The sequence below is a fragment of the Peromyscus maniculatus genome, chromosome 3, assembly GCF_049852395.1.
Source record: "Peromyscus maniculatus bairdii isolate BWxNUB_F1_BW_parent chromosome 3, HU_Pman_BW_mat_3.1, whole genome shotgun sequence".
NCBI lineage: Eukaryota > Metazoa > Chordata > Mammalia > Rodentia > Cricetidae > Peromyscus > Peromyscus maniculatus.
Genome location: NC_134854.1, coordinates 153980455 through 154052543, shown reverse-complemented (window position 1 = coordinate 154052543; position 72089 = coordinate 153980455). Strand labels below are relative to the sequence as shown.

Genomic DNA, 72089 nt, shown 5'->3' with positions numbered 1-72089 from the left:
GACTATGCTACACCTTTTCCAGACCCTGTTACTTATCCCTTCACTTGTGAGTTACCCCCACAAAATAAACCTCCCTTTTAACTACGTGGAGTGGCTTTAATAATTTCACCAATATCTGGTGCTCACATGGGACAAATTCCAAAGGCCTGGGTGGCTTCTACCCTCAGCTTCCTCCTTGGCTGGCAGGCACTTGAAACTGCAGGGTACCACCTGCAGAGCTCCGTAAAACCAGGAAAAATCTACACAGTTTCATTCTTGAAAGGGAGCTAGTCTGGTCTCAGTTCCACAGCAAGTTTAGCCCGGACACCATTGAAAGAACTGTGAGCGAGGCATTCCCTCTCCTCCTTGAGTGCAGGATCCCCTCCCTAGCCCGAGGCTTTCACAGTTTCACCTATTTAAAATAGACAGGGCACCATCCCCCGGCACCAACCTACTTAGGCACAGAGAGGGCTTGGAGCTGTGCCTGCTGGCAGACCTATTCTTTGTAGAGGCAGAGAGGGGCTTAAAGTGGCCTGGAACTCTCCACACCCTGAAGCTCCAGGGAGTCACAGTAAGAACTGCCTACTGCCTGTGCTCACTCCAGCCAAGGCATTCAACAGGACTTGCTTTGGAGCTATACCAATGCCTCCTGCTGGCTGAAAAGTGCTACTACACCCCACAAAACCATGGAAAGGTAAGATAGGTAAACCAGTGTCTTATTTCAAGCAAAAGTACTTGATAATTTTACACCTTAAAACTGACTAACAAATTTTGAGTAATTTTTGTAATATGGTCATCAACATTACCTCACAAGAATTTAAAACCCCTTTTCTCTGTATGATGAATGACATTTTCCTGGAAATATATGACTTTCCTAAGGCATATCTGGCCTGTATCATTTTGGTATTCATTGTAATAATTCACATAGTGTTCAAACACTGGCTTAATAATAAGAACAAAGATGAGTCATTATTGGGACTGATACAAGCTTTACAAGATAGCAACGAAGGCTTACAGAAAAAGATTCTCTCTCTGGAATCTGCTAACCAGGATTTACAAGCTTTAAAAGATAGCAATGAAGGCTTACATAAAAAGATTCTCTCCTGGAATCTGCTAACCAGGATTTACAGGCTTTAAAAGATAGCAGTGAAGGCTTACAAAAAAGGATTCTTTTTCTAGAATCTGCTAACCAGGACTTACAGGCTTTCAAAGATAGCAATGAAGGCTTACATAAAAATATTCTTTCTCTGGAATCTGCTAATCAGGATTTACAAAACAGGCTTGTACCCAAAATTGATTTTATTGATAATAAATATGAATATTTAAAGGATAGAACACTAACTCTCCAGAGTGAAGTTGTGGATACTCAGACACTATATAAGGAAGAAAGATTATCATTAATTGATAAGATAAGGTCCATGGAATCATGTGTTTCTGAAGAACATGAAAACTTCCATGATTCCATGAGAAATCTGAGATCCCTTTCAAGAGAGGAGGTTCACTCCCTAGAACAGACCCTAGGTGCTCGTCTGCAAGTCCTGGAAGAAACTCTCAGTAAACATGACAAGGGACCTAATAAGCAGAAGGGCAAGACCATATAGGTTGTAACATCTCCAAATGGCTCTTACACAATGGATAATCCTGTCATTATCCATGAAAAGTCAGCAGATGATACATACTCTCAGCCATATATGACATATACATTACAACCAATTTCAACAAGGGACTTTAAAAATATAAAGGAAGCAGTAGTTACATATTGGATACACTCCACATATGTAAGACAGATGTTAAACTCATGGTCTACCTCACATAAAATCATTCCAGATGACTGGCATCAGTTAATTTCAGCTGTTCTAGAATGTAGCCAGCAGTTACAGTGGAAAAGCTGGTTGAGAGAAGAGGCAAGAAATTTAGAATAACAAGGTAAACTCAGAGGTTTTGTGATCTCCCAAGATCAAATACTTGGTGAGGGATGTTTCACTGACAGGAATGTACAAGCCACTTATGATGAGCATACAATATCTCTATGCTGTACAGCAGCTCTAAATGCTTGGGGAAAAAACCCAGAACCTGGAAAACCAACTGAGATATACACAAAGATATTTCAGGGACCATACGAACCCTTCACTGATTTTTTACAAGGGCTGAACACAGCTATAACAAAAGCTGTATCAGATAAATAATTAAGAAAAGTATTAACTGAGTCCTTGGTGGTTGACAATGCTAATGCAGAATGCAAAAGAATACTCATTCCATTAAAGGTCAGATCAGCTCCTTTGGAAGAATGGACTCAATATACTAATGGTGTTGAATCTCTTAACTACAGTAATGAGGCTTGGGTAGGAGAGACAAATCCCAGAGGTGAAAGAAGGCCCCATGGTACCAAATGTTTCAAATGTGGTACACCAGGTCAAATAAGTAAACACTGTACATGGGGTGCTCTTAGAGGTAATACTACTTCTAGAAATAGCCCAAACGGGATACCCCAATCTCCTGGATTAGGTAGAAGATGTGGCAAAGGCCGACATTGGACCAGTGAGTGCAGATCAAAAATAGATATACAAGGCAGCCCTTTACTGGCAGAAAACATCAAATGTGGTATAAATATTTCCAGCCACTGTGGAAGAAATTCCTCTCCAGGACAACTGAATAAACCAATGCCTAATGTAAACCCGATACTGCAATGGATGATAAAATAGCTCTGATAGATGTATCACAATTTCCAAAGAATACAATAAAACAAATATTTTGGCAGACTATCATAAATGAACAAAGACCAAAGCTTAGAATTTGAATTAATGACCTGGTTCTGGAGGGCCTGGTAGACACAGGGGTGGATGCGACTTTAATTACACCAAAATCATGGCATCCGAATTAGCCTCTTCAAGAGGTAGATGTCCAACTTCTAAGGATTGGAACCCTCTCTCAGATAAAACAGAGTTCAAGATGGGTTGAATGCATAGGGTCAGAAGGACAGAGAGGAAGGTTGAAGCCATCTATAGCAAATGTAGCAGTAAATCTTTGGGGCTGAGATCTGTAACAACAGTTACAGATTAAAATTCCTACAATCTCAGAAAAGGAATACAGATCAACACATGTTTCTAGGAATAATATCATAACATGCTATAAAAAACAGTCACCAATCATTCAGGCTGTACACAAACAGAGCACAACTGCTGTTGAACTCTCAGAAATACCAACTGCCTTACTTTTAAAATGGCCAACTAATAAACCTGTCTGCATCAGACAATGGCCTTTGACAAAAGAGAAGCTACAAGCTTTTGAACAGCTGGTTCAAGAGCAATTAAATGTTCAACACATTGAAGAATCTACCAGCCCTTGGAATTCTCCTGTATTTGTTATTAAAAAAAAGTCTGGTAATTGGAGAATGCTGACAGATATGAGAGCTATTAATAAAGTAATTCAGCCAATGGGCTCTCTACAGACTGGGATGCCCTTGCCCTCTCTGCTCCCCAAAGAATGGCCTATAATAGTTATTGACTTAAAAGACTGTTTCTTTACCATACCCTTACAAGAAAATGATAGAGAAAAATTTGCCTTCACAGTACCTAATTATAACAATTCCCACCCAGTCAAGAGGTCCTCCCACAGGGAATGTTAAACAGCCCTACCCTGTGCCAATACTTTGTGCAAAAACCATTGGAGATAATTCATGTAAAGTTTCCATAATCCATAATTTATCACTATATGGATAATATCCTGTTAGCTAATCCAAAGTTAGTCTCATTAGAAAGCATGTTTGGAGAAGTAAAAAAAAGTTTTGCCTCACTGGTGACTGCAAATTGCTCCTGAAAAAAAAAAAAACAAAGAGCAGATTCTATTATTTACTTAGGATATAAAATAGAGCTGCAAAAATTTAGACCCCACAAGGTACAACTAAGGACAGATCGATTGAAGACTCTTAATGATTTTCAAAAGTTTTTAGGAAGCATTTCCAACTTACTGAGTATCATGGGAATACCCAAAGATGGACTATAAAATTTGACTAATACTCTAGAAGGGGATACAGAATTAAATAGTCCAAGAGAATTATCAGCCGAAGCTGAGAAGGAATTGGCTCTAGTAGAAAAGGCAAGTCGAGAAGCAACTGTGGATTGTGTGGATACAGAACTTAAATGCATTCTTGTTATATTCCCATCCAGACATTCCCTCACAGGTATGTTGATGCATAGGGAAGATATTATATTGGAATGGATATTCCTACCGTGTAAACCAACTAAGAAATTAAAGACTTTTATAGGAAAGAGCTCTGATTTGATTCAAAAAGGTAAATTAAGACTTCGCCAGTTGACAGAAATGGACCCAGCAGAAATTGTAGTACCTTTAACTAATGAGGAAATTTCATCACTATGGAAAGATAATAAATGCTGGCAGAGAGCCTGCAGTAACTTTTTTGGCAGAGATTAATAACCATTATCCCAAAAGCAAGAGAACAGAATTCATAAAGAAGACTGAATGGGTCCTTCCTCATATTGTATGACAAAAGCCAATTTCTGGAGTCCTCACATTCTATTCTGATGCAAATAAATCAGGGAAAGTAGGATACAAATCAGAAGACTTAAGTAAAGTAGTACAAATTCCATACAACCCTGTACAAAAGGCAGAACTGTATGCCATTCTTATGGTACTGATGGAGTTCACAGAACCCCTCAATACAGTCACTGACTCTCAATATGCAGAGAGAGAGAGAGAGAGAGAGAGAGAGAGAGAGAGAGAGAGTTGTTTTACATATTGTAACTGCTGAATTTATTCGTGATAATACAGAATTAACTTCATTATTCATACAACTGCAGGAAATCATCAGAAAAAGGGAATATCCTATATGTATATAGCACATATCAGATCCCATACAGGTCTGCCAGGATCTCTAGCACAAGGTAATGATGACATTGATCAGTTACTAGTAGGTAATATGCTAGAAGCCTCAGAATTTTATAAGAAACACCATGTAAATACCAAAGGTTTGAAGAAGGATTTTTCCATCACTTGGCAACAAGCTAAGGATATTGTGAAAAAATGCCCTACTTGTTCCTTCTATAACCAAACTCCATTACCTGCAGAGAGCAATCCAAAAGGTATACAAAGAAATGAAAATTGGCAGATGGATGTGTTTCACATTGCAGAATTTGGAAGATTAAAGTATGTACACCATACCATTGACACCTATTCAAGTTTTCAATAGGCAACTCCTATGAGTTCTGAAAAAGCTCATTCTGTGATTACAGAAGTTATGGCCATCATGGGAATACCTGTACAAATTAAGACTGACAATGCCCCAGCATGTGTCTCCAATAAAATGAGACAGTTGTTTGCTCTTTACAATATAAAGCATGTTACAGGTATACCACACAATCCCACAGGCCAAGCAGTCATAGAGAGATCCAATCGAACTTTAAAGGATATGCTAAATAAACAGCAACAGGTAACAATGACTCCTAGAAATAGATTGCATAGTGCTTTATTAACCTTGAATTTTCTCAATGCTGATAAGAAAGTAATAACAGCTGCGGAGAGACATTGGATGACAGACAAAATTCCTGAGCTACACCAACTGGTTTATTTCAGAGATGTGTTCACCTCAGAATGGAAACCTGGATATGTCCTACATTGGGGAAGGGGTTTTGTTTTTGTTTCTGCAGGAGAAGAAAAGCTATGGATACCAACAAATTAATAAAAATTTGATTCGAACACGAGAAACCCCTTGATAAAAAGAAGTAAAAGATCATCCACCAATGTGACATCTCTACAAGTTGTAAGAAAAATTTAACAAACAAAGGTTGGGGTAGGGTTCTGTTTTTGTCTTTCCAAGATAATGGAAATACCCATCTTCCAGAAATCATAAGACCTTAGATATCCAGATGTTTACAGCTGAAAGAAAGAATCTATTGGTATCAATCTACAAAGGGTAAAATCTCACTGTCTAACATCTATAATCTCTATCAATCTAGAAAAATGTGGTTCCAATTTAATTTTAAACCAAGCTGGCTTTGGAGATGGAATTGGCTCACTCCTTCTCTAAACCCAAACATATTGACAAAAGAAAAACTTGAGAGATTTTTTTCAGTCCCATATCAGAAGAGCCCTCTGGTGTGAGACAGAAGGAAACCAATAAAAAGGGACCATTGTCTTCAAGATTCTAATTCTCTCCATGCTTACTCTTGATTTCTCAGAATCTTTTCTTACATGTCATGCCATCTTTAAATCTAAAATTTCCAAGAGAGAACAAGATGGCGGAGACAAGCAGACGCAGGTAGGCCTGTGGCAGCAGCCCGTGGAGGTAGACGGGTCCGGCGGCAGCAGCCGACAGGGACATTTAGGCCCGACGGTAGCTGGCGGAGACATTCAGGCCCAGCGGCGGCCCACAGAGGTGGACTGGCCCTGTGCCGGAGATAAGCAGACGGAGGTGGACGGGCCCGGCAGCGGCGGCGGCTGACAGAGACATTCAGGCCCGGCGGTGGCGGCCCACAGAAGTAGACAGGCCACGGGGCGGAGACTGGCAGACGCAGGTCCGCAACCTGCGGAGGTGGAGGGGCCCGGTGGCAGCGGCCTACAGGGACATACAGGCAAAGCAGCAGCCGGCAGGGACATACAGGCCTGGTGGCAGTTTGCAGAGGTGGATGGGCCTGGCAGCAGTGACAAGCAGAGGTAGGCAGGCCCCCGGTAGCAGCTGGCAGAGATATACAGGCCCGTTGGCGGCCCGCAGAGGCAGACAGACCCAGCGGCAGCTGACAGGGACATACAGGCCCTGCGGCGGAGACAAGTAGACGCAGGTGGGCCTGTGGTGGCGGGCCACGGGGGTGGACAGGCCCGGGGACGGAGACGGGCGTACGCAGCTTGGAACAGGGACGCCCCTGGCCCCAACACCTGGGGAAGAGGCTATCTCCGTGGGTCAGAACCAGGGCGAGTCTGGGCACTTCATCTGGGGACAACCCAGGGCCCAACTGCTGATCCTGTGAAACCCAACAACTTGGAGGTGTTGGTGAGACTACCCTGCTCAGCTGAAACCCATCTGGGAGAGGATTCAGATGCCTACAGTTTGAAGTCTGAAGAAACAAGATCAGCTGAAGAGTTGACAAATGAATAAAACGTGACCTGGGAACACAGAAGAAGGCACTACCCAGCCACTAAACCAGATCACCAGAATCATAAGTACATAATTCACCGACTAAAATCAGCTGTCCCTGAAGAAACAGCCCAATAGCACCAATTTAACCAAGAACCCCTACTAAACCAAGACTAAAAATTAGAACAAGAGAGGCACTCTCAGACACAGACACCACCTGCACCGTACAGAGGAAAAGATGAGTAGACGCCAGTGCAAAAATACAGGCAACAACATAAAGACCTATATGGCAACATCAGAACTTAGTGATTCTACACCTGCAAGACCTAAACATACCATGACAGAAGAAACAGAAGAGATCAACCCTAAAAATGACTTTAAGAAGATGATAGAGGCCCTTAAAGAAGAAATAAAACATTCCCTCAATGAGGAAATAAATCTAAAATTTCCATTTTGATAAAAAATAAGTTTTTACAATAGCAATCTCAGAAGTCTCCAGAAGGAAGATGGGGCCCCAACAACAACAAATCTACCCAATCCAGAATGATGCCATGGTAATAATCATCATACTACACTTCTTGCCAGAATTTTAGACAATCTTACCCATTACTCTGAGACTTGCTGCAAAATCTACAGTTAGTCTAACTGAGATTTAACTATCTGAGCTTTCTCACAGTACCCAACAGAGATACCATCACCCCCTAAACAGCAGGATGCAATTATAAGAAAACGATGCCCCTTTTCCCTAAGGTTTCATATTTCTCAGGGTTATGAATGATGGTTATAGAGTTGGGGAGGAAGAAAATATTAAACTCAGTATTCTTCTTAAAAGAAAAAGTGTCTCAAAAAAGGGGAAAAGAAGAAATGGAATGGATAGGTATAAGATATTATGGTAGATTATTGTATATACTAGTAAACAATTTTAGTAAAATAGCAGCCTTAGGTAATTTGCACTGTATTGGATTCTTATATGTTGATACAAATGTAAACTATTTTTATATTCCTGTTTAAGATAATTTGTATATTGATACAATTACAGAACTATATTTGTTATAATGTACATATATTTCTACTCTTATTTGAAATAATTGTATATTGATGCAAATGTAAATTTATATCTGTCATACTTTATGTATGTTCTACTTCTGTTTAGGATATTCTGTATATTGATATATATTTAAGATTATTGTCATATTGCATATTGCACTATACATTTCTACCTCTGTTATATATATCTTGTGTATTGTCACAATTTTGAAGTCATCATCTTTACCATACATTTGCTTATAGACTGTTTACCTTGTTTACATGAAGCCTTAGTCCTTAGGTTATTTAGGTAGATAAGATTTATAGATTTATAGTCACCTATGCTTATCATTTCTATAGTTATGTTAGTTAGGTTATCCAGATTTATAGACAAATAGGTTGGATGGACAGGTAATCTTCAAACACTTCATAGACCTAGAGAAAATGGCATTTAAATAACTTAGAATTCTGTTGGTGTGAGACACTTGCTCCTGACATCAACAATTTGATCCCAAGAGAACGTTGTGCTTCTAAGACATTTCCATTTGGAGGCTTGTCTTTTTGGCACAAAATGGCCTATTGGGCAAAGAACTGCCCTTGCCTGAACTGCTGACAATACAAGTGCTGTCCTTCTGGACAAGCAGGACACAAGGAAAAGTGACTTCTGAACTCTGCCAAGACAGGGTAAGATGGTCTTTCAGAATTCCTGCTTCTGAAAATGGTCTGTCAGATACTCTAGGCCTGTAGCCAATTTGAATGCACCAACAATGCTGAGAAATATTAGGTGACTGTCCAGGCTGACAGCTGTCTCTGTCTACTCTTGCAAGATTCCTGAAAGTTGCTTGCATCCATCTTTGATTTCTCAGGTACCATTGTATTCCTTCTCAGGTCTTTGATGGGATTGAAGACTAGCACTTCTAGTTACAATTTAGTATATATATATATATATATATATATATATATATATATATATATATATATATATATATATTCACATATATCTTAAATAGAACATATTAAGTACTAGATTCAGGTTCTTTAGGATAGGACACCTTTTGGAATGATCTTTGTAACATGACATTTACTTACACTCTTGACTTCTCTGGATTTTAGTATGTGTTTCTTGCTTGATATTGTTCAAATTGATTGTAGTTCCATCCTATCTAGGTCACCATTCCTCATTACTCCTGGAAGAGATGCCAGCAAACTGCCTAAGGAGCAACATGTAATGGGATGCAGGTAAAGCCACGGAACATGTGGTGATATATAGATTAATTGTTATGGGCTAACTTAAGATACAAAAGCTAGTTAGCAAATGGCTTGAGCCATGTCAATACAGTTTTAATTAATATAAGCCTCTGTGTGTTTATTTGGATCAGAACATCTTTGGATTGGGTGGCACACAGGAAAACATTTAGCTACAGCCAGATTTAATTTTTAATTGAATTGGAACTACAAAAAGACCATTTATGTTAAGTGTCTGTAGAGAATAGCAGAAACAAACATTTTGGAAGACATGAAATTTTATATGTGATATACCAGTAGGCCAATTTACTCTTTTACTTGGGACATTTTTTTCTGGATGATTTGTCCATTTTCTTCAGATGTCTCATCTGTCCAGTGTTCTTGAAATTCCTTAACCTTCATTCTCCTAAAAGACAAAAGCAAAAATTCTTACCCTAGCCTAACTTTTGGGATGTTCCCTTTTGGCAAGTCATATCTGATTAAATGAAAAGCATTTGTTAGTTCTGTAAGCTAATTGAAATTGGTTGATCATGCTGGTCAATGAACTGTCACCTCTTCTAATTAAGAGGTCTTTCTTGTTCAAACTGAACCTTTATCAATGTTGATGGTATCCATAGCTTTTCTTCTCCTGTAGAAACAAAAGCAAAACCTCATCCCCAATGTAACAAATATCCTGGTTTCCATTCTGAGGTCAGCACATTTTTAAAGTATATAGGCTGATTCAACTCTGTATTTTTTTCCTATTATCCAATGTCTCCCTGCAGCTGTTGTTACTTTCTCATTAGCATTGAGAAAATTCAAAGTCAATTGAGCATTATGTAATCTATTTCTGGGAGTTTTTGTTACCCCTTTCTGTTTATTTAGCATATCCTTTAGAGTTCTATTTGATCTTTCTATATCTGCTTGACCTGTAGGATTATGTGTTATATCTGTAATATGCTTTTTATTGTAATAAGGAAAAAACTGTTTCATTTTACCAGAGACATATGTTAGAGCATTTTCAGTTTTAAAATGTGCAAATATACACATGATGGCCATAACTTCTTGAAAATGTGTGATTATAGAATCAGCCTTTTCAGAAGGCACAGCAGTTGCCCATTGAAATTTTGAATATGTATTAATGGTGTGTTGTACATATTTCAGTTTTCCAAATTCTCCAAAGTAAAACACATTCATCTGCCAGATTTTATTCCCCTGAGTACCCTTTGGGTTACATTTTGCTGGTAGTGGAGTCTGATTGTAAAAAGAACAAGTAGGACATTTCCTTATAATTTCCTTGGTTTGTTGCCAGGTTATGGAAAAATCCTTTTTTAAGCCCTTACTATTGACATGATCTTTTAAAATTAAAATTCTGAGGCCTCCAGCACATTTCCTACCAATAATTTATCAATCTTATCATTACCTTGTGCTGGAGGGCCTTGCAGACCCATAGGAATCAGATGTGATATATATATATATATATATATATATATATATACATATATATATATGTATATATATATATATATATATGATAATTCCTATTTCTGATTATATCTTGTAATTAAATAAGTAGCAAAATTAATTCTGACTCATCAGGGATAAAAATTCTGCACTCTCAATATGTAAGACCACTCTTTCAGTATACTGAGAGTCAGTAACTATGTTGAGAGGTTACAAAAAATCCATTAATACCATCAGAATAGCATACAGTTCATATTTTTGAACCAAATTATAAGGAATTTGAATCACTTTACTTAAATTTTCTGATTTGTAACCTGACTTTCCTTGTTTGTTTGCATCTGTATAAAATGTATGGGCTCCAGATATTGGAGTTTCCCATACAATAGGAGGCAGGATCCCATCAGCTCTCTTTATAAGTTGAATTCTATCACTTTTGGGATATTTGTTGTTAATGTCTTCCAAAAAATTACTGCAAGCTCTTTGCCAAGGTTCACTTTCTGCTCATAATTTGTCAATGTCATCCTTATCTGAATCTATTTCTGCTAAATGATGAAGTCTCACTTTTCCTTTTAAAATCAAGTCAGAGATGTTTTCCACATGTTTTTAATTTTTTACTGTTTATTTGGTAGAAATATCCATTACAATATAATATCTTCCCTCTGCATTACAATTTCTGTAGGAGAATGCTTAGAGGGTAAAATAACCAAAATGCAGTCAAGCTTTGGATGCACTATCCATATGTGCATCCTGTATTTTCTTTTCTTCCAAAGTCAATTCTCTCTCAGCTTCAGCTGATAATTCTCTTGGACTGTTTAAGTCCTTGTCACCTTCTAAGGCTTTGAACAAATTACTAATCTTTTTTTTTTACCACAATAACAGTTTGTAGATGGGAAATATCTCTGAATAATCTTTGAAATTAATTAAGAGTCTGTAACCAATCTCTCCTAATTTGTACCTTTTGGAGTCTAATTTTTTTTGTAGACCTATTTTATATCCTAAATAATTAATAGAATCTCCTCTATTAATAGAATCAGGAGCAATTTGTAATCTCCTACAAGGCAAAATTTTCTTTACTTCTTCAAACATTCTTTCTAAAGTATCTGCATTTGAATCAACTAGTAAAATATCGTCCACATAATGATAAATTATAGATTTAGGAAATTGTTTATGTATTGCTTCCAACAGCAATCATACAAAATATTGCACAGGGTTGGGCTATTTAACATTTCCTATGGGAGAATCCTCCATTGATATCTCTTAACTGGCTGAGGATTATTATATGTAGGCATTCCGAATAATCTTTCTCTGTCTTTTTCTTGTAAGAGTATTGAGAAGAAACAGTCTTTCAAATAAATAACTATAAAAGGCCATTCTTTAGGCAACAGAGTAGGCAAAGGAATTTGTAGCAGGAATCTTAAAAAGTTCTTATTAATAAAATCAAACCTAAGGCCAGTTATTGGGGTGAATGCTGGAAGATCAGAGAAGCAGAACAAGCCACATCTACCTCAACTCGCCAATTCTTCAGCTGATCCTGTTTCCTCAGACTGGATGCCTCTGAGTCCTCATCCAGAATGGGTCTCAGCTGAACTTCTGTTGGAAAGCCTGAAAGCTTAACCAGACAAACGCTTGTAGTTTCTGGTCCTCACGCCTTATATATCTTTCTGCCATCACTCCCTGGGATTAAAGGCTCACTTTCTGGGATTAAAGGAGTGAGTCACCATACCTGGCTGTTTCCAATGTGGCTTTGAATTCACAGAGATACAGAGGGATTTCTGCCTCTGGAATGCTAGGATTAAAGGTGTGTGCTACCACTGCCTATCCTCTGATGTTTAATATTGTGGCTGTTCTGTTCTCTGACCCCAGATAGTTTATTAGAGTACACAATATTTTGGGGCTGGTTGATTCTTCAATATGCTGAGCATTTAACTGCTCTTGTACCAGCTCTTTTAAAAACTGCAGTTTCTCTGTTGTTAAAATGCCATTGCTGAACCCATACAGGCTTGTCTGTTAACCATTTTAAAAATAGAGCTGTTGGTGTCTTTGAAAGATCAGCAGTTGTTGGGTCCTGCTCTTGTACAATCTGGATGGTCAATGACTGTTCTTTATAAAACCTGCTAATATTTCTATCAGAAACATGTATTAGTTTATGGTTTGTTTCTGAGGTCGGAGGAATGCCAGTCTGCATATTCCATGGTATTAATAGATCACAGCCCCCTAAATTCTTAGCTATATTAGCCACATATGGCTTTAATTTTCTTCTCGTCCTTCTGGTCCTATATATTCAACCCCTCTTGTACTCTGTTTCACTTGAGATAATGTTCCAATCCTTAACAGCTGAACATTTACCTCCTAAAGAGGCCAATTTGGGTTACAAAATTCTGGTGCGATTATTATGATGTCCACATTTGTGTCTAGAAGACCTTCCAAAAGAATGTCATTTATTTGTATTTTTAATTTTGGTCTTTGTCCATTTATAGTAGTTTGCCAAAAAAATCACTTTATGGTTTCTTCTGAATTTTCTATTCTCTCTGCTGTAGCTGTTCTATCACCATGAGCAGTATGGTATTTTTTGCAACAGGCATTTGGTTATTTAATTGCTCTGAGAAGGAGTTTCTTCTATGATGCAGGAAAGGACTGAACTGAATTTGCCATGGGGGCCTGAGAGAGACCCCTCATGGAGTTTCCTGATGGCAGAGACAAAGGATTATCTTGTCGATCTACATTCATTAGTCCAATGTTTTCCTTTACCACACCTTCTACACAATCCAGAGGGGAGGGACATTCTGTTGCCAATGTTCCTTGAAGAAATATTGTTTCTAGAAATGTACTGTTTGCAGTCCTTTTTTTGTTGACCTTGTTTACTGCAATTAAAGCATCTGACATTATTATATTTCCACAGAGCTCTTGATATCACCTTCCCTATCCACCATATCATCATGGTCACGAGACTCAATATTAATTGTGTCCCTGATCCAATCCTCCAAGTGTGCTGATTTGCCCTTTAACAGCCTGATTACCCTCTTGCATGCTGCATTAGCATTCTCAAAAGCCAAAGATTCAATTATTATCTGTCTAGATCCTAAATTTGGTATCATTCTACTTACTGCTGAAGACAGCCTTTGTAAGAAATCTGTGAAGGATTCTTTTGGGCCCTGTATAACTTTGAAAATGATTCAGTTTTCTTTTCTGCTTCTTCAATTCTATCCCACACATTCATGGCTGCCATGTGGCATAGAATTAAGGTTTGGTTATCATATAAACACTGTCTTTTATATCAGCATAATCACATTCTCCAAGAAGTTGATTCTGAGAAATTTCCACACCTCTAGTCCTACATCATTGTTCTATAGTTTTACCCTCCTCTTTCCACCATATTCTTCGCTGTGACTGTGGTCCTGCCTCTAGCACTGCTTTAACTAGTTCTTCCCAGTTCTGAGGAATAATTCTATTACAAGTTGACCAGGAGTTTAACATCTGCTTTGCAAATGGAGAATGCATGCCATATGATACTATAGCTTCTTTAAATCTCCTTAAATCTAATTTTCCACTGGAGTCCAGGTAGCTCGAACATACCCTTGAGCATTTGGCAGTTCCTGTAAGGTTGCTGAGTAGATTAATATTTGCTGTCTGATTACCTGAGGCTGTTTCTTTGTGACTGCATAATTCAATCCTGAGATTGAATCCTTTCAATTCTTCTGTCTGGGTCTGGATTTCTCTTTAGTTCATTTTAAAAGTTTTTTCTAAAGCTTATATCTTGGTACTCAAATTGACCAATCTTTTTAATGCTAAAATAAAAATAACCAAACAAATAATATTCATCATTGATGTTATGCACCTCCCATTAACATTAATTGTCTTCTCATTTAATTGTTCCATTTTCAGTCTGCCTAATGTGTTATCAAACAAAGACCAAATTCCTTCCATTGTAAAAGTGTTTCACATTTTTTTTCAATGTGGGAATTTTTTTAAACTAATTTCTCTCTTTAAGATGTATTAATTGACATACCAAGTCTGTTGATTATGTAAAACAGGAGTCCAAGGGAATTTCAAAGAAGCTACCCACTGTGGTGGCAGTCCAAGATGGGAATCCAGAGAGAGCCCACCACCCACCAGGAGAAAAAAAAGCCAAAGAGATTCTGGTAATGTGCAGCTCCAGCCTGAGCCATGCAGCTGTGGCCTGATATGGGGGTCTTTGTAAGGCCATAAGCAGCTTTTTAGTGAATTCTTGCTACAATCATTGGAGTGCCAATTGTAGATGTATCTTAAAGGTCTTATTAAATAAAAAACAAGGAGCCAGATATAGGGGTGAAAACTTGAGAGATCAGGGAAATAAAAAAATCCACAGGCTAACCTCACCTCACTGACACCTCAGTCACCAAAAAACTTACTTCCTGTATACCCATGCCTATATGCCTTTCTGTTCTGCTATCTCATTTGCTTTCTGTCTAGCTACATTACTTCCTCTTTCTGCCCAGTTCAGTCACTTTCTGTCTGTCTGTATGGACCTCCATACTTCCATGGTTAACTAGTAAGGAGATTTAAAGCATGTGCCACCACACCTGGTTCTGTTCCCATTGTGGCCTTGAACTCACAGAGATCCAGACAGATCCCTGCCTCCTGAATGACAGGATTAAAGGCATGTGCTACCATTGCCTGACTTTTATGTTTAATATAGTGGCTGGCTTGTTCCTCTGATCACAGTAAATTGAGGGACACAATATGTCATCACAGTTCTGACCTTCCACCTTATCTGAGACTTGTTATTTCTGCTTCAGTGCTGTCTACTGCAGCCTGTGCGGCCCACGAGCTTCCATACTGTCCTAAAGTCTCTTATGGTCACCTTCCTCTAGGAGTGCTGAGATCATAGCTGCTTGAGTGTGAATACAGCTTTTGTGTGATTGAATTCAGGCTGACAGGGTTGTATGGAAAGTTCTTTCACATACTGAGACATCTCTCCAGTTCCTGGACATTGTTAATCCTTTTTATCTTTATAATTTTATTCATTCACTTATCATAAATAATATGCTTGGTTTTGCTTGACTTCTATCTCAGAGATGTTGAAGACCACACCAGATTTATTATTCCATGCAAAGGCTATACTTGGTGTCAATTTGACTACAGCTGGAATTAATTAAACCCAAGCAGCAGAGCAAAAACCTGTGAGGGATTTTTCTGAATTAAATCACTTGTTCTGTGAAGACCTACTTTTAATCTGGATTTGAGTTGGGAAGATATATTTTAATTGGGATATATTGAGGTAGGTAGATTCACTTTTAATCTGGGCCACACCTTCTGGGGGAAGCATTTTTATAAAGAACACGGAAGAAGGAAGCTTTCTTTCTTTGTATGCTTGTCCTCACTTTTAGGGGCAAGTAATTACTTCACTGTTATTGGAGCTTACTTCTTCAGGATTCAAGAATATACTGAAGACCAGCCAAGACATCCAGACTTGTGGACTGTACAGCTACTGGATTCTCATACTTTTTGTAAACAGTCATTGCTGGACTAGCAGAACCATGGCCTGTATACTAATAAATCCCCTTTCTAGATAGATAGATAGATGATAGATTCATCCTTTTATTCATCCATTCATTCAATTCAATAAATTCTGTTCCTTTAGAAAACCCTGACAGATACATTTCCCACCACTCAAATAATGATTTAAAGGATAGAAACAATATAATTAGAACAAAAATAAATAGGAAAAAATGTAATCTAAGCCAATCAATGACTGCTTGAGTTAATGATAATATGAGTCTGTGTCAACAGCTAAATTCTGCTAAAGTTCTTTTTTTTCTGCTAAAGTTCTTAATGTTCATTAAACATCTCCATAACAATTAAAAGGGTTTCAGTTTTAAATTCCACATCTCCATTTGTATACTGTTACTTGCATTTATGTTTTCAGAGCTGACTGTTTGGTGTTGGATATCCAATTGGTACCATCATACAGACTCATAAGGTTATATTTAGGAATATATGCATAAGTATATAATATGTATATGTAGCAGCAATTAATAAAAAAATTGGCCATAAATTTGAAAGAGTACAAGGCAGCCTGTATAGAAGGGTATGGAGCAGTGGTTTTTCAGCTTGTAGGTTATGACGCCTTTTATGGTTGAATGACCCCTTTCCAGGGGTGCTACCAAGGAACGCAGCCCCCAGCAGATCAGTGAAATTGGAAAGGAGATATTATGGTGGTGTTCTATTTGTAATGAAATGTGATTTTAATTGTATGTTAATAAATAAAGTTGCCTGGGGATCAGAGCTATTAGAGCCATAGAAAGAGCATGGCGGTGGTGGTGCACGCCTTTAATCCCATAGATCTCTGTGTGTTCAGGGATACAGCCAGCATTGGAGACATGCACCTTTAAGACCTAGAAGGCTGTACTTACATGCAGTGAGGAGGCAGTCATGTGTTTGGGTTTACAACCAATGAGAAGGCAGAACAGAAAGACTATTTAAAGACATACACCCAGGAAATAGCTCTCTTTTGGGAAGCTAGGAGCACCACAGGAGGAAGGGTAAGATTTTAGCTCTGAGCTCTGACCTCTCAGCTTTCTCGTTTACATTGGTTCTGTGTTTCTTATTTAATATGACGGTTGGTTACATCTACATCTGGTGCCCAACGTGACAAGAACCTATTAAAAACCAGTTGGCTTGGCAGTAGGTCCGATTTCCCACTAGGGCGGCTGGCTCCCTAGCCTGGGCAGTCAGCTTCCTAGTCTGAGTGGTCGGCTCCCTAGCCTGGGCCTAGGTCTGCTTGGCCTCAGGCCGGACTAACCGTGAGCTGCTTGCTTAAAGCCAGTGCTACAAACAACTCAGGCCTGCCTTGCCGAACAGGGCTCCTGCCTGTAAAGCTAATACTTGTGGTCAGAGCTTAAGGAAGCCAGAGCCAAGCCTTGACTCGGCTCAAGAGGGAACACGTGGCTGGATTTAAGCTTTAGCCAGCTTCTCTCTCTCTCTCTCTCTCTCTCTCTCTCTCTCTCTCTCTCTCTCTCTCTGGATTCACATGTCAGACACTAGGTGGCTGTTTTGAAATTTCCTCGGATTTCCACTGTTCTACACAGATTTGGTAAGGCATAATATATCAGATATTTTAAAGGAAACTATTTAAAAGAAAATTTTTCCACATTAAAAAAAATGGGTTTTATGTGTACATTGGAAGAAAATTGGGTTTTGTTTGAAATTTTAGGCAGTATGACAATGAAACAACTCTATAAGAAGATTAGTATTGTTGGAATTATGCAGTTTATCACTATGCTTATCCTCGTTTTACAATTTAAAAAGATAGTCAATTTAAGTGCCAGGATGACAGCTATAGAAAAACTTGTTAAACCTGTAAAAATTCAGACAGAAGAAATTAACAGTGAAGTGAAGAAATTAACAGTGAAGTTGTTTCAAGTTTGAATCATAAGGTTACAGAAAGAAAGCCTGTTTTCACATAGTCACCCTTAATTTATCCTGTAACTGTAAAGCAGTTGCCTGATCAAATGACTACACAAAATATTTGGGCTCCAATTGAAATGTTGGATTTAAAAATGTTTAAGGAGGCAATAGTATCTTATGGCATGCATTCCCCATATGCCCCATATGTAAAGCAAATGTTAAACTCTTGGTCAACATATAATAGGATTGTACCACAGGACTGGCAGGAGCTGGCACAAGCTGTTCTTGAGCCCAGCCAGAGGCTTCAATTTTTAACTTGGTTTAAGGATGAAGCTAAAAACATAGAAAAACAATGGAGGGATAAATGAATACAAGTTTGCCAGGATCAGGTTATTGGAGAAGGCCAATATGCCTTAGTACAAACACAATGATTATATGATGTCCAAAGCCTAATTTTATGTCAAATGGCAGCCTTGAATGCAAGGGACAGAGTTGAGGAAACAGGAAAAAAACCTGAGTCATTTACAAAGGTTATGCAAGGCCCAAAAGAATCTTTCACAGATTTTTTTTTTCTTTTTTTACAAAGACTGGCTTCAGCAGTAAAGAGAATGGTCTCGATTCAGAAGCTAGTAAGATAATAATTGAATCTTTGGCCTTTCAGAATGTGAATGCCACATGCAAAAGAATAATCAGGCCATTTAAGGCAAGATCTGCACCTTTGGAAGATTGGATTAGAGACACGGTTAATGTTGAGGCTCATGAGCAGGATGATATGTGGGTAAGAGAAGCAATTTCAAAAGGTTTGAGGAATGTTAGATGTTTTGGATGTGGAAAGCAAGGACATTTGAAAAGGGACTGTAAACAGGTCATCCCGAGAAACAATGTTTCTTCAAGGAACAATAGCAACAGAATGCCCCTTCCTTCTGAAGTATGCAGAAGGTGTGGTAAGGGAAAACACTGGACCAACGAATGTAGATCAACAAAGGACAGACAGGGTAATCCTTTGCCTCAGTCTTCAGGAAACTCCAAGAGGGGCCTCATGCAGGCCCCCATAGCAAATCCAGTTCAAACTTTTCCTGTAGCCATAGAGGAAATCCCTGCTCTGAGCAATTAAATAACCAAATGCCTATTGGAATAAATCATGCTGGTCAGGATGATGAAACAGAGAGAATAGAAAATTCAGGAGAAAACATAAAGAAAAATTTTTGGCAAACTTCTATTAATGAACAAAGACCAAAATTAATGATAAAAATAAATGGTATTTTGTTGTCTGGTCTGGTAGACACAGGTGTGGAACTTATATAATTGTACCATAATTTTGGCATCCAACTTGGCCTCTTCAGAAGGTAAACGTTCAACTGTTAGGAATTGGGACATTATCTCAGGTGAAATAGATTGCAAGATGGCTCGAATGTATAGGTCCAGAAGGATAGAGAGGAAAATTAAAACCATATGTGGCTAACATAGCTATGAACCTGTGGGGTCAAGACTTGTTGCAACAATGGGATACTCAGATTAACATCCCTCCAATCTCAGAAACAAATCATAAACTAGCACATGTTTCTGAGAGAAATATTAGTAGATATTATTCTAATGAGTAGTCACTAGCCATCCATATTATATAAGAACAGGGCACAACAACTGATGATCTTCCAAAGACACCAACAGCTCTACCTTTAAAATGGTTAACAGACAAGCCTGCACGGGTTCAGCAATGGCCCTTAACAACAGAGAAACTCCAGGATTTAGAAGAGCTGGTAGAAGAACAGTTAAATGCTGAGCATATTGAAGAATCAACCAGCCCTTGGAATTCTCCTGTATTTGTTATTAAAAAGAAATCTGGTAAATGGAGAATGGTAACAGACCTTAGAGCAATTAACAAAGTAATTCAGCCAATAGGCTCTCTACAATCTGGGATGCCTTTGCCTACTCTGTTACCAAAAGGATGGCGTCTCATAGTTATTGATTTAAAAGACTGTTTCTTTTTAATACCCTTACAAGAAAAAGACAGAGAAAGATTTGATTTCACAGTGCCTACTTATAATAATTCTCAACCGGTTAAAAGATTTCAATGGAAGGTCCTCCCACAGGGAATGTTGAAAAGCCCAACTCTGTGCCAATATTTTGTACAGCAGTCATTGGAAATGATACGTAAAAAATTTCCTAAATCTATAATTTATCATTATATGGATGATATTTTACTAGCTGACTCAAATGCAGATACCTTAGAAAGAATGTTTGAAGAAGTAAAGAAAATTTTGCCTTCCTGGGGATTACAAATTGCTCCTGAAAAGATACAAAGAGGAAATTCTATTAATTATTTAGGATATAAAATAGAGCTACAAAAAAATTAGACCCCAAAAGGTGCAAATTAGGAGAGACAGACTACAAACTCTTAATGACTTTCAAAGATTATTTGAAGATATTTCTCATCTACGAACTATTGTTGGGGTAAAAAATGATGAACTGAATAATTTGTTCAAAACCTTAGAAGGTGACAAAGACTTAAATAGTCCAAGAGAATTATCACCTGAGGCTGAGAAAGAATTGGCCTTGGTAGAAAAGAAAGTACACAAAGGGCACATGGATCGTATTGATCCAAAGCTGGATTGCATTTTGGTTATTTTACCTTCTAAGTATTCTCCTACTGGAATATTAATGCAGAGGCAAGATATTATATTGGAATGGATATTTTTACCAAATAAACCAAATAAAAAATTAAAAACTTATGGGAAAAAATCTCTGACTTGATTTGGAAGGGAAAATTGAGACTTTGTCAATTAGCAGGAATAGACCCAGCATAAATTGTCGTACCTTTAACTAAGGAGGACATTGAAAAATTATGGACAGAAAGTGAGTCTTGACAAAGAGCTTGAAGTATTTTTTCGGGAGATATTAACAGCAAATATCCCCAAAGCGATAGAATTGATCTTATAAAGAGAGAGGATTGGCTCTTGCCTTGAATTATACAGGAAAAACCCATACCTGGAGTTCGTACATTTTATACAGATGCCAACAAACAAGGAAAGGCAGGTTACAAATCAGAAAATTTAAGTAAAGTGGTTCAAAGTCCTTATAATTCAGTTTAAAAATCAGAATTGTATGCTATTCTGTTGGTATTAATGGATTTTTCAGAACCTCTCAACATAGTAACGGACTCTCAGTATGTTGAATGAGTGGTATTACATATTGAGACCACAGAATTTGTCCCTGATGCTTCAGAATTAACTTCACTATTCATTCAATTACAAGATACAATCAGGAAAAGGAGTCATCCTTTATATATAACTCACATCTGATCCCATACTGGTCTGCCAGGCCCTCTAGCCCAAGGAAATGATGAGATTGATAAGTTATTGATAGGAAATGTGCTGGAGGCCTCAGAATTTCATAAAAACATCATGTCAATAGTAAAGGTTTAAAAAAGGATTTTTCTATAACCTGGCAACAAGCCAAAGAAATAGTAAAGAAATGTCCTACTTGTTCCTTCTACAATCAAACACCATTACCAGCAGGATGTAACCCAAATGGTACTTATAGGAAAGAAATCTGGCAGATGGATGCTGTGGGATGGTCTGTATGTCAAATTGCCCTGATTGGTCAATAAATAAAAAACTGTTGGCCAGTGGTCAGGCAGGAGGTAGGTGGGACAAGGAGAGAGGAGAATTCTGGGAAGCGGAAGGCAGAGGCAGAGAGACACTGCCAGCTGCTGCCATGACCAGCAGCATGTGAAGACGCCGGTAAGCCACCAGCCACGTGGCAAGGTATAGATTTATGGAAATGGATTAATTTAAGCTGTAAGAACAGTTAGCAAGAAGCCTGCCACGGCCATACAGTTTGTAAGCAATATAAGTCTCTGTGTTTACTTGCTCAGGTCTGAGCGGCTGTGGGACTGGCGGGTGACAAAGATTTGCCCTGACAGTGGGCAAGGCAGGAAACCTCTAGCTACAGATGGATGTATTTCACTTTGCAGAATTTGGAAAATTGAAATATGTACACCACACCATCCATACTTATTCAGGATTTCAATGGGCAACTGCTTTGAATTCTGAAAAAGCTGATTCTGTAATCACTCATTTGCTAGAAGTTATGGCCATCATGGGTATACCTACACAAATCAAAACTGATAATGCTCCATCATATGTCTCTGTTAAAATGAGACAGTTTTTGCTTATTACAATGTAAAGCATATTACAGGCATACCACATAATCCTACAGGTCAAGCAGTTATAGAAAGATCAAACAGAACTCTAAAGGATATGCTAAATAAACAGAAAGGGGTAACAAAACCCCCCAGAAATAGACTGCAAAATGCTCTATTAACTTTGAATTTTTTCAATGCCAATGAGAAAGGAACTACAGCTGTAGAGAGACATTGGATAATAGAAAAAACTACAGAATTAAATCAGCCTATATACTTTAAGGATGTGCTGACCTCAGAATGGAAACCAGGGTATGTATTACGTTGGGGACGATGTTTTTCTTTTGTTTCTACAGGAGAAGATAAGCTGTGGGTACCATCAAAATTGATAAAGGTTCGATTTGAACAAGAGAGACTTCTTAATTAGAGGAGGTGATAGTTCATCAACCAGCATGAACATCCAATTTAAACTAACTTGTACCAGTAACACATGCCTTTTCATTTAATCAGATAATAACTTGCCAAAAAGGAACATCCCAAAAATTAGTCTTGGGGAAAGGTTTTTGTTTTTGTCTTTTAGGAGAATGAAGGTTAAGGAATCTGAAGAACACTGGACAAATGAGACAACTGAAGAAAGGGGACAAATCTTCTATTCCAGGAAACAGCGTGTAACGGCATATGGGTATATATTATCTAAAAAATTTTATGTCTTCCTAAATATTTGCTTCTGCTTTTCTCTAAAGATTTAACACTATTGGTCTTCTAATAGTCCCAGTTCAAATAAAATTTAAAGCTGACTTTGGAGTTGGAGAATGGCTCTCTCCTTCTTTAAAATCAAGCATGTTGTTAAAAGGAAAATGCAAACTCCCTGTATCATGCCAGAAGAAAAGAGCCATCTTCTGCTATGGGACAGGACAAAAGCCAAATTAATTAAGGAACTATTCTATTACTAATCTCAACTCTTTGATTCTATTCTGATTCTTTAAACTTTTTTTAAAGTATGAATTTTATATCAAAATTTACAAGATTAATATATATAGGTATATATATATTTTAAAGTTTGTTAAGATATGAATGGTCATATAGAGTACTAACTAATTCTAGAAAAAAGGCTTCAATTAGCTGCATATATATGTCTTTGTGTTCTAGTCTCTTATCAGTTTTCTGCAGGAAATCACAGCCAGGCCTAACATCAACTGAAGTCTCCAGGAAGAAGATGGGGCCCCACAACAACAATTCCACCTAGACAATAATATCACTAAGCTGACAAACATCATCTACAGATCAACTTTGAGCTACAAGGTGCTCAGCGCAATTTTGAGATGACTAGCTGAGATGATCCAGTCTCAAAGACTACTTGAATAAGGACTTAAGATAAACCCTGAACTTTGGCATTATACACAGACCAGATAATGATGGATATAGTTACCTTTCCAACAATTTGACAACTAACCTAAAATTTTCTTTCAGGATAAAGATAACTTCACCCGTACCCAGCAGGAAGCAATTTTAAGAATATGATGCCCACATTCCCAAAGAGGTGGTGTGGGCAGGGTGGTTTTTTTGGTTCTTTTAATGGGTTTTGGGTCTGGGATAATTTTCATTGTTTAGGGGGTTGGTTACAAGTTGTTGTCAAGGGTTAGGAAAAAGGCTAAGCAAAGGAGATTAGATTTAAGGTTCTTGTTTAAAAAAAAAGAAAGAACAAAAGAAAGAAAGAAAGAAAGAAAGAAACAAACAAACAAACAAACAAACAAAAGAAAAAGACAATTACTAGTTTTAAATACTCTACATTGGATTGGATTGTTTTATATTGTATACAAATTTGAAATTGATATTGTTAGAAAATGCTACATGTATATTTCTAATTGTATTTATACCATTCATTTAACAATGTAATGCAATTTTCTGATCCTTGAATGTTATTATTACCAACTATTTGGATATAAAGAAATGAAAGTTAGTAGTTAGACATTACAATAAAACTTGTAGTCATATTAGATATGTTTTAAAAAATTGAGCAGATATATTTTAGACAGGTCGTCTTCAAACCCTTCAGAGATCTACAGAATATGGCATTTAAAATGTTTTAATAACTTAGAAATTTTTATTTTTTGAGGTATGTCTGCTCCTGGCAGTACCAATCTACTTCAGAGAAAATATGGACATTGAAGAAACTGCATATGGAGTTAACTTTCATTGTGGCAAAAGTTAGCCACTGGACAACCAAGTATCCTCGAATCAGTAGGACCAAATGGACAGACAGAACACGAAACAAAGTCCTACTGATTGTTGCCAAAATAAGTGTGGTTATGGCTTTATCAAAAGGCATCTTCTGAGGCCAGGACAATATGGCCCCATCCCTAAAGTGGCCTTTGCAATCTGGAAAAGGTACAGTGCCCTTTTCTTCAAAGGCAGCTTAACAGGCAGAGGGCCGATGGCTTCTCTTGTGCAATGGAACAGCAGCTGAAAGTTCATGCCTCTCAATAGTAGACTGGCATTTAATAGAGGGATATGGAGAAGAAGGGGATGCTGAGATGAAGCCATAAATACACAGCCAAGAGGAATGAACAGCTGAATTAAAAAACTGTCAACAATTTCCAGAATTTAAAATCCTGAATCATGACAGGACACTAGTGGAATTTAGGTGTTTCTGGTACATGGACTGCTCTCACCCAATGTGAGGTTGAACTGTTGACCTTGTGTACATCCTACTTCACAAATGAGTCTGTCAGATACACTAAGCCTATAGGCTGAAGATGATGCCCCAACACTGCGGAGAAACCTCAGGTGACTGTCCAGGCAGCTGGCTGTTTCTGTCAACTCACAATTTTTTTGGAAGTTGTTTGCATGCACTTCCTGTTTTTATTTTTGTTAGCTAATATTATTTCCTTCTTGGGTCTCTGAGGGAGTTGAAGATTAGTTAGTTATAATTGAAGATTAGTTAGTTATAGTTGAAGGTTAGTTAGTTATAGTCGAAGATTAATTAGGATAGAAAGTGAATTAGATACATTTTGAACTTACCAAAATAGGATAGATAATGGAATTATTTTCTCTGATTTATTAAATACAAATGGACTAGACATTGTTTAGGTATTTATTACTTGTATATATTGTATATAGTTATTGTACGTTTGTATATAGTTTTTCTTTTGTTAGTTATAACCTTTTTGCTTTTTTTCTTTTTATTAAAATAGAAAAGGGGAAATATGGTGGTATTCTATTTGTACTGAAATGTGATTTTAATTGTATGTTAATAAATAATGTTGCCTGGGGGTCAGAGTTATTAGAGCCATAGAAAGAGCATGGCAGTGGTGGCGCATGCCTTTAATCCCATCGATCTCTGTGTGTTCTCGGATAGAGCCAGCATTGGAGACATGCGCCTTTAAGACCTAGAGTGCTGTACTTACATGCAGTGAGAAGGCAGTTGTTTGGGTTTACAACCAATGAGAAGGCAGAACAGAAAGACTACTTAAAGACATACACTCAGGAAATAGCTCTCTTTTGGGAAGCTAGGAGCACTGCAGGAGGAAGGGTAAGATTTTAGTTCTGAGCTCTGACCTCTCAGCTTTCTCTTTTACATTGGTTCTGTGTTTCTTATTTAATATGACGGTTGGTTACATCTACAAGATGTAGAGGTGGTGAACTACTGGACAGATGCACAGACACACAATGGAACTTTACCTGAGGGCCAGAGATTAATTCTTCATTTCATTTTTCTCTCTGCTGGTTCTTTGTTCTGTTCTTTCACTCTGTTGTTTTTCTTCTACTTTTTCTTCCCAGGTGTTTTTCTTTTACATCTTTCCTGATGCTATCCTTTCACTTCTTCCTTTATGTTTCTCTTCTATTTCTTCCCTTTTCTTTTTCCTTCTACGTCTTTCCTCTTATCTCTTATTTTTAATCCCCCTTTACCACTTAAGACAAATATTTCTATGCAAGAAAAGATTACCTCACAACCAAAAACCAATTGAAGTCTTTATATAAGTAGAAATCACATTAAGACCACACGTTACATGTTTTCATTAGAAGACGATGAGTAAATAAATATTTTTATTTGTATTAATTTTCCCAGGATAACATCTTTACCCCAAAGCAATGATTCTTTTATAATAGAAAGTTATAATTCAAAGTTTTACGCAAGCCAAATACATTTCAGCCAGTTCCTTTGTACTGGCAGGCAGCTGTTTGCGGTTTCACTGTAGCAGATTCCTATCCTATTTTTATGCTAGAGAAACTTTAAACAAGTGGTCTAACTATCTATTTTTCTTTAAGTACAATAGGATCATTTAATTTCTTTTCACAGCTTTGTTTGTTCAAGCTGCATACCAGGCACTGTGATTAATTCTGTAAACTATATGACCAAGGAACTGAGCTCGGCCCTAGCTTTGGGTATATGGACATAACTGCTTTCTTTAATCATCAACCTGTTTTTCCACAGGAAGGATTCATGGGTCTCTAATGCATGAAATATCCTTATTCTTATTTTTCTTCTTCTGCAAATCTCATATTTAACAAAGGAAAAGATAACTTTTAGCTTATTTTTGCCTTTTTTAAATCTCTTATTGGAGCAATTGGCAGAACAACCTAAACCATTTTCCTTATCATGTTAACCACTTGTCTCTTTTAGGCTAATTCAGAAAGTCCAAATAAATCACAGATCTAATTAATCATCATTGCTCTTATAAAAATCATCTTCATTATGATCTGCAAGTAAATTGCAGAGTGATATTGGGCATTTTCCCTAGAAACAATCACACTACACTAGATACAGTGGGATTCTTTCATATAGCAATCACAACATCCCAAATACAGCAGGAACACAGCAGCAGCCAACAGAAGGATGGACAGCTAAAGCAAGGGGGCATTCTGGGAACAAGTTTTACTCAATTCCATTATTGAAAGAATTTGGGAAAATGACAGGATGAGATGACACTTTGACAGTGGACAATAAAGCCAGTATTAAAAAGTGTGCACAAGAAATTTGTTCATTTCTTTTAGATTTTCCTATTTTGTGGAATACAGGTTTTTGAAGTATGACCTAATACTTTTCTGTGTTTTCTCAGTGTCTGTTGCTATGTGCCCTTTTTCATTTCTGATTTTGTTAATTTTGATATTCTCTCTATGCCTTTTAGTTAGTTTGGATAAGGGTTTATCTCTCTTGTTGATTTTCTTGAATAACTAACTCCTTGTTTCATTGATTTTTTGTGTTGTTCTCTTTGCCTCTATTTCATTGATTTTAGCCCTCAGTTTGATTATTTCTGGCCACCTACTCCTTTCGGATGTGTTTGTTTCTTTTTGTTCTAGAGCTTTCAGGTGTGCTGTTAAGTTGTTAGTGTGAGATTTCTTCAAATATTCATGAAGTCATTTAGTGCTATGAACTTTCCTTGTAGCAGCACTTTCATTATGTCCCATAAATTTGTGTAAGTTGTTCATTCATTTTCATTGATCTAGGAAGTCTTCAATTTATTCCAAGACACAGCTATACACCATTCTTGGACATATACCCAAAGGATGCTCAATCATAGCAGCTTTACTTGTAGTAGCTGGAAACTGGAAACAACCCAGATGCCCCTCAACTGAAGAATGGATAATGAAAATGTGTCACATTTACACAATGGAGTATTAATCAGCTGGTAAAAACAATGACATCAGAAAATTTGAAGGCAAATGGACAAAACTAGAAAAAAAATCATCCTGATGAGGCAACTCAGACACAGAAAGACAAACATGGTATATACTCACTCAGAACTGGAAGTAAGCTGTAAAGTAAAGGATTGCTATGCTACAATCCACAGATCCAGAGAGAGACTAAGTAACAAGATGGCCCAAGCAGGGACACATGAATCTTTCTGGGAAGGGGAAATAGAAGAGATATTGTGGGTGGACTGGAGGCTGATGGGGATGGGAACATGAGATACTGGGATGGGGGTGGATGGAGGGGAAAATACTGAAGTAATGACAGGAAAGGGGGGTGCATTTCGGGGTTATGTAGAAACCTGGTGCAAGGGAAACCCCCAGGAATGTACAAGGATGACTCCAGCTAAGAATCCTAGCAATAGTGGATATGTAGCCTAAACTGGATATCTTCTGTGATTAGATTGGTGACTTCCCCAATTGTCATCAGAACCTTCATCCAATAACTGATGGAATAAGATATACAGACTCACAGCCAAACATTAGGCAGGCTTGGGGAATCCTGATGAAGAGAGAGAGGAAGGACTGTAGGAACCAGGAGGGTCAAGGACATCACATGAAAACCCACAGAAACAACTAACCTGGGATCACAAGAACTCACAGAGTATGAACGAATGACAAGGGAGCCTGTAGGTAGAGTTTTCCTGCCTGGCCCACAGTCAGGACAAATCTCTCTCACCCGCCAGTCCCACAGCCACTCAGACCCAACCAAGTAAACACAGAAACTTATATTGCTTACAAACTGTATGACCATGGCAGGCTTCTTGCTAACTGTTTTTATATCTTAAATTAACCCATTTCTATAAATCTATACTTTGCCACATGGCTCGAGCTTACAGGCATCTTCACATGCGGCTTGTCATGGTGGCAGCTGGCAGTATCTCTCTCTCAGCCTTCCACTTCCCAGAATTCTTCTCCTCCTTGTCCTGCCTATACTTCCTCCTGCCTGACTACTGGCCAATCAGTGTTTTATTTACTAACCAATCAGAGCAACACATTTGCCATACAGAACATCCCACAGCAGGAGCTTGCATTCCCTGGTAGAATTATTTTTCCAGGTTTAGGTGGGGTACCACCCCTATCTATTTTTAAAAAAATTATTATTAAGAAATTTTCTATTCACTTTACATACCAACCACAGATCCCCACCTCTTCCCTCTTCCCACCCCCACATTTCCTAAGTCAAGGTCTCCCAAGAGGAGTCAGTAGAGCCTGGCACACTGAGCTGAGGCAGGCCCAAGCCCCTTCCCCCTGCACCGAGGTTGTGCAAGGTGTCACACCCTAGGCACTGGGCTCCAAAAAGTCTGCCCATGCACCAGTGATGAATCCCAATGCCTCTGCCTGGGGGCCTCCCAAACAGTTCAAGCTAAACAACTGTCTCCCATAGCCATAGGGTCTAGTCTAGTCCTATGAAGGCTCCATACCTATTAGTCCACACAGTTTATGGGTTTCTACTAGTGTGGCTGTTCATCTCTGCACATTTTCCCATCATGATCTCGATGTCCTCTACCCACAGAATCCCTCCTCTCTCTCATTGATTGGATTCCCAGAGCTCAGCCTGGTGCCCAGCCTTGGATCTCTGCATCTGTTTCCATCAGTCACTGGATGAAGGCTCTATGATGACAGTTATGGTATTCACTAGTCTGGTCACTAGAGTAGACCAGTCCAGGCACCTTATTGACCAATGCCAGTAGTCCAAGGTGGGGTCATCCTTGTGGATGCCTGAGAACTCCCCAGGCACCCTGTCTCTTCCTATTCTCATGATGTCTTCATTTATCATGGTATCTCTTTCCTTGCTCTCCCACTCTGTCCCTATTTCAGCTCGAACCTCCCATTTCCTTATGTTCTCATCCCCCATTCTTTGCCCTCCAATACCCCACCCCCACAGTGTGCTCATGTAGATCTCATCTACTTCTCCTTTGCTGGGCTATCTATGTGTCCCTCTTAGGGTCTTCCTTGTTAGCTAGCTTCTCTGGAGCTGTGGGTTGTAGTCTGGTTTTCCTTTGCCTTACATCTGGTATCCACTTATGAGTGAGTACATACCATGTTTATCCTTCTGGGTCTGTGTTACCTCACTCAGGATGATATTTTCTAGTTTCATCCATTTGCCTACAAATTTCATGATGTCATTGTTTTTTATTGTTGAGTAGTATTCCATTGTGTATATATGCCACATTTTCTTTGTCCATTCTTTGGTTGAGGGGCATCTAGGTGGTTTCTAGGTTCTGGCTATTATGAATAATGCTGCTGTGAACATAGTTGAGCATGTGTCCTTGTGGTAAGATTGAGCATTCTTTGGGTATATGCCCAAGAATGGTATAGCTGGGTCCACACACCTATGAACATCTGATTTTTGACAAAGAAGCCAAAACTGTACAATGGAAAAAAAAAGCATCTTCAACAAATGGTGCTGGCATAACTGAATGTCAACATGAGTAATATTACAAATAGATCCATATCTGTCACCATTCACAAAACACAAGTCCAAGTGGATCAAAGACCTCAACATAAATCTAGTTATACTTAACTTGATAGAAGAGAAAGTAGGAAGTAGTCTTGTATGCATTGGCATGAGGGGCCACTTTGTAAATATAACACCAATAGCACAGAAACTGAGTGCAAAAATTAATAAATGGGAACTCCTGAAAGTGAGAAGCTTTTGTAGGGCAAAGAACATGGTCAATAAGACAAAGCAACAGCCTAAGAATGGAAAAAGGTCTTCACCAACCCCACATCTGACAGAGGGCTGATCTCCAAAAAAAAAAAAAGAACTCAAAAAGCTAGACATGAAAATACCAAACAATCCAATTAAAAAATGGGCTAAAGAGTTTAACAGACAATTCTCAACAGAAGAATCTCAAATGGCTGAAAGACATTTAAGGAATTGCTCAATATCCTTAATCATCAGGGAAATGCAAATCAAAACGACTCTGAGATACCATATCATACTTGTCAGAATGGCTATGAACAAAAACACTGAAGACAGTTTGTGTTGGAGAGGATGTGGAGAAAGGGGAACACTCCTACACTGTTGGTGGGAATGCAAACTTGTACAGCCACTCTGGAAATCAGTATGGCAGTTTCTCAGAAAATTGGGAATCAATCTACTTGGTAGAATTTTTGGGGTCACTTATGTAGACTACCATATCATTTGTAAATAGTGAAAGTTTGGCTTCTTCCTTTCCAGTTTGTATCCCCTTGATCTCCTTTGGTTCTCTTCTTGTTCTAGCTAGAACTTCGAGTACTATTTTGAATAGACATGGGGAAAGTGGACAGCCTGTCTTGTTCCTGATTTTAGTGCAATTGCTTTGAGTTTCTCTCCATTTAATTTAATGTTGGCTGTCAACTTGCTCTAAATTGCCTTTATTATGTTTAGGTATGCTCTTTGCATTCCTGATGTCTCCAGGACCTTTATCATGAAGGGGTGTTGGATTTTGTCAAAGGCTTTTTCCCCATCTAATGAGATGATCATGTGGTTTTGTTCAGTTTGTTTATATGATAGATTACATTGACAGATTTTTCATATGATGAACCATCCATGCATCTCTGGGATGAAACCTATTTGATCATGATGGATTTTTTTTGATGTGTTCTTGGATTTGGTTTGCCAGTATTTTATTATTTTTGCATCAATGTTTGTGAGGGAGATTGTTCTGTAATTCTCTGTCTTTGTTGCATCTTTGTATGGTTTGTGTATAAGGATAACTATAGCCTCATAGAAAGAGTTTGGCAATGTTCCTTCTGTTTCTATTGTATGGAACATTTTGAGGAATATTAGTATTAACACTTCTCTGAAATTCTGGTAGAATTCTGCACCAAAACCATCTGTCTTTGGATTTTTTTGTTTGGGAGACTTTCAATGACTGCTTCTGTTTCAGTAGCAGTTATAGGTCTATTTAAATTGTTTATTTGATCTTGATTTAATTTGTGTATATAGTACCTATCCAGAAAATAATCCATTTCTTTTAGATTTTCCAATTTTGTGGAGTAAAGGTTTTTGAGGTATGACCTGATGATTCTCTGGTTTTCCTCATTGTCAGTTGTTATGTCTCTTTTCATTTCTGATTTTGTCAATTTGGATATTCATTCTCTGCCTTTTGGTTAGATTGGATAAGGGCTTGTCTATCTTGTTGATTTTCTCAAGGAACCAAACTTTGTTTCATTGATTCTTTATATTGTTCTCTTTGTTTCTATTTTATTGATTTCAGCCATGAATTTGATTATTTCCTGGTGTCTATTCCTCCTGGGTGACTTTGCTTCTTCTTGTTCTAGAGCTTTCAGGTGTGCTGTTAAGTCTTCAGTGTGAAATTTCTCTAACTTCTCTATGTAGGCATTTAGTGCTATGAATTTCCTCTTAGTACTGCTTTCATTGTGTCCCTAAGCTTGGGTATATTGTACATTCATTTTTATTGAATTCTAGGAAGTTTTAATTTCTTTATTTCTTCCTTGTCTCAGTGGTGATTCAGTTGAGCATTGCTCAGTTTCCATGAGTTTATAGGCTTTTTGTAATTTGTGTTGTTGTTGAATTCTAACTTTAAGGCATGGTGGTCTGAAAAAATACAGGAGGTTATTCCATTTTTTAAAATCTGTTGAGATTTGTTTTGTGACTGAGTATGTAGTCAATTTTAGAGAAGGTTCCATGGGGTGCTGAGAAGAAGGTATATTCTGTTGTGTTTGAGTGGAATGTTCTTATTAAGTCCATTTGAGTCATAATGTCTGTCCATTCCCTTATTTCTCTGTTATGTTTCTCTTTGGCAGACCTGGCCATTGGTGAGAGTGCGGAGTTAAGTCTCCCACTATTAGTGTGTGGGGTTTGATGCATGATTTAAGCTTTAGTAATGTTTCTTTTACAAATGTGGGTGCCCTTGAATTTGGAACATAAATGCTCAGAATAAATGTTCAGACTTCATCTTGTTGGATTTTTCCTGTAATGAATATGTAATGTCCTTCTTGATCTCTTTTGATTACTTTTGTTTGAAGTCTATTTTGTTAGGTATTAGGATGGCTACTCCAGCTTGGTTTTTTTTTTTTTTTTTTGGTTTTTCGAGACAGGGTCTCTCTGTGTGGCTTTGCACCTTTCCTGGAACTCACTTGGTAGTCCAGGCTGGCCTCGAACTCACGGAGATCCACCTGGCTCTGCCTCCCGAGTGCTGAGATTAAAGGCGTGTGCCCCTGCCGCTCGGCCTGCAAGTTGTGGTTTTTTTTTTTTTTTTTTTTTTTTTTGTCCAGCTTGCTTCTTAAGTCCATTTGAATAGAAAGATTTTTCCCAGCTCTTTACTCTGAGGTAATATTTGTCTTTGAAGTTGAGGTGTGTTTCTTGTATTCAGCAGAAAGGCGGATTCTGTTTTTTCATCTATTCTGTTAGCCTATGTCTTTTTAGTCCTTTGATATTAAGGGATATTAATGACCAGTGATTGTTAATTCCTGTTATTTTTTTGGTGGTAGTGTTGTTTCCCTTCTTTGGGATATGTTGGTATTGGATTATCTATTGCTTGTGTTTTCATGGGTGCATCTAACTTCCTTGGGTTGGATTTTTTTCCTTCTAGTGCTTTCTGTGGGGCTGGGTTTGTGGATTGGCATTGTTTAAATCTGGTTTTATCATGGGATATTTTTTTCTACTCCGCCTATGGTGATTGGGAATTTTACTGTGTATAATAGTCTGGGCTGGCATCCATGGTCTCTTAGTGTCTGAATAATGTCTGTTCAGGACCTTCTGGCTTTCAGAGTCTCCATTGAAATTAGGTGTTATTCTGCCTTTAAATGTTGCTTTGTCTTTTTCCTTTGCTGCTCTTAATACTTCTCTTTATTCTGTATGTTTAGTGGTTTGATTATTATGTGGCATGGGGCCTTCATTTTTTTGTCCAGTCTATTTGGTGTTCTGTAACCTTCTTGTATCTTCATAGGGATTTCCTTCTTTAGGCTGGGAAAGTTTTCTTTTATGATTTTGTTGAATATATTTTCTGTGCCTTTGAGTTGGTATTCTCCTTCTTCTATCCCTACTATTCTTAGGTTCAACTTTTTTATGGTGTCCCAGATTTCCTGGATGTTTTGTGTTATGACTATTTTGGCTTTAATGTTTTCTTTGACTTATGAATCTATTTCCTCTATTGTATAGTCTATACCATAGATTCTTTCTTCCATCTCTTGTATTCTGTTGGTTATGCTTGCATCTGTAGTTCCTGTTTGTTTACTCAGATTTTCTATTTCCGGCATTCCCTCTGTTTGTGTCTTCTTCATTGTTTCTATTTCAATTTTCAGGTCTTGAACTGTTTTCTTCACCTGTTTAATTGCTTTTTCTTAAAACAGAGATTTATTGATTTTTCCAATTTTTTGTTTGTCTTTTCCTCAATTTCTTTATGGGAATTTTTCATTTTCTCTTTAAAGGCCTCTATCAGCTTCTTAAAGTCATTTTAAAGGTTGTTTTCTTCTGCTTCTTCTATGTTGGGGTGTTCAGGTGGTGCTGATGTAAAACCACCAAATTCTGGTGGTGCCATATTGCTTTTTATGTTGTTGAATGTATTCTTGTACTGGCAAGTACCCATTTCTTCCTCCAATTGGTGCAAATGGTATCTGTGCCTCAGGGAGCCACTCTTGGTCCAATCAGAACTCTGTGTTCGATGCTGGAAGGCTCTGTGTTGCAGGGAGCACCTGCAGCCTCTTGGTCCAATTGGAGCTGGCAGAGTCTGCATCTCAGGGAGCAACTTCAGTCTTGGACGATGGGTGGGTTTTGGGTGTGGATTGGGGATTGTAGGTTACAGGGCCCAGTGGGGGTGGTGGTCATGTCTCCCTGCAGGAGTCCTGCCTGCTGCCCTGTACCTGGGGCTGCAATGGGTGGGGTATAGGGGCACTGGTTTTGCCTCTTCATAGGTTCATTTTAAAATTATATTTTGAGATTGTGATTTTATCATTTCTCCCTTCCCTTTCCATCCTTCCAACTTTACCATGTTTTTTTAAATCTTCTACATCTTCTTCTTTCTTTATTGCAACTAGTGAAACATTGAAAACAATATATAAGGTAAGACAGTTTATCACAGACTTTGCCACAAACTCAAGGGAAAAAAATTCAGTGTATCATAGGTAGGCATCATAGTTATTCCTGGCTTTTGTAGACAACTTTTTATCAGAGAAAACGTATTTCTATTCTCTGCTTGTTAAGAATATTATAAAAAACACTGTAGACTTGATCAACATAGATTCTTTCATGAATCTTTATTTTCTTGGTGTTACTTCTTTAATAAGTTAATGTGTTGCATAATGTTCAGTTTCTCTATTGGGACATGACTGACTGTTTAAACATAGCATTTGGCTACTAGAAAATAAACTGCTCTGGTTAAATTAAGGACATGTTGTTCCATGATCTGGTTTGTAAAAGTGATCTTCACTGACATTGAGGCATATTAGAAAGACTGGGGCAATTCTGGAGACATCTGAAGGAAAATGAGTCACTTATCACAGAGTGGTTGAAGCTTCTCAAAGACAGCTAAGAACCAAAAATTTCAACACAACGAACAGTGTTTGATTTGGAGCTTTCTCCGTTCTCAGATGCAAACCTTCAGTTTTCTAGAAATCTAACCAGAATGTCATTGTACAATGTCAGTGGCTCCTGGTTTTATCATATCACATTCTAAGCCCACCCAGGGCATCTTTCGAGACACCTCATACTCTCACTTATCAGAGCTAAGGTAGAAAAAAAAACACAAAAAACCAAAAAACCAAGAGACTTCTTAACACCTCTTTGAGATGTAGCTCAAGGGCAATGAAAATGGCATAAATGCTAATGCTAAGACAACTAATTGTGATTTCCCATAAGAAGCCCCTATGAAACTTGAGTATGTCTTATTCTTTCCCTCAGTGCTTTTGTAATTTAGTAAACTACCAACTGTAGTTCTGAAATTCTTTTCTCCATCAAAGCCATTAATCCCAGGACTGTCTAAATGGAGAGCACAGAAGGCAAAGGAAACTCCTCAGATAGCAGGAAGCGAATTATCAGTTACAAGGCATTTTCTGCTTCCTCAACTGCCCACTTCTCCCATCCCCTTTTCCTCTAGTTAAAGTGGAGAATGAGAAGAGTGGTTATTATTTTTCTTGTATTTTCTATGTGCTCACTGATTTTGTATTTTCTACTGCTTGAAACACTTCCTATTTTGAGGAATATGATCATGATCTCTAAAAACAATCTGACTTTATTTTCAGATACAAGTAAGACTATTGTTGTTCAAAAGCTAATTGTTTTTGACCTGATGTACTTGTTCCCATTTCTTGTGTCCCTAGCATCATTGTTCCTTTTATTTTTGTCCTTGGTGAAGCACTCCAGAAGCCTCAACCTCATTTCTATCAGCTCTGACGATTCCAGAACTAAGGTCCACAAGAAGGCTGTGAAAATGCTGTTGTCTTTCCTCATTCTCTTCATAATTCACAGTTTTTTTTCATGCAGGTGGCACGTTGGTTATTTTTTTTTTTTTTTTATTTTCCATCAAACAGGTCAATTAAGTTTGTTCTGTTAACATTAATTACCTTTCCTTTAAGTCATTCATTTATTCTGATCCTGGGAAATAGTAAGCTTCAGCAGACAGCAGTGAGGGACCTTCAACATCTTAAAAGCCAGCTGCAAGAGATGATCCTCTCCCTTCACAGATTCTCCAAAGTCTTTACTAAGTGAATAACTTAATAAGGAGCCTTGGAAGGTCACTGTTCTTCTGCTGGGGTCTTTTAAGTACTGCTAAACATACGCGAATAGTTCCTTGAACATACTGCATTTTGTGACAATTTGCACACAGTCAGGCTATAAAACACAAACCTATCTTTTTTTGTTGTCTGTTTACAGCATTGGTAATAAAAACTAATAGTCTCAAACATTTTAAAGGAAATCAAATAGTTAATTTTACAGGCAAAAGGTATGTAATTATAATTCACAGGGAAGGTTCATAATATCTAGGTAACTTGTAAGCCCGAACAGGCAGAAGATGGGCAAAATGTTGATAAGAGATTAAGAAATCCTAAAGAGAAAAAACATCATCTCACAGCTTAAATTATTTAAAAAAGCTTTCCTTTTGTTTTTCAGATTTATTTATGTGTATGAGTATTTTGTCTGCATGCATGTCTGTGTCTGGTGTCCACAGTCCACATAGGTCAGAAGACGGTGTTGAATTCCCTGGAACTAGAGTTACAGGTCATTGTGAGTGACTATATGGGTCCTGGGAACTAAACCTAGGTCCTCTGCCAGAAAAGTGCTCTTAATTGCTGAGCCATCTTTCCAGCTCCCACAGCTTGAATTCTTAAGTGTTATTTTCCTTTTGATATAGAAACTTAATGGCCTGGAACTTGCTACGTAGACCAGGCTGGCTTTGATCTCATAGAGATCCACCTGCCTTACACATTCTAGAATTGAAGACTTGCACCACCATGTCTCACTTCTCATTTTTCTTAAACGAAAAGATAAGTTTGTCTTTGTTATTAAAGCATTTGTCGATACTTAAGGAATAAGATGGTCATACGAAAATAGGGATGACCTTATGTTTACAGTGGGAAACATTAATCTTCATGTGAATTCCCAAGTTAAAATTATTTTTGCTGTTTCTACAAACTTGCTAATTTTTCTAAATTCTAGAGCAGCATATACACTGGCAGTATGTTCACAGTGGCAGAAATCAGTATGTCTATCATGTTATGGTCTTGTTATGGTCTATCTAAAAATAAATTAACCTTTACTTCAGTATCACATTTATGTTGGTACTACAAGGTAACATGTCCTGTAGAGAATGAAATGTATTTGTGTACACACTTCATTGCAATCTGATTACCAGAGTTCTTAGCACAAGACACTGGTATTATATGAAGTGAGAAGATAAAGAAAGCAGTTTATGATACATGGCAAGTTTAAAGGGTACTGTGGATGTGTAGATGTATTTATAATGCTGCAATTTAAGTGTAGAAACAATAGCTGTAAACTCCAAATAAGACAGTGGGGGAAATTTACTGTAACATTTTCACTGTGACAGTGGTAATTATAACATTATACAGATAAGACATTATACACAGTATACTTTTGTTTAGTCTATATAGTTTTAAGGTAAAACAAGCTGCAATGAAATGATGATATACATGTCAGTTTGGCTCGGTGGAGTTATAAGAAAGGTAATGGTAGAACTATTCACATTTTCCACCCAACTACCTCTGAGCTATGTAGTTCTTCTATATATAGGTGATAAGAATGATGTTGATGATTGCTTTAATAATATAGCACACATTTATTAGTAATCTGTACTTTATAAAACAAAATATGTTATTTTATGAATTGTATTTTAATCATCTTGCCTTGGAAAACGTAATGTGTAAATTCAGTTGAGTGCAGGTTAGCCTTAGATGTTGACCTCATTTTTATTTTGAAGAATTTATTTTTATTTTATTTAGTATTTAGTGTTACTGAAATTTGGTAATCAAGAGAAGCTAATTAAGTACACATGTGATCAACTTTTGATTCTAATGAAATGGTTTTTGGGGTAAGTGAGCTAATGTATAGCTAGCAATAACCTACACTTAAGCAAACTTTAGCAGAGAGAAGTATAAAGAACAGGTCTTATTCTTGACAGTAGAAGAATGGCAAAATACTAGTAAATGAACCCAGGCCATAGGATATGTTACTGCAATGAATGGTTTGTTCTCCACATGTTTGAATGACAAGTGAGCTCTAGCCCTGTGCCTCCTCTATCTCCATCTGTCACCTTCCTGACAGCCTCAGCAGCATCAGACCCTCTGTCAATATATGTAACCCCAGGCCAATGCATGCAACCTGGAATGATTGACCAAAATGTTGGTGAAAGAGGGAAATCATTACTTATTTTTCACTACTAACCTCTTACCTGACAAATAAATGTTCATTTTGAGAATTTATTTTGTGATGATTTCTTCTTTCCATCCACAGAGGTAGGCAGTTGACAGGAGAGGAATACCTTGAGTATGCTGATGGAATTGGGTAAACTCTGATGCCAAGTTCTAAAGGTATCAGGGACACAAAGGCATGCTTTCTTGAGTATTTCTGGATACATATACCAGATAAAAACCTGTATCTGTACTGACTTCTAAGAATGGTTTACAGATTTGTCTCAAGTAAGACATATGCTACTTTTTAGGTGACTTTTCCTTGCAAAACCTCACTAGACCCTTTTGATGGTTGTTGACATTATGACAAAGGCCTTCCAAATTCTCCCATTTTTAGACAACAGGTAATATGCTACCCATCTATTTCTTAAGAATAATATTCACAAGAAAATTTATCTGAAATTCTGTTAAATGCATTTGAGAAACACACAAGCAATCCTTTTTGACTCCTTGTATATCAAATCTCATTTTACAGTTTTTCTAGGTTCTCCCCCCCCCCCCCCGTGTGTGTGTTATGACAAAACTAATACATTATCTGAGACTAAGAAGATGCCTAGTTGCTCTCATTCTAACCCTAAACTCCCTGCCATTGGGGAGCCTGCCCTTCTAAGCTAGGCGAGCTCCACCTGAAGTCTGTTGTGAGGAAGAGCTAGTGAAGAATATTTTCCTGTCTTAATTTTGTTTCCCCTTTTCTGTGATTAAAAAAAACTCTGATGGAACAACTTAAAGGAGACAGGCTTTATCTTAGATCACAGTTCAAGGCACAGTCCATCATGGCAGGAAAAACAAGTGGCAGGGGTTTGAAGCAGGGGATGACATCAGACCCACAACTGGGAAACAAAGAGTTGAATTCAACTGTTGTTCAGCTCCCTTCTTCCAGGGACACAGCCCAGGATCCCCTGTCCAGGGAATGGTCCCACCCAAAATTAGGACAGTTATTCCCACATCAATTAATATCAAGATAATCCCCACAGCCATACCCCCCGAGGTCCATCTCCTAGGTGATACTAGATCTGTCAAACTGACAATTACCACTAGCCATCCCATCCTTCGAGAAATTGAGGAAAAATTGTAGCTCTTTGTTTTGAAAATGAAAGGGGCATGCTATTCAAAGTGAAACAAAAAATTACAATGAAGCACAAGAGGAGTATTTGTAGATGGTATTGACTAAGTTGGGTAAATACCCTTCATATGTGGGAGATGAATATGACACTTCACATTTTGGTCCTGGTCTCTGGCATTGCTCTTTGGGTTAAGATTTACCCTTAAACATTTAGGATCTCTTACAACTAAAAAATTCCAAATGGCTTCAAGTTAGTGTCTATCAAACGAAAAGTTGCTAAGGTCAGCATCTAAGTGCAATTAACAAGAATTGGGCATATTTCCTCACGAACTTCTTGCTATTGATAGGACATGAGGGTGTTGTGGGTTGGGAACACTTGCCACTGGGCACTGTTGGCCACTGAGAACATTGGGAGTCTTAAAGATGAGTGCCTGAAGTGTTGAGGGAGACAGAAAGAGGCAAACATGAAGTTCATCAAATCACTTTACTGGAATATCACACATGCATACGAGAGAGAGAGAGAGAGAGAGAGAGAGAGAGAGAGAGAGAGAGACAGAGAGAGAGAGAGAGAGAGAGAGAGAGAGAGAGAGAGAGAGAGAGAGAGAGAGAGAGAGAGGAGTGACTTAAAAGGCTGTGTAATTCAAATGGAATACTGAGATGTGTGAGAAAAGGTGATAAGATCATTCAGAGATAAAGTATTTGTTACATTTTTTTTTAACTTCCCATTATGTTTTGTATTAATTAGGTCAGAGTGGATTTCCACAAGTACTTTATATCTATTCCTTGGTGAGAAGTGCTATTTGTGTTTTAGCCCAGTACATCATGAAATCAATTATCATCTGTTTTCTGATTTTTAATTTGCCTGCATGTATGTGCAACATGTTTATTCTTGGTTCCTCTGGAGGCTAGAAGAGGGTACCAGATCCACTGCAACTGGGGTTACAGATTGTTGTAAACCACTATGTGATATTAGATCAGAACCTGAGTCCTCTGTAAGAGTAGCAAGTGCTCTTAACAGCTGAGCCATCTCTCCAGCCAAGTTTTCTGATTTTAACTATAGCTATCATTAGATGCTTAGACTAATTATTTTGATTGTAACTCTAGCATAAAGATTAATTTAATCAAGTTACCTTTACAAACATTTTATAATAATACACATTATACTTAGATATACAGTAACAATTTCTCCATCGTACAAAGCTCAACCGTTTGATATTTTAAAGGAAATATAAAAGGTAGTTCATCACAGGATTATAAATAATATCTATAGTTACATAGATTTTTAAAAAATGTAATATTCAGCTGGATTTTTATTTCTCAATAGTATGATAGATATGATTTTATAATTCTCAATGTTTTCTTCATAGAGTACATCTTTAATGTAACTATGAACATAAATGTTCTTCAGTGAGTATCACTGGACTTATTTTCTTATTTTTTAAAAAACATTAAGTCTCATGTTTTGGTCTCTTTTAAACCATGCCTAAAAATGATGACTCTTTTTCTGGTGGCCTTCAGAGTATTTCTAAAGTATTAGTAACTTCTAGGTCTCTTGATTTCCATACCATGAAATCTAGGATTGTCTTGCTCTTTCCAAATCCTGGGACTAGAATTCCTTTGCATGTAGGCCTGACAGGTTTTGTGAGGCATACATCAATAAACTCTCAGAATTTTGTCAGTGTACTCCACACTAATGAAATAAAAATGTTTTGAGGAAGCTCACAGGAAATGCATATTGAGATGGGTTCTTATCATGTCGCTCAGGGTAGCCCAATATTCACTACATAATTTCAGCTAGGCTCAAACTCAAAATCTTCTTGACTCAGCCTCTTGAGTACTAACTAGAATTACAAGTATGTAATGCCATGCCTAATATTTTTTCTAAAGTTCTCAAATTAATTATAGCATAGAGTCAAGACAGAAGCTGATTATATTAGAATCATAAAATAATACAATCTATTTTTACACCGAATTAGTGATAATAAGACAAAAATGAATAAAAAGAAGAATATCACTGTTATTCTCCACCTCAACTTGTCAGATAGGTTTAAAAAATCAACATGGAGAAGGAAAGAATGTAAAAGGTAGGATGAGAAAGAGTGCAAACTTTTAGATATCACATGGTGATTGCACACTTGAACTACAATTAATTACATTAGACCAGCACAAGATCAGGCCAGTTCAAAGATTCCATCATGGAATAAAGAGGGAATCCTAAGGCCCAATCCCCAGCTGAGGAGCTATAGGCAGATAGCTATTGTCACTTTTCTTTAGGAATGTGGATGAATGACCCAACATCCTTGAATATATAGGTAACATGAATTGGACTCAGTGGATCTAAAAAAATAAATAAAAGGAGGATATCAAGTAGGAAGATCTAGGAGGCAGCTAAAGGTTCAATACTGAGTATAATTCTTCAGGCACTGTTCACCTTATTGTTAAAGACAGTGACGTTCAATGTCCTGGAACTTGCCAAGTAGGCTAGCCTGGCTGGCTAGAGAGCCCCAAGGACCCACTTATGCCTCTCCTTGGCACTGTGACTGCAGGCACACTACCAAGCCTGGCTTACTTATGAAGCTTCTGGGGATCAAACTTAGGTCTTCAAGCTTTTACAGAACGTACTTTACTGACTAAACTATGTCCCCAGCTCTTTCGCTCTGTGGTCACACTTATCTGTCCTATTATAGTTGAATTTTTCTGATACTTTAAAACATCAGGTACATTTCTTTATCAATTAAACATTGACTATTTTCCCCTCAAGCACTCATTTAGATTAAAACTTTAGCAACAGAAATCTTTGGCATATAGCCTTGGGACTCCTGTGACATTTAAAATGTCACTAGGCAAGAGTAAAGCCTGTTGGCACATGTCAGGGGATCATGAGTTCTCAGCTAGCCTAGGCTACACAGCAAATTCCTGAGCAATCTTGTTAAACAAAAACAACACAAAACCAAAGAAAAATTAAAAAAAGAAAAAAAAAAAAAACAACAAAATACAATAACAAAAGTGAAGCTTTTAGGTTCACAAGCTTTTCTAGAATTACAGTAATGAGGAGATATTGAATTTTCTTCTAAAGCTTTGTTCATCACTGGATTCTTCTGCTTTTGTTTTTTTGGGGCAGATTTTTCATCACGTGGCCCAGGCTGTCCTTGAACACATGATGTCTCAACTCAACCTGATAACCTCTGGGATAACGGATGTGCACTATTATGACTGGCTCTCACTGGATCCTTTCAGTTATCTTTGAGCACCATGAGATTTCCCTAGAAAAGCCTGGAAACTGGCAATCTGCTGACAAATCCAGCAGAGGGGTTTTAAAACAGCATGCACCATCTTTACATGTGCTCATAGTGAGGAAATAACTCAGACAGTTACACTTGCACGTCGAGCCTGTAACAGTATATATTCATCTTACATGAGTTTTGAAAGAATACAATTACATTTATATGTAAGGAAAATCACAAGTAGAAATGAAATTATTTCCAAGCTTGAGTAGGCAGAATACTTCTATATTAATAGTATCAAGCACTAACTGTCCTGTATGATTTACAATTTCAATCCCATGAGCTTTCTGTGTCATTTAACCTGTGGGAGATATTACCTGGGGAAATTTTTAAAATGAAATATTTTAAATTAGATTTTTTTTTTTTTTTTTTTTTGGTTTTTCGAGACAGGGTTTCTCTGCGTAGCTTTGCGCCTTTCCTGGAGCTCACTTGGTAGCCCAGGCTGGCCTCGAACTCACAGAGATCCGCCTGGCTCTGCCTCCCGAGTGCTAGGATTAAAGGCGTGCGCCACCACCGCCCGGCTTTAAATTAGATTTTAATTGAAGAAAATCACATACATGGTTAAAAATGAATCACACAATAATGTTAGATTGGTAACAAAAAAGAACGAACTCCTGCTTTTCCTCTTCCTATTTTCATTTGTTTTCTTCAGAAATAACTCTTTTAACTCTTACGTGTTTCTGCATTGGTTTTCCTAATTGTAGTTTATGCTGCTTTTTATATATTAGATCTTTTTTGTAGTGTTGGGGATCAAACATAGAGCCTTGTGCATGGTAGGCAATATTCTCCAACTGAACCAAATCTCCAGCCCTCTGTAATAGTTCTTGGTGAACTTTCCATCATTATATTACATCCTTTTCCTCTTCAAGTCCCCCAGTGTTACATAATCATTTCTTGTTAAGCAAGTACTTATCTTACAGGTACAGTATCAGTCACACGAGGTAGGGCAGCATAATTTATGACTATATTTTATTTCTCATGGGGTTTATAATGACTTCAGTTTTAATTTTAAAATAAAATATAAGTACTAACTCACCCCAGACTTGGATAAATCTCTAGCATACATTCACACACACCAGGTATTTGCTCTTTTTTGGACATTCAGAACACTTCATCTTTGGACATTTCCTGTGTACTTCATGTGGTTACCCCCGTCTGTTTAGCAGTTAGAAACTTTATGGCTGTCCATAATCCACAAAATGTCCTAGTCACTCTCAAGAGTACCGCCCCCCTCCACAAGGGCTCCGCCATTCCATTTAGTTTCTTGTCTTCCCACTTGTCAACTGTATTTTCACAAGGTTTGTAACATCTGCATTTTACTCTGTAACCAGAATTAAGTACTCCCAGGAAAAAGCCATATTTGGTCCATTTGCATGACTATGAGAGCACAGTCCATTTTTCTGCCACGACTGAACTTCCTTTTCTTTGGCTCCAACTGTCTCTCTGACAGGGATATCCCCACACTCTGCCACCATTTGTTCAAAATCCCGCTGTTGTGTTTGCACTGGGAACAAGCTTTCGTGTAGTCCGGCTTTGACCCCCAGCTCCAATGTATCCTCTTGTGGGAGGAAGAGATACATCCTTTTGAGATCACATTCCTGGCAAGGAACAGGCCTCTGACTCAAGGACTAAGCTCACAGTCCAGAATTCCCAAAGATCAATTCAGAACCCAAGTTTGTTGTAAATCTGTGTTCTGGAGAAACTTAGTGTTCCTGTCTCATAACGCAGCCTGTGCCCTCCGTCAGATGCTAAGGTTCCCCAGGGGTTGGCGGACGTGTATTCCTCGGATACTTCCTCGGGTCCCAGCTTCTCCGCTCCTGGAACGTCTCGGCTCCTAACAGACTCTGCAAGCTTCCCCCACCTCCAGATCCCGGGAAGGGGCGGCCGGGGCGCGCTCCCGCGAGTCTGCGCGCTCCTCTCGCGCGTCTCGGCGGCGCCGCGCGCGGGGCGGCCATCTTGCGGGTGCCCGAGGAGGCCCGGCCCGGCAGGCGCGGCCCTAAATGTGTACCTGCAGGCGGATGTTGAGGATCACCGAGCCCGCGATGTAGAAGTACGGGAAGTTCATGCGCAGCTGCCAGGCCAGCTCGAAGAAGGCCAGCAGGGTCCGGGAGAGCCCCTTGCAGAAGACACCGTACGGGGTGGCGGCCGCGGGGCCCACAGCGCTGAGCGCCAAGGCGGACGGGACGTCGGCGGGGACCATGGCGTTGTCCCACCCGGCCCAGGCTCTCCGCAGCTCCGCGCACTCCCGAGCCAGGTCGGGCCGTGCCGGGACGACGTGGCCACCCGCTCCCCCTTGCCCTGCCAGCGGCCTCCGGCTGCCGCTGCCGCTGCCTCCCTCGCGGCGCGGGGGCTGCGTGGGCTCCGCCCCTTCCTGTCCGCTTCCTGAGGAAGGTCTGTTGCCGGGAGTTATGTAATTTGTGGGGACAGCTGCGCACAGATCGCTGTCACTTTAAAGGAAAGAGCTCAGTGAGCTGATGTAATTTAGCCAACAGGACACATTTTGCAAGGTTCAAAGGTGCATTAAGATGAATTCGTCTGCCCCGTGATCCTGTAACATTTCACTTTGATACTAAGACAAGATGATGATCACCTTACAGACGTTTATACAGGCAGCGTCTGCATTTGTAACACGCTATAACTGTGAAAAGTCACCTTATTAGGTTATGGATTTACCTGTGTATTAGGACTATTTAGATTGCAAAGTGACAGACAAAAATATATACCTCCCTTTTTTCAGTGTGTGTGTGTGTGTGTGTGTGTGTGTGTGTGTGTGTGTGTATGTATGTGTATGTGTGTGTGTATCTATATGTGTGTAACCACACTTAATATAAACCCATATAAATACAGCTTTTTGCACGTAAATGCACTAGTGAAAAAAAAAACAAGATAGTCTCTAAGGATGAGAGCACTACTATTATCTATTTTCATATCCTTAGTTCCATTATAGAAATAGGAGTCTCCATTAGTCACAATGCTTTTTTGGCATTTATGTGATGCACTTTCATTTTTTCCCCCAGTAATCTCCCCCGTTTAGCTACATGCATGTATAATGTATGTATGTTAGTTGCTGGTCATGACTTTCAGAATACGGTGTTGTTTTACATGCCACTGTTAAAATGCTCCATATCTAACCCTTAACTGCATGTATGTGTTACATATTCAAAGCATCTTTGTGAATTAAAAGTGTCAGACCAAAAAGACACATCGATCCCCCAAACTTCAAAGGGAAGTCCAAATGTCCAAATATGAACTCAACCTGGACTGTAGGAGGATTTCTGGCTGTTTGGTAAAAACCAGCATTTTTCCAGAAACTTGTGAAGTGGGTTCCTTTCTGACAAAAGGTGTTACTGCCCTTACTTCTGGCCAGGAGGACATAGGGCTCCCTTGTTCACACATACTCGTGGGCCCTATCAGCATACCAGGGTCCTTAGCCTCCAGAGTCCCGGTCCTACTCACAGTAATTACTATACATTTCAAAGCCCACATGCCCATCTCTTGGCTCTTCCCTCCCTCCATCTACTTACTCTCTGTAGCTATTGCTGTTCTCACTATACCTTATAACCAATACTTCTTAAATTGTTAAGAAAAAGAAACACAGTAACACTTTCAAACTTTTTCTACAAAGCCAGTATTCTAATACAAAACCAGATAAAGACACATAAAAAAAACCAAAGAAAATTACAGGTCAATATCCATGATGAATATAGATGCTATAATACTTACAACAAGGTTTGATATATCAAAAAGACCATCTACCACAACCAAGTTGGGTATATTCTGGAGATGCATGGATAATTCAATATATATAAGTCGATAATGTAATAAATCATATCGATGGACATAAAGACAACTATAAAATCCTCCCAATAGATATAGAAAAGGGTTTTGACGAAATCCAACATACCTTCCTGATAACAGTCCTGGAGAGGACAGCCCTGGAGAGAATTGGAAAGGAAGGAAGCACCTGTGCGTGTAGCACTGTGGATAAATTCCATCAACAAAATGCTGGTCAAGATGCTAAAGTGAGAAGAACATAATATATTATTATTATACAAGGCAGGCATAGTAGTACACACCTGTAACCATGGCTCTTGGGAGGCAGAGGCAGGAGGATTGCCACAAGTTTGGCTTAGAAATCTTTGCCTATTAGAAGTTGTTATAAAGTTGTATAAGGATGTTTTCTCACTTGTCTAGAATTATTATTACTCTTTTGTATTTAGGTTTGTGACCAACTCAAATTAACATTTTGTTTGGTTTGGAATTTGAGTTGAAGTTCATTTTTCCTTATTGTGATTTAGTTTTTCCAGTATGATTTATTGAATAAAATTTTGTTTTCAAATTGTTTGGTGTTTTCCTTGAAATTGTGTGGAGTGTATAAGTGAGTGTGTCACTAGATACTTTATTCTATTTCTTGGTTCATTTGTATAAGCAAGTTTAACTACTGTGTTCCTACAGGTTGAAACCACAGGAAAAGTTTAAATCTTGATGCTGTGAATTGCAGATTATTTTAAAAAATTATTTTAAAGCTGAATGGACCCAAACCAGTAACTTTATAAAAGCTCTAAACATGAAGAATATTTGTGACAAACATTGATAAAGGGCTGAAAAGCCTGAAAGGCATGAAAGGTGCTTTGAATTTTGATTATCTACAAGAGACGCACATTTGAGATGATAGAACAATAATTTTCCTATGAGACATGTGTGCACCTGTGTATAACTAATACTCCTTCAACAGCTAGTTACTATGTGTAACTTTGTTTAAATGTGTGTACTCATGTACACATAGTAACTAGCTGTTGAAGGAGTATTAGTTTTCCTGGGTGACCAAGAAAACTGAATAATCTACGTATTGAAGCTAGCATTTTATTAACAGAAAACTAAAATTGTTTAACACAAATAATGGGGAAATTAAACAAAAGTGATCACAAATGTTGAAACAGCATATGTACCTACTTTCATGACAGTAAACAAGAATGCAGCTTCAATCCAAAGTCAACTGTGATGTCCATTGGTTTATAGGAGGAACATAGACTATATGAACAAGAGTTCATTTGAGCAGTTATGGGAATGTACTGTTTGTAGAAAGACAAGATTGAGTTCACCTACTAGCACACTGTGGTGCTGTTTGCTTGACATTGGTCATGGAATTATAAAGAATAACTTCACTATACATCAACAATCCAGGAGCACATATAAAGTAGATATATTAAAGGGGAGGCAGGGAAGACGACTTAGCTGATAAGAGCACCTGGACAACTGTGGGGATCTAAGTTTAAATCCACAGAGCTGATAAAAGGCATGGCATGATCATGTGTGTCTGTAATACCAGTGCTGGGTGGACGGGAAGTGGAGAAGGGAGGATTACTGAAGCTTGCTGGCCACCATTTCTGCTCCAGGCTCAGTGAGAGATCCTAGCTCAAGGAAATAGAACAGAGTGATAGATGAAGACACCTGATATCCTCTTCCGGTCTTTGCTTTGTGGGGCATGTAGATGATCACACACAAGTATGTATAGACCACACACATCCGCCATACACAAATTTTGCTAGTTTTGATTTTATTTTTATGGTTGTGAACATAGAAAATACTGCTCTGCTGAGTGAGTATGAGAGCAATTTGACTTGAAAGACCAAAATGAAGGGCATAACAGCTTTTTACATGTGACTATTGTGGGGGTCCACAGAAGTTCTCTAGTGAGGCCTTACTCAGGGTCAGAGAATCTGAGCTTGCTTTACCCAGCAGGGCTGCATAATGGGATGATTTGGTCACAGGTGTGGTTGCCAGGTGTTTGAACTACACTTGGCTGTACATTGTGCTTAGATCTTGCAAAGGGAAAGTCTTTCGCCTCTCCCCTTAGCATTGTTTAAAAAGCCCTTTTGGATAAACAAAGGGGGCTGGATATTGACCCAGGGCACTCCTGAAGCTATCCCCTGCCTCTGTCTTTCTTCTATGTCTATCTTTCTATCTGATATTTCCTCATTCCTCTCTCCTCCACCTAAGGACTCTTTGAAAATTCAAGACTGGTCCTCCCACAGACTTCCCCACAACTGTCCTCACTGTAAATACTTCACACTCTGCACTGCATCCCTGCTCTGTGCTCTGGCGTTAATCTACTTCCTGTGCAAGAAGGCCAGGAAGATGTGACTCCACACAAAGGATGACAAGATCCAAGCATCATAGTCCACATGAAGGGCCTGAAAACTGTGAGCTCCTGTCTCTTTGAATAGGAGCGTTATGAAATCTTATCATTATTATGTAAAAATAAAGGCAGATGATCTCAGAAACAGAATTATTCATGTTCACCATTCATCTCCTCAAATACATAAAAAGCATCTTGGGAGGGGAAGTCATGTCAGTTGTTTGCTGATTACTCTTAGTACCTAAAAATCAAAACAAAATAGTTGTCAAAATATTTTACAGAATTAATAAACGAATTATGTGGAGGTGGTCAAGATGACAACAAATAAAACACATTATGAAATATACATGTAGAATAAATTTTTTGATTCTGTTTTCATTTTTAGGTTGCAAGCTTATACAGACAGAAACATTTCTCAGAGCAGAACACTGGCTATTGTACAATTTTAAGTGAAATATTAGTAGATTATTAAATTGCCAGAACCATGAACTGCAGCATGTTTGAATACCCAAGTAGATGGCATTTGTGATAATATGGTAGTTTTTGAAAATGATGTAAAAGATTTTAATAAAATCTAATATATTTTTCAACTGTGAGAGATGTTACTATCATTTTATTTTCTTATTATTTATTTTATATGCAAAATGCCATTTAGCATTATAAAATCTAGCTAGTAAGCAGATTCCTTTCCTTATTTTTTTTTATTTTTATGGCAGTTGAATTAAACCCAGGGTCTCATACATGACTGACAAATATTCTTCCACTGAGCTATACTGAAGGCCTACCTTCAGTGGTAATATATTGTGTACCCCAATAAAGCTTACCTGGGGATCAGAGGACAGAGCCAGCCACTAAATTAGACATAGAGGTCAGGCAGTGGTGACACACACCTTTAATCCTATCACTCAGAAGGCACAGATCTGTCTGGATCTCCGTGAGTTCAAGGCCATACTGGTCTACATGAGAGAAACAGAACCAGGCAGTGGTGACACACACCTTTAATCCCAGGAAGTAATATGGCAGGACACAGAAAGGCGCGAGGAAACAGGAACCTGTCTCTTGAGGCTGAGGATTTTGTAGAGGTAAGTTAGTGGCTGGCTGTTCTGCTTCTCTGATCTTTCAGCTTTTACTCCCCCTACCCAAATTAAAAAAAAAAAAGAAAGAAAGGAAAAGGAAAAGGAAAAAGAGGATATAGATAAGAGGTAAATTATTGAATCTACTCTTTAAAAAATAAAAAGGTAGATTATTGAATCTACTCTGAAAAGAAAAAGGGGAGGATATAGATACAAGGTACAAAGGTAGATTATTGAATGGCTATATAAATGGCTACCAGCATCCTTTCTCGATTGTTACTTTTGTACATTTTCCCCCCTAACATTTCTAAACTGTTTTCAGGTATGCATATCATAAGCTCATCAAAGCCAAGTAACAAAATCTGTAATTCAATGGATATTTCCCCTGCCACCATATAGCACCTTGATGGTCATTTACAAAATCAGATCTCATGCTCACAGTGTTTCATTATAGTTCAAAAATGGAAGGATATCCTTGATGATACAGTTTAGAAAATAGAAAACAAGATATTTGAGGGCTCATGCAGATTCATGTCCAACATATTCAATGGACTGTGCCACTCAAACAGTGACAGAATTTATAAATACATGACTTACGGTGCCTTTGTTGAGTGCCCTGTGTTTGGGGTGGGAGCCTAGGCTTCCTCTGTAGCTGCTTTTGCTACTTTGTCTCTTGGATGTGGATTACTCCTCTTGTGAAGGAGTTTGAGCTCTTCTTTTCCTGCAGCTTTGTCAGGGACTTGCACAGAAATCTTGCCACTATCAATATAGTTGAAGTTTTGAATTTGAACAAAGCAACTCGGACAACAGAGTGCAGTGGCTGTAGCTATTCAAGTGGAACCTCCACGTTTGCTATCCAGAGTGGAAGGTAGAGAAGAGGAGCTCAGGGAAGCTCCTGGGGTGGTGTTACTCCTTCCAATGATACAAGCTCTGTCACTTTTCCTAAAGGCCTTGAAGCTCTTGTACTAGCACATGCTCCACACAGCCCCTCCTCCAATGTGTTTTGCATTTGTCCTCGTCTTCTATCTTTCTTTTTTTTTTTTTTTAAATAGGGAAAGAGCCATCCCATGAGGACCTTTCTGTGTTCAGGTATGTTAATGTTTCTGTTCTTAGAAATTTTGCCTAAAACTTTTCATATGTTGTTTGGATTTATCTTCCCAGTATGTTTCCCCCATATGTGTAGGGCATTTATGAGAAATTCAAGATATTTTTGTGTTACCTTCTTTGTTCAATATTGCTCTAGGTTCCAGTTGTAAGCTATCTTTCACATGGGATAACCTATGGCTTTTCTTTCAATCTTAACATTTTTCTTGGTGTTATGTTGATACAGGGTCTCACCAACTAGCTCAGTTTCCTTTAGTGCTGGGCCACATATACCAGTGTGCACCACTATGCAAAGTTTTTGATGAATGTTTTTCTGCTGCCTTATTTTGATACTTCCTTTTTGTGTTACAGCTTCTCTGACTACCTTTAGCTGGTGAACAACGTTATAGCTCGTTGCTCCATTCTCTGGCTTGCCCAGGCTGTGTATTGTTCTTTATATGCCTTGATGCCTATGACATTACAGGAGCAGATTTTGGTGCAAATTGGAGGGAAATGAATGGTGTCTAATGCCCATACTGGTGAAGGAGTCAGATGCATTAAGAAAGGCAGGAACCATCGACAATGAAGAGGATTCTTGTTGTACAAATGAATTTCTGTAAGCTCATTGTCTGCTTTTTAACAGAACAGGAATTTTTCCAAATTTATTTACATGTATGAATAAGATAGTACCAACTCTTTAGAATATTTACATTACCACTGCATCAATTACAAATGAAAGCAATTTTATAACATCTCCTAACAACTATCATTGCTAATCTTAAGTGAAATGCATAATAAATTATAAGTAAATGATAAACCTGAATTATTGAAGTCAGAAATAAAAGGGATTATGGTATAAATAAGCACACATTTATGAACTAGTATGTATTAGTACATGCATGTGTATGCATGCATATATATATATATATATTTATATATGATCTTATAAAAAGTAAAATTATGTGTCTTCTCAGTCCCAGGTATTTGAAGAATAACTTATGACATAAGATTATTAGATAATTGTTTGCTTATAGAAAGAACTTTGGAAAATGCATATAGGTGCCTATACTGGCATCATTTGGAAATATTTGGTGAAATTCTTATGTTACATAAAAGTTAACATACTGGTGCCTTTTATGTGAGCTAGAATTTTATAATTTTGCTTGTCAGAAATTAAATGGTTTCAATTTAATATGTAAGCAGTCAAAATAATGCAAATACATATATTTATTTTGATGACAGCACATGAGAATTCTGTTTTCTTCAGCATCAACTATGGAGGACTCCAGACCATTGTGTGTAAGGTAGGCAGCATCTGGTTGAAGCTCAGCTGGCTGCCTTGCAAAGTATAAAATTTTCGTGAAGAAAACTGTAAACCAACTCAGTAAATCTTGATATTTACTTGACATTGTATATAAGAGTTTATTAGATTAGTATGTTATGAATTCTCAAGAATCAGCTAGACATACATCAGAAGACTGCATTAACAAATATTTAGCACTCTAGTGGAATTTTGAGCATTTTGGAAACAATGAATGGTGTCATACGGTACATATTATTAACTACTTTAAATGTGGAATTTATAATGGGATATTTAGGCAATGCATTCACAGTACTAGTGAACATTATGGAGTGGGTAAAGAGGAGAAAGATATCTTTCATAGATCAGATTTTCACTACTCTGGCAATTTCCAGAATTGGTTTGCTCGTTTCACTAATTGAAAATTTATTTGTGTCTGAATGGTATCCAGATACAATATTAACTAGAAGACGTGTGAAACAAATTATTATTTTCTGGGTGGTAACCAATCATTTCAGCATCTGGCTTGCTACATGTCTCAGCATCTTTTATTTTCTCAAGATATCCAATTTTTCAAACTCTATTTTTTTTCACCTAAAGTGCAGAGTAAAAAAAGTGGTTTCAGTGACAATATTGGCATCTCTGCTCCTCTTGTTTTTAAACATTCTAGTCACAAACACACATATTGATGTCTTAATTGATGAAATTCAAATAAATACGTTCTACAATGCTCTCTCAAGTAACTATACTCAAGTTTCTAGGTTTGTTTTACTCACCAACACTATATTCACACTCATCCCCTTCACTGTGAGCCTGACCATGTTTCTCCTGCTCATCTTCTCCCTGTGGAGACATCTGAAGAACATGCAGCGCAACGCCGAAGGCTCCAGAGATGTCAGCACCACAGCCCACGTAAAGGCCCTGCAAATGGTGGTCACTTTCCTGTTACTGTATACCGTTTTTTCTCTGTCACTTCTTGTGCAGGTTTTTAACATGGAATTTCAGCAGAAACATTCAGTTGCTCTGCTCTTGTGGACTACTGAAGTTGCTTTCCCTTCAGGCCACTCATATGTCTTGATTCTGGGAAACACCAGGCTTAGACAGGCCTTCCTTTCCGTGGTGTGGTGGCTGAGGTGCAGGCTCAGTGGTGCAGAGCCCTCAGGTTCCTAAAACTTAAAGTGGATCATCTTTCGTCTTTCAGAGGAACATCAGTTTCTAAGCAATTATTTTGGTATAAATCTGTACCTTCTATACTTCACTTGTAGCATTGTAAATTTGGCAAAATTTTGTGTAGATTAGGTACTATCCAAACTATTACAGCCCTGGCAGAAAATATGGAATCATCTAGATTGTTCTATAAGGATAGATATGAATATGAACTAAATAAATATATGAAAACATAATATTAGTAAAGTATACTTTTCTATATAGAATTAACCTCTTTAACATTTTTAAATGATTCATGTTAATATGTAAAATACATGTGTGTATGTATTCATGTAGCTTGTGTTAAGTGATGTTAAATCTGTAGTAAGGATCTTGTGTATAGTTAGAAATAAACCCTTCAGTTTACTCAGTTTGCTTTGTCAATATTTTTCTCTTCTAATATTATTTATTTGTTCATTGGAAAATGTTGAGTATATTATCTTTATGTCTTTCAGAGACAATTAGATAGGGCCACACATTTTATAAAAGGTAGACATGTGCATTAGGTTGCTACTTGAAGGAGGATGTCATAGTACTTATATATGACTCATTGATATTTGAAATTTTCAGCCTATTTTTGAATATTGTGTGAATGAATTCATTTATTGAAAAGATATTAAATTACTGAATTGGAAAACAGGAAAATTGTGTGGTGAGTAGTTGTCTGTTATTCTGTTGCACAGAAAACAATAAGAAAAGAAAATATGTATATATTCAGGGCTGAGAGAAGTGACTGATTTATAAAAAAATCTGCAGTTGAATGAGTTCTTAGAGATGTAATCTTGAATGTAAAATACTAACAGTTAAAGATGAAGTTCAGGATAACATAAAAATAGCTAAGGGTCAAAGTATGGATTTCTTAGTGAAAATAAGTAAATAGAGTAAATATCAATAAAAGGTTAAATACAAATTACATGATGGTAACATTTCAAACACAATACAATCCACAAGTCAATAAAAATAGAAGTACACAGCAGAATTATCACTACAAGAACAAATCTCAGAGAAATTGTACATTTTTAATATCAATACGGAAGCCTGTCCGCTTACCCTCTCCTATGCTGCCAAGGTACTGGTGGCGCACAGAACACAGCATTCAGCAGGCTTTTTTTTTTAGCACTACTTCAAATAACTTTATACAGAATACTTCCAGCAAGAGGCCTGTTAGTAGCTTTCATTCACCAACACACTAGATTACTGCCACACCTAGACAGTGATCAGAGCTATGTTTGCTTGAATGGTGTCTTGTTCTCAGTCTTGGATTGGTGTGTGTGTGTGTGTGTGTGTGTGTGTGTGTGTGTGTGTGTGTGTGTGCGCTTCTTGGCTGTATATAATGAAGCCATAAGACATTAATTATCAGCAGATAATTGTGGAGAAGAGGAATTTTCCAAGAAGGTCCCATAGACAACAAGACACTTTAGAAAGAAAAAAAACTCTTCTACATGAACCCAACTTATCTGCTGAAATAAACTCTGTTTTTTTTTTTTTTTTTTTTTTTTTTTTTTTTTTTTTGAGACAGGGTTTCTCTGTGTAGTTTTAGTGCCTGTCCTGGATCTTGCTATGTAGACCAGGCTGGCCTTGAATTCACAGAGATCTGCCTGTCTCTGCCTCCTGAGTGCTGGGATTAAAGGCATGCACCACCACTGCTCGGCTGAAATAAACTCTTGATGTTGAAGGGCCATTCATGATATTTCCTGAGGATTGAAGCTCACCCATCTCTGCACTTGCCATTCATTCATTCATCCATTCTTTTTTTTTAACTTTGTAACTTGAAAACATTTAAAGATTTGCTGCCTGACATCCATACTTTATGAACTCAAATTTCATAGAGGATAGACAAGGGGAAATGTTTGCAAAACAGTGAAATAGAGTATGCCTTTATTTGCATATTAGTAAATGAGAATTCAGCTTTAATTTCAGCACCAGCAGTTGAAGACCGGGGCTTGTGGTGAAGGTGTACAGTGCATGGTTACAGTTGTTTTAGGATAATAGTTTTTTTTTCCCATGAAACCAGCATTAAACTTGGAGTTTGTCTTAGTTAATGTTGCTTTTCTCCTTAACATTGTCCACAGAATATAAAAGTCAGTAGAACATTATTCAGACTGAAGGGTTTTATATGTATTGTGCGTGCGTGCGTGCGTGTGTGTGTGTGTGTGTGTGTGTGTGTGTGTGTAAAACAAAATTATGGAAAAAACAGGTCATGAATTTGAAAGGGAGCAAGGAGAAGAATATTGAAGAGTTCAGAGGGAGGAAAAGGGAAAGAGAAATGATGTAAATATACTAAAATCCCAAAGGCAAATGAAAAAAATTAAAAAGACAGTAGGACTTTGCTGCCCACCCAGAAACCAGGTATTGCTAGGACTTTTTGTCAGTTATAAACAGCAATAGAGGCTTAGTTTATACTTTTTTCCCGACTCAATGTTACTCCTGAGTATATTTTCCATCCAGTTAGTGAGAGAATTTGGTTTTGGAAAATCTGCCAATGTCTTTATAGCATTTGAAAATGGTTCAGGTATTACTGGAAGAAAAAAAATGTTCCTTGTGATAGAATTCTTACTCCTTGGGCTGTCTCCAAAATTGTTTCCTTAGGGAAAGTTAGCACACTGTATTCACCTGTAGTTCATCTGGGTTCAAATAATGGACAAGTGTAGAAGGGTGTCCTTATAGCCTGTGTTGGAAGTGATCCTTGTAGCACCTGGTGTACCAATAGCCTCAGCTTGTTTTGTTTGTTCAAGATAACTAAGTTCTCCAGTCCTACATTTCTCTACCTAAGAAGCTTAGAGAAGAATTTGCTCTGTTGATGTACAGGGGATTTTGGTTTTGTCTTTGAGTCTTTTATTTTAAGAATATTTGTATTCATTCTTTGAAGATTTTGTGCAATGTATGTGCAATGGACATATGAGCTCACTGCCCCAACTGCTCCCATAACCATCCTCTCCACGCTCCTCTATTTTCACACCCAAACGTTGAGTCCTCTTCATTTCTCTTCCCTTTTTGTTGCTAAACTTGTCTTGAGGTGGGGCCTGCCCCAGTGTGTGGTTGACCACTGGGGGTCATATAATTAAAGAAAACCATTGACACTTCTCCCAGCAGCTATCAATGCCTGTAGCTTCTCAGCTAGAGGTAGGATTTTTGTGTCTGCCTTCCTCCCTCTGTTGGGATTTTGTCTGGCTTGAGCTTTTTCAGGTTTTGTGCATGTTGTTACAATTGCTGTGAGTTGTCTTGTGCGAATGCCCTGTTTTATTAAAAACAAAACAAAACAAAACAAAACAAAACAAAACAAAAAACCTTTCCTTGTCTTCCATGAAAATCTCCGAGGCTTGAGATGAAGGGTGTGCTATGAATGTTCAGTTTAAAGTTGAGAACACCACAGTCTTTTGTTCTATATGTACTGGTAGGTGAGGGTCTGTATTCATTGTCATTTGCTGCAAGGAGAAGCTTCTCTGATGGGAGTTGAAATATGTTATGATCTATGGATATAGTAACAAGTCACTAGGAGTCTTTAAATTTATTTGGTAGTTTTTTCAACGTTTAATACAAGATATTTTGATCATATTTACCTCTCTCCGATTCTTCTCAACTCCCCCTTATACCCTCTATTCCCCCCAACTATATATTCTTCCTCCTTTCTGAGGAAATGATTCATCATGTTGCTCTTGAGATGGAATATGTGGGAACTGTTCTTGGTGCTGTCTTCCGCAGAGCAGAAGATGCAGAGGAAGAGCTCAGGAGTGCTCACTAGGGTGGTATGTGTTACTCTCTCCTGGTGGACACAAGTTCTGTCACTTTTAAAAAGACCCTGCAGTTCCAGTAGTAGTACACGCTCCACACTGCCCACAGCTGCAGTGGAGTGTTTTGCATTCTCTTTGTCTCCTTTCTCTTTTTTGTTGTTTGGAAGGAGCCATGTCAGGAGGACATTTCTGTCTCTACAATGATGGTATGTATGCTCATGCTTCTATTCTTAGCAAGTTCTACTAAAACTTTTCATATGCTTATGTACTTTATCTTCCCAGTATAGCTGACATGTCATTGTTGGGCCTTTGCTGCAGGGGGCTGAGGCTGTGTTCCATTCTCTACACTGGAATACCTCACGTCTTGCCTGTAACTTCTAATGGTTTTTATTTTAAACAGTGTCTTATTTATCTCTCAGGCTTGTTTGGATTAGTCATCCTCCTGTATCCATCTCTCCACTGCTAGACTAAAGTTACTAGTGTGCACCACCACACCAATTTTATTACAGTCTTTGCCATCTATTTTTCCTCTTTTTGTTAGTTCTATTGACTTTCAGTTATGGTTCTTTGACTGCACTTAGCTCCTTAAGAATTTTAATGCCATACTTCATTTCCTGCTTGTCTAGGTTGTGCATCATCCTTGTTGTGTGAGATGTTGGTAATGGGAAAGATATTGGTACAAAGTGAAGAGAGATGGTTGCATCTGAAGGTCCTAGGTGCTAAAGGTGGCATATGTACTAACAAAGGGAGATACAGAGAATGGGAAAGATCCTTTGTGTGTGTATAAATTCATTTAAATTCTTTGCTTGATACCATGATAGGACAATCTCCAAATTTGCTCATATACAGAGATGAAAGAATTACAACTTTAGAGAATATTTATATTCTTATTACATCAGTTTTACTTGAAAACTATTTTATACAGCAACTTGATAACTATAGCAGTATAAGCATGAGTTAGATGCACAAAAACACTAATGTTAAAAAGTTTTATTAAAATGAGTCAATGGCATTTGTGTTTCTCTACTAATGGCTGGTAGTGTGTGCATGCATGACCCTGCAAAAAGTAAGATGAATATTATTCTTAGTATAGAATATCTGAGGAACATTGATATCTATGAGACTTTTAGGCAACTCTGATAGCTTGCTATACGAACTTTCTGAAGCATGAATAGTTCCCTGTACAGACATCATTTTGATGTATTTAATGTTATTTTTCTTTTATATGTCAGTCTAGATTTTGTTGCTGGCTCTGAGTTCCCTAATGTTACTTGTCTAGAAATCAAATATCTAGAGTAAGTTATGTATAAAGAAAAACTAGTAAAAACAACACATGTAAGTATATCTTTATTTTGATGACAGCACATGAGAATTCAGTGTTTCTTCTACATCAACAAAAAAGACATCAGGGTGCCCTCTGTAAGGCACATAATATCTGGATAAAGTCTAACATAGTTGCCTTTGAAATTGAAAAATTTTGTGCAAAAAACTATGGACCAAATCACTGGTGAATCTATATTTGATTGGCACTGTCTATAGGGGTTCATGACAGTCAATGCTATGAGAGTTCCAGAATTTCACATCATTTTAGAAGACTGATTAACACATCTTCATCAGTCTACAAAGAACTAAAGAATCCTTCTAGTGACAATGAGTCATGTCCTACATGTCACATTAACATTTATTTTAAGTGTGGAATTCATAATAGGAAGTTTAGGAAATGGATTCATGGCACTGGTGAACATCATGGACTTGGTCAATAGAAGAAAGATCTCTTCAGTGGATCAGATCCTCACTGCTCTGGCTATCTCCAGAATCACTCTGCTCTGGTCATTAATTGCAAGTTTACTGGTTTCATACATCTACACAGCTTTAATGATAACTGCAAAAGTGATTAGAATTATCAAAATTTTCTGGACAGTGACCAATCATTTCAGCATCTGGCTTTCTACGTGTCTCAGTATCTTTTATTTTCTCAAGATAACCAATTTCTCAAACTGTATTTTTCTTTATCTGAAGTGGAGAGTAAAAAAAGTGGTATCAGTGACATTGCTGGTGTCTTTGCTCATTTTGTTTTTAAACATTTTAGTCATAAACAGATGTATTGATGTCTGGATTGATGGACATGAAGCAAATATGTCCTACAGTGCTATCTCAAGTAAGTCTGCTCAATTTTCTAGACTTGTTTTACTTGTCAACACTATGTTCACACTCATACCATTCACTGTGTCCTTGACAATGTTTCTCCTGCTCATCTTCTCCCTGTGGAGACATCTGAAGAACATGTGGCACAATGCAGAAGGCTCCAGAAATGTCAGCACCACAGCTCATGTAAAGGCCTTGCAAACTGTGGTCACCTTCCTGTTACTGTATACGGTTTTCTTTCTGTCTCTTCTTTCACTATGTTGGTTTGTTGACTTCAAGCAGAAAAGTCTCATAGTTTTGTTTTTACAGGCAATGGGAATTGGTTTTCCCTCAGCCCATTCATGTGTCCTGATTCTAGAGAACAGGAAGCTGAGTCAATCCTTGCTTTCCATGCTTCGGTGGATGAGGTACAGGCTCAAAGATACAAAATGCTCTATTCCCTAAAGTATATTGGGGATCAGCTTCCATATTCTAGAGAAAAATCAGTTCACAGTTTTCATGTGTTAGGGATGACCAGGGAGATCCTCTTTCAGGAAAGGGGTCTGTTAGAGATACAGACAATATGAAGGTTTCTATTAATATGGGAGACAGTACAAGCAAGGTCAAAATGTGGGTACCATCTCCGTCAGAAGAACAGAGATTTTTCCCCTCTTCTAAGCAAGTAGGGAATGGGAAAAGTATTGTACCATTGCCTCTGTGGACCTGAGATTAGCTGACACCATCTAACTAACTAGACAGACATTATGCTTTCCTGTATTTTTGGGTAAGTAGGAATAACATTCCTGGAAAAAGGACTTTCCTAAGAATATTAGTATGTGATTCAACAGTGGCTACTCATCTGGCCTGTACCTCTTCTAGGGTGTTACTAAAGGACTCTTCCCAGGAAACGGAGTGAACTGAGCTCTTACGAGAGCTGTGAGGAGAGAAAGAAAACCTGCAGGCTGTAGTCCCCACATGTGTTAGTCAGCAGTGCCCAAAGGAAACAGAGTCGGCAATGGGTGTGGGATATAAAATAAGTAAGCCTTTTATGTATAAGTTTGTAATTTCTAAATTATTCAGGTATATGTAACTATGGATTTAGAAGATTATATGTAGATTAAGCACCACTCAATCACATTATAGCTCTGCAGACAAGATACAAGCATGTTTATTATTATACAAAGATGTGAATGTGAACCACTTAAATATAAGAACTGGCATCACTTTTTATCATCATTAATCTTTTAAAGACTTTAAAATGATCAATGAATAATAACACGTGAGATATGTATGTGCATGCATTCAAGTGAGGCACTGAAAAAGGAAACCTGTAGTTGTGTCAATATAAAAATGATTTTGTTTTCTCTAAAAATGTCATAAAGTATAAAATACAGACTTGGACATAAGATATACTTAATCCATTTATTTTTTGTTTGTAAGATCAGTTTAGAAAACTTAAGAAATTCTGAGCCAGTGAGTGATTGCTTTTACCTTTTAAGCCAGTTTCTTCCACTTTTAGGTGGTTCTGGGGATGGGATTGATTCCAAAATTTTCCTGTCATCTTTATAAGCATGTAGTGGGAGAGTTGCAAGCTACACACACACACACACACACACACACACACACACACACACACACACACACACACTACAGTTAAAAAGCAAATATATTTTCAGTTTATCCCAAGTTTCCTATGTATATTATTTAACTTGGGAATCAAGAATTCTTGAAACATGTTTGTCAATGGGAATGCATTGAATTTTTTACTTAGTTCTTCTGTATGTAGTATAATACATTTTTTTATGCTCATAAATGCCAAATGTGCCTATGATAGTGTCTAGGTTAAATGCCACAGTAAGAATTTGGTGGTAGTATTTTATTTTATGTGATCATGTACCTGAATTTCTCTAAGGTGACAAAAAAATCAGTTTAGCATAGGCATGAAAATTTAGACTAATGTAGAAGTCACTAACATTTAATTAACACAAATTTTGTTGTTCATGTATATTATTAGTATAGAAAGTAGGTAAAACACACACAAACTTAATCAAATAAATGAATTATTTAAAATAAACTGAGTCAAAGATGGGAAGCTTAGAGAGCTTAGCATGCCTGAGTGGTTGGTCACATGTCCTGCATTCAGTGCTGCTTAACTCTTATCAAGAGACCACTGAGGATGTTTAGAAAATGTAAGGTTCCTTATTCAATGCTTATTTTCACAAATAAATCTCTTCAGACTGCTGGGTTTATGTTTTGCCTAGATTTTAATCTTCAATAAAGCTTTTTAAACCTTAAAATTAAAAAAAATGAGTCTATTTCTGTAGGTTTTTTAGAGATAATTTCATGAGAAACAGATGCTTTCAAATGGGAATTGAGAAATAAGAATCCACCAAAGGAAGATGTTATGTTATTAATTTGTAGGTCATTTGTCCACTCATAGTGGTAGGACGCTGTTTCTCATGTATAGAAACCAACATTCCTTGAAGTTAATTTGAGCAATAATCTTTACAGAGGGAGGCTCTCCTACAAAATTCAGGTGAGGTATTTAGGGGAAGAAGCTGCTCACAGTCACACTTGAATTCTGGTGGGATAACACAGAAAAGAATGGGAAGTCTTCATGCTTAATTTAAGCCTTCTCATTTCTATGATACTTGATAACTAATTTGTACAAGAAGCACAGGGATTGCTTCTGTTTGATACACCAGTAGCTGTGCTGCTCATGTTTTCTTGTTTCTGTGACAAAATACCTGAAAAGGGCAATTTAGGGAAGAAATCAGGATTTTTTTTGACAGCTTGAGGGTACACCTTATGGCAGGGAAAGAATGACCACAGGACTATGTCCTGAATTCAGGAAGCAGAGATAAATTCTGGTGCTCTGCTTGCCTTCTCATTTTTTTATGTCAAGAACTCAAATGATGGATGTTCTGATTCACAAGAGGAGTGAGATTCCCTACCTCAGTTAACCTAATGTAGAATATCTCTCTTACACAGGCCCAAAGGTTTGTCTTCTGGGTAATTCTAGATCCTGTCAAGATGACTAGATGACAGTCAACATTAACCTTCACAGAAAAGTTCAGTAAAGTGTGAAAGGAGTTTTGTGCCTAAAGTTCACTGTCTTGTCTTCTGCTGATGCAAAACCATACCACCTGCATATAATTACTTATATCAATTGTTTAGCTAAATAATACCCTTACGTATTTATCTTTGTCGTTTGGTTTATGTTATGAAGCAACTTACACATGCAAAATGCTAAGTACTTGTAAACAGTTGCTAAGAGCGAGAACTGCTTGAGCTGTCTGCAGGATGTGTGTGGAGCTTCAGCGATGCAATTTATGAGTTGTCACCCAGGCTGGGTGCAGGGTGGGCTTTCAGGGATGAAGCTGCCCTTACGTCTCCATGCTCTTGTAAGAAGCTCTCACCCATGTCCCTGCAAGTAATCCTAATAAACGAATTGGTTCACTGAACTAGACTTGAGTGGAGTCACTTCTTTGTTCTGTTGTGGGTGGTTTACCTGGAGTAAATAGGCATCTGTTGACATCTCCCTAGGAAAAGTCAGAGAAGAGGTTATATTGCAAGACACTAAGACCACCAGAATTAAAGTCAAATTCACAAAATGTCTACAAACTTGTGGTTGTAGAAAGTATATTCTCATGAGAAATATTTTTAGAAAGTTGCGTACTGGAAGGTAACTGACAGATACTCCTAAAGTGCTGAAGAAGGTAACTATAAACCCAACTTGTAGACAAAAATTTGGTCTTATGCATTCAGTTAAGTAGTGTCATTCCATATTAAAATACAAAACAAAACCAGTATTATTTAATATGTACCTTCTACTTGTGAATGCTAATAGTGGGCCAAGCACAGAAAGAATATGAGGGACCAGTTTTCTTGTCCCCAAACTGCCAGTGTTGATGCTATACTGTTCAAGGTACTCAGACAAAATTTATTGATATCCTCAAGTATAAATCAAGTATAAATGAAATCATAGGATGAAACAGTAATCTAATGGGACCAGTGTCCATATAAGAAGGCAACAGACATGAGGAATCTGTAGACATAGAGGAAGATGTGTTAACTCATAGAGAGGGGCCCTGTAAGGAGATGATTTGCACACCCCAGCAAGATAGTCATTGCCAAAATGCAACACCCATGGACACTTAACCTGGCCTTTCAGGCACATGAACTTCGAGGAAATAAATGTCTGTCATTTAACAAATCTATGTAGTGGTTTTTAAGTGGATGCTTAAGAAAAGCAAAAGGGAAAGTGCAATATCCATTTAATAGAACATTAATATGCTGAGAAAATAAGTCTTAACTTTGTTTAATTAAGAATAAAGTTGATACTAAAGAAAAAATGAAGTGCAACTTATCACCTCTTATAAGTTACAGAAGTTGTCCAACATATCTGAAAATCATAAATGTGTTATATTAGACAGTGAAAAGCAGACACACCATGAGTTTAAATCAATATAGATTTATTAAGCTTTCATGTGTTGCAAGTAACAGTTCATACAAATTACATTTTTAGCTCACATTTTCTGACTCTAATTTATTTTTTAATTTTTAGATTTATCTATTTTATGTATATGAGTATTTTTCAGCATGTATGAATTCGTGCCTGCTACCCAAAGAGGTCATAAGAGGCCATTGACTTCTCTCAGAGTGGAGTTAGAGATGGTTGCTAGCCGACATGTCGGTGCTAGGTATTGAACACAGGTCCTCTGAAAGAGCAACATGTCTTCTTAACCACTGAGCCAACTCTCTAATGCCAAAATATGCATTTTACATTTTATTTCACATACTATGCATTACATAGAAGTGTCCTATAACAGACAAAAACATGACAATAGTTGAAAATTGGTGAATAAAGTTGTACAAGAATAAAGAATACAAGCTGAGTCTGATGATGTAGAAGTTCCAGTTTCTTAGGAGAAAGAAGCAGGAAGCTACGGACTTCAAAGCCTACTTGGTCAACTTAGAGAGGCTCTCTAAAAATAGGTGTGGGATAAAGGTAAAAACAGACACAAATGGCCAAATGACTGCCAGACATGGTCCAATGCAGACAGAAATGTCCCCGGTCTTGCCTTGCCCAGCAGTCCTGACAAATCTCTCTCACCTGAGGTCCTGCAATTGTTTATGAAATAATCACTCAGAGGCTTATATTAATTACAAACTATATGGATTTCCTGCCTGGCTGTAAGCGTTCTTGCCATAGGCCCAAACAGCTTTATTTATTATCCAATGGGAGCCGCACATATTCACTGTATACAGAAAGACATCCCACAGCACTTCAATATCTATGCTTCCTTTCTTGGTTAATGACAGAACTATGGGGATGTTGGTGACCACACTACAATATTTAGGATCCTTTTGTCATAATAGAGGCATAAATTTTTCAAAGAACAAATTTACTGAGGCTTTAATAGTGTTTAAGCTTCTTTTAAATTTTAATTAGTATTTTGACAATTTCATAATACGATATTTACATAATTTACACCATCCTTCTCCTACTCCTCCCATGTCTCCTGTCCATCTTAAATTTCTGACTTTTAAAAAATAACTTTATTTTCTTTTAATAGTTATCATTCATATGTATATGAATATATGTTATATATTATGCTTCATCCATTAAGTATTACTCATATGCATATGTCTTTCAGAATGAACATTTGAAATTGGATAGCCTTGCATTGAGATGTTCCTAGAGAAGATTCATTCTCTCTCTCAGAAGCCATTAATTGCCTATAGCTCTTCATCTAAGGATGGAGCCTTGTGAGTAATCTACCACCAGCATAATGTTTCGGTTGGTATTATCACTGTACAGGTCCTATTTAGCTTCTTAATGAAGATGAGTTCGGAACTACTATAAAAATGAACCAAAAGTTTATGGAACAGTAATATCAGATGAAACACTCTCAAATGTAAAAAATATGGAACCAATTGAGACAGTTGGAAGAACTTACATGCAAGTATTGGATGCTGTGGCATGCATATTTAATCCTAGCATTTCTTAGGAGATGTAAGATGAGGATACAGGAGAGTTACCTGAAGGTTCATAAGCCAGCCATCCTAGACAACCAGTGTAGTGGAAGAAACTACAAGAGAAAACTTGCCTCAGAACAAGCTGGAAGGAGAGTATCATCTCACAAAAGTTGTTCTCTGACCTTCAATGTGGCATACAAGTGCCTGCACACACACACACACACACACACACACACACACACACACACACACACACACACAATTGTAGTTGAAGTAATAAGTAAAAATTAAAAATATGAAGTGTATTTAGACAAAGATTATATTAATGAAGTAAATGAATAATAAGGCACAATAATTAAGTCTATAATATCTCCTTCAAATTGATAAACTGATAACTAATACACAGTAAGAATTTTAAATATTTCACAAGGTTTGGTGAAATCTGTAAACAGGCACAAAGTAAAAATATAAAGTGATAACATTACAAACACAGTATGGTCCACTAGGGAGTAAAGAGAACTTGTACGTACAGATTTTCGATAGAAATTACAGATAAACTGAACAGCCTGGTATCTAGATTCAGAGCTTGCCCAACTTCTTCCTCAGGACTTCCAACGTACTGGTGGAGCACAGCACTATGCAGACTTAGTTTTTAAGAAGTTCCTTGTGATATTTTACACAGATCACCTCTGACAAGATATCTGTTGTGAGCAGTGTTCAATAACACAGAAGTAGGGTGGGAGCTGAAGCTCTAACCTGGATTTCAATCTCTAGAACCCTCAGCTGGGTCTTGAATGATGTTGTTCCTAGCCTTGGAATATGTGTGTGTGTGTGTGTGTGTGTGTGTGTGTGTGTGTGTGTGTGTGTGTGAGAGAGAGAGAGAGAGAGAGAGAGAGAGAGAGAGAGAGAGAGAGAGAGAGAGAGAGATTTGGTTGTGAATAATAGTGCTATAACACATACTGATTGTCTGCGGATCTCTGTAGGGAAGATTGATTTCCCATAGAAAACAAGGAGGTCTTGAAAGAGGAACTGTTCTCTTTCATTTGCCCGCACAGCTGTAACGTGCTAGCTGAAGAAGCTAACAATGTTGAGGATCACTCTTGTCATCTGAGGACTTTAGTTATTAGTCATTCCCTCTCTTTACTTATTCTCTGCACCCCCACACACAATTTTTAAAGTTTTACCAGCTAACATCTAAGCCTGATGAATTCAAATTGTACAGAAGCTATGCAAGGCAAAACTTTGCAAAACAATGAAAGGGAATATGTCTTCCTTTGCATGCTAGCAAATGGGAATCCAGTAATTGAAGACTGTGGCTTGTGGTAAGAGCACACAGTACATGTTTAGAGTTATTTTGCACTTTTTTTTGGAATGATGTTTTCCATTAACAACAATTCACTTGTTCATTGTCCTACTTTATGCTGCATTCTTCCTTAACTCTAGCCAGGACTTCATTCCCTACCCATCTCCTGTTAAGATGTTGGCAGAACTTTGTCAGGAGACTGGTGATACTGGGCTTTTCTTTGCATTTCCCCCTGATTTAAGGCCCACGCTGGATACACTTTCTATCCAAATGGTTGAAGGATTCGCTTTGAGTAAATTTGCCAGTGTCTCTATGTCATTTGAAAACTGCTCTGACTGTTTTTTTCCAGGAGAAATTTTATGACCCCAGGTGATGGAAATCTCACTGCTCTGGCTCTTTTAAAATTAGTTTGCTTTGGCAAAGGAAGTGTTCTGGTATTCAACTGTAGTTCATTCAAGTTCATCCAGTGGGCAAGTGAAGCTGAATGTTCTTACTGTCAATCATGGAATTAATCATTTTTTAAAAAAACATAATAAGTTTTAAGCTTTTGAGAATTTCATGTGAGTAATAGTTAAATCATTTCCTCACTTCCTTTGCTCCAACTCCTCCCATGGCCTCCACTCCCTTTCAAATTCATCGCCTCTTATTCTTTAATTATTATTGTTACACATACACACATTTAAATTTATAAATACAATCTGATGAGTTCATTAATGTTGTTTGTGTGTATATGTATTTAGGGCTGACCATTGGGAATTGGATAACCTATGAAGGGGAAAGCTGGATTGTCTCTCTCTCAGCAACCATTAATTGCTCTTCATCTATGGCTGTGGCTTGTGAGATTTTCTCCCACTCACAATGGCATGTAACTTGGTGTCATTTTCAGGCCTTATTTAGGATATCATATTGCTGAGATTTCATGGGTGCCACTTCTCCTGTCATATACAGAAGACATTATCATGCATGTCCTGGTCACAGATCATATACTCTATCTGCTCCTTTTTTCCATGAAGTTCTTGGAGCATTAGGTGTAAAGGTTGTGCTGTAGATGTATCAAATGGCATTGTTTACCACATGGGTGCTTGTTTTCTGCACTTTGGCCAGTTATAGTTTTCTCTGATTATCTCTATCAGCTTCAAAAAGAAGCTTCTTTGATGAGGGAGGAGCCACATTTACCTGTGGGTATAAGCATAAGTATTTAGTATGCAGTTAGAAATCATTCTGATTTGGGAAAGTGGCAGTGGTAGGTTCTCCTCTAGGGTCCATGGTTTTCTCATACATGTCTAGCTTCTGGTTTCCAGTACAAAGGATTATTTCACTCCTGCTCATCATTCCTTAAGTCCAATTAGATGGCTTTGGGATATTATTTTGTTCTGGTCATTGTTTTTCACTAGTGTGATAGCTGGATAGGACTACTGATTACTTTTCTCTCTTGGCAGCTTTCAGAACTCCTTCTGTACTATGAGGCTCCCAGGTCAGAACCAGTTCGTTTACTCCATATTCTGTGGACATCTACAGCTGAAGCAATAGGGTCTTACCTTCAGTTTCTGAGAGGTGACCAAGGGCAATGGCAAAATCCTACATTTTTAAAAGGGGGATTTTGTAGATTTCCCTAACCAACAATCTGAGATGTTTCCCATTCCTGGCACTGGGGCTTTTCATACATACATACATGTATATGATGTGTGTGTGTGTGTCTATATATATATATATATATATATATATATATATATATGATGTGTGTATACTTATAACTTACACCTATGTATGTATATGTCTGCACATACTTTATATTAGTATATGTAATTTTAAGTAAGCATAAACATAAACAGATATAGAGAGCTATGTAGAAGAGAGATGTATATTTCGAAGAGAGCCTTGTGGAAAAAAGATGTGTAGCTGTGCAGAAAGAGCTGTATGAGAGAGTTGTGCCTTGCCCACAGTCAGGACAAATATCTGTCACCCACCAGTCCCACAGCTGCTCAGACCCAACCAATTAAACACAGAGACTTATATTGCTTACAAACTGTATGGTCATGGCAGGCTTCTTGCTAACTGTTCTTATATCTTAAATTAATCCATTTCCATAAATCTATACCTTGCCACGTGGTTTGTGGCTTACCGGCATCTTCACATGCTGCTTTTCCTGGCAGCAGCTGGCAGTGACCCTGACTCAGCCTTCCACTTCCCAGAATTCTTCTTCTCCTTGTCCCGCCTATACTTCCTCCTGCTTGACTACTGGCTAATCAGTGTTTTATTTACTAACCAATCAGAGCAACACATTTGCCATACAGAACATCCCACAGCACTTCCCCTTTTCTTTCTTTTTTTTTTTTCCAAAAAGGAAGGTTTTAACCTTAACAAAGTAAAATTACATATAATTTGGGAGTTTGGGTGTAGCTTCTCTTACTACTTCCTGCTGGAGGGGGGCGCTGTATCTTATGTGGACACAAAGAAAATTTTAGGATTATGGAATAGTCCATGAGGCTGTATTGTCTGAGCCAGTTGCCTTCAAACCATTCTGGATATTGGATCATCTGGGCCATGGTGTCATTGGAGACCTTTCAGGGGGGTCTTGGCTGGTCAAAGCTGATGTATCTTAATCTGGAACAAATCCATAGCCTCTGGCTTTCTGTGGGAACAAAAGCAGAGCCTCCTTTCCAAAGCAACATATCCTTATATCCAAGTTTTAAAGTCAAGGAATCTTTAAAATGTACACATTGGTTTAACTCAACATGTTTTGCAATCAAATGTTTTTCTGCAGTTAAAAATTCCAAAGACAACACAATCCAGATTCTCTGTGTAATATTCATCTTTACGTGGCTTATTTTTCTATTAATTTTACTGTCTCTTTAAAGACTTTATTTTTTAAAACTATGTATTTGTTTATATAACTGTATATATCACCTTTTTTGTCTCTTTCAAGCCTATGTATATTTTACACACATTGTAAACTATTACATCTGAATCTGTCTTATTGTGAATCTATTGTTTTAAACTGCAGCATTTGTAAGACTGAACTGGTACTATGGCTGCTGGCTCTGCCCACTTCAGCTTCCCAACATGGCGGTAGTACGTTTTCCGCCAGCTCTGGGAGCTATCGTGGGTCTATGCTTTTATCCAAGCAGCGTGTAGCCCAGAAACCTCTTTTTTTTTTTTTTTTTTTTGTACTAGCAAAGGCTAAATTCACTACGCAGCTTAATGTGCCACTTGCAGAGGCCTCATTCCTGCCATACTGCAGATCAAGCACGCATGCCAGGAACCAACAAGAAGCTCAAACCGGCAGCTGCCGCTCATTTGAGAGAGACAATTAGGAAGCTGTTTTTTAGCTCTGTTTTAGAATCTTTTCTCAGGTTTTAGGTGGAAACTCTTGCCCTACATTCGGCGCCATATGTAGCTAGAGTTTTCCTGCCTGGCCCACAGTCAGGACAAATTTCTCTCACCTGCTAGTCCCACAGCCGCTCAGACCCAACCAAGTAAACACAGAGACTTATATTGCTTACAAACTGTATGGCCGTGGCAGGCTTCTTGCTAACTGTTCTTACAGCTTAAATTAATCCATTTCCATTAATCTATACCTTGCCACATGGCTCATGACTTACCGGCATCTTCACATGCTGCTTGTCCTGGCTGCGGCTGGCAGTGACTCCTTCTGCCTTCCTGTTCTTTCTTTTCTCCTCTCTGTTAGTCCTGCCTATACTTCCTGCCTAGCCACTGGCCAATCAGTGTTTTATTTATTGACCAATCAGAGCAACACATTCACCATACAGAACGTCCCACAGCAATGATTCCCTATAGCTTTATGAACAGCCTTAGTGTGATTTCTCCCCACTCCCTCTCCCTCTATATTGTCCTCACTCTACCTTCTTGTTAAAGTCCCTCCCACCCTGTTTTATCCTATCTACCACTCCACAGAACTCCTTTTAGAGCTTCTTCCCAAGCCCCATTGTCACAGGCCATGATATAAATACAACAGATGGCAATTAATAATTCAGGCATCTACCTACCAGATGAATAACTCATTGATGGAGGAATCTCATTAAGCAAGGCTTATGGGACCACAGACTATGAAAACTGGTTGCTTCTGCCTGTAACTTTTCTCATCTGCTGTCACAATTCCTCCCTAAAAAGAACAGTGGTGGGGTTCTTTCCACAGCCCATTAGTGGTGGGTTTTTTGTACTCTTTGAGTACATATATCTGTGGATAGTCAGAGAGATGGTTTCTTCTTACGTTATGCTTTTGATGAATAGAAGTAATACTGGGGTATTTTTCCTAGATCTGACTGACATGGAAAAGTGGCAGTGCTCTCAGCTACAAAGATAGCTTTTTGCACATTTAGCTGATTTGAGACCTTAAAACAAATTCAAAACAGACTAGTTGCTCCTGCAAATGAAATGCTCAGGGACAGATTCCCAGGTGTCTGTTTGTAGAACCAAGGTCAGGCATGATGAAACTTTAGTAGACATAATTCTTTCAGCAACTGACTTTCTGCACATACTCCTAACCTCACTTTTACGACACAAGGCTCAAGGTTTAGTCAACTAACTGTTTAATGATTAGGTAGTGAAATTCAATATCAATCTCTGTGATGTCTCTGAGGCTATGTCCCTCCCACCTGCATGGCCAAGTGTTGCCATGATTAATCACTTCCAGCCAGCAGTGTGACTTCCCTAGCCTGAAAGAAACTGTGTGATCAGAATGGCTCTGTTTCTTATTGTTTATTCAAGAAATGCTTTGTGACCCTGAATATGTAATTCATATATTGCCTAGAGTTTTCTGTTGGGAGCAAGATTTTTCAAGATGTGTGAATAGAGAGATGTAGAGAGCTATGTAGAAGAGAGATGTATATTTCGAAGAGAGTCTTGTGGAAAAAAGATGTGTAGCTGTGCAGAAAGAGCTGTATGAGAGAGTTGTGTAGAGAAAA

The 72089-nt window shown here is 37.9% G+C and overlaps 4 protein-coding genes across 4 annotated transcripts; 3 read left to right on the top strand and 1 right to left on the bottom strand.

Annotated features, from left to right (window-relative positions):
• The first annotated feature begins 35932 nt into the window (after positions 1–35932).
• Positions 35933–39364, top strand: Tas2r42 (taste 2 receptor member 42). The gene is given in 2 exon segments (XM_042274627.2): positions 35933–36415; positions 36418–39364. Coding segments are annotated over 2 exon segments (723 nt in total). The 3' UTR covers positions 36658–39364.
• A 3959-nt stretch (positions 39365–43323) lies between these two features.
• Smim10l1 (small integral membrane protein 10 like 1) lies at positions 43324–45596 on the bottom strand. Its single transcript, XM_006996978.4, has one exon. The coding sequence runs from the start codon at positions 45421–45423 to the stop codon at positions 45220–45222; it is 204 nt and encodes a 67-aa protein (XP_006997040.1). The 5' UTR covers positions 45424–45596; the 3' UTR covers positions 43324–45219.
• A 7453-nt stretch (positions 45597–53049) lies between these two features.
• On the top strand, positions 53050–53988 carry LOC102915344 (taste receptor type 2 member 140-like). The gene has a single exon (XM_006996986.1). It carries the CDS (start codon positions 53050–53052, stop codon positions 53986–53988), a length of 939 nt encoding a protein of 312 aa, XP_006997048.1.
• Positions 53989–59405: 5417 nt separating this feature from the next.
• LOC102915028 (taste receptor type 2 member 140-like) lies at positions 59406–60344 on the top strand. Its single transcript, XM_006996985.1, has one exon. The coding sequence runs from the start codon at positions 59406–59408 to the stop codon at positions 60342–60344; it is 939 nt and encodes a 312-aa protein (XP_006997047.1).
• The last annotated feature ends 11745 nt before the right edge of the window (positions 60345–72089 follow it).

What these genes read in the sequence shown, in the direction of transcription:
- Smim10l1 (XM_006996978.4), bottom strand. Translation starts at nt 45,423, where the DNA reads ATGGTCCCCGCCGACGTCCCGTCCGCCTTGGCGCTCAGCGCTGTGGGC.
- LOC102915344 (XM_006996986.1), top strand. Translation starts at nt 53,050, where the DNA reads ATGAATGGTGTCATACGGTACATATTATTAACTACTTTAAATGTGGAA.
- LOC102915028 (XM_006996985.1), top strand. Translation starts at nt 59,406, where the DNA reads ATGAGTCATGTCCTACATGTCACATTAACATTTATTTTAAGTGTGGAA.